The 66,724-nt window shown below is 39.0% G+C and overlaps 7 protein-coding genes across 7 annotated transcripts in view; 6 read left to right on the plus strand and 1 right to left on the minus strand.

Moving 5' to 3' along the window:
- The first annotated feature begins 2,984 nt into the window (after positions 1–2,984).
- Positions 2,985–7,316, plus strand: nuf2 (UF2 component of NDC80 kinetochore complex). Its single transcript, XM_030778257.1, has 12 exons — positions 2,985–3,080; positions 3,346–3,422; positions 3,534–3,595; positions 4,054–4,112; positions 4,421–4,494; positions 4,782–4,875; positions 4,970–5,032; positions 5,226–5,363; positions 5,552–5,692; positions 6,400–6,575; positions 6,736–6,871; positions 7,209–7,316. The coding sequence occupies exons 1-12, from the start codon at positions 2,985–2,987 to the stop codon at positions 7,314–7,316; spliced, it is 1,224 nt and encodes a 407-aa protein (XP_030634117.1).
- Positions 7,317–9,416: 2,100 nt separating this feature from the next.
- On the plus strand, positions 9,417–16,011 carry shisa10.1 (shisa family member 10, tandem duplicate 1). The gene is made up of 5 exons (XM_030777680.1): positions 9,417–9,497; positions 10,148–10,307; positions 11,271–11,395; positions 14,086–14,340; positions 14,863–16,011. The coding sequence occupies exons 1-5, from the start codon at positions 9,437–9,439 to the stop codon at positions 15,021–15,023; spliced, it is 762 nt and encodes a 253-aa protein (XP_030633540.1). The 5' UTR covers positions 9,417–9,436; the 3' UTR covers positions 15,024–16,011.
- Positions 16,012–16,394: 383 nt separating this feature from the next.
- Positions 16,395–24,806, minus strand: atrip (ATR interacting protein). The gene is made up of 14 exons (XM_030778258.1): positions 24,577–24,806; positions 22,646–22,974; positions 21,716–21,795; positions 21,290–21,460; positions 20,739–20,854; positions 20,527–20,615; positions 20,200–20,277; positions 19,983–20,109; positions 18,486–19,172; positions 18,013–18,155; positions 17,811–17,902; positions 17,619–17,705; positions 16,985–17,243; positions 16,395–16,580 (listed from the first exon to the last, which is right to left on the minus strand). Exons 2-14 carry the CDS (start codon positions 22,959–22,961, stop codon positions 16,507–16,509), a joined length of 2,319 nt encoding a protein of 772 aa, XP_030634118.1. The 5' UTR covers positions 22,962–22,974; positions 24,577–24,806; the 3' UTR covers positions 16,395–16,506.
- Positions 24,807–25,885: 1,079 nt separating this feature from the next.
- On the plus strand, positions 25,886–27,330 carry LOC115814509 (protein BTG1). Its single transcript, XM_030777383.1, has 3 exons — positions 25,886–26,049; positions 26,233–26,369; positions 26,739–27,330. The coding sequence occupies exons 2-3, from the start codon at positions 26,252–26,254 to the stop codon at positions 27,089–27,091; spliced, it is 471 nt and encodes a 156-aa protein (XP_030633243.1). The 5' UTR covers positions 25,886–26,049; positions 26,233–26,251; the 3' UTR covers positions 27,092–27,330.
- A 1,236-nt stretch (positions 27,331–28,566) lies between these two features.
- Positions 28,567–41,199, plus strand: ippk (inositol 1,3,4,5,6-pentakisphosphate 2-kinase). The gene is made up of 13 exons (XM_030776393.1): positions 28,567–28,689; positions 34,065–34,124; positions 34,247–34,342; positions 34,570–34,636; positions 35,049–35,170; positions 36,773–36,862; positions 37,118–37,176; positions 37,628–37,700; positions 37,949–38,228; positions 40,059–40,194; positions 40,473–40,575; positions 40,663–40,742; positions 40,894–41,199. The coding sequence occupies exons 1-13, from the start codon at positions 28,609–28,611 to the stop codon at positions 41,117–41,119; spliced, it is 1,473 nt and encodes a 490-aa protein (XP_030632253.1). The 5' UTR covers positions 28,567–28,608; the 3' UTR covers positions 41,120–41,199.
- A 10,397-nt stretch (positions 41,200–51,596) lies between these two features.
- Positions 51,597–59,914, plus strand: ecm2 (extracellular matrix protein 2, female organ and adipocyte specific). Its single transcript, XM_030776392.1, has 10 exons — positions 51,597–51,674; positions 53,216–53,477; positions 55,067–55,255; positions 56,495–57,211; positions 57,302–57,417; positions 58,040–58,175; positions 58,287–58,444; positions 58,818–58,957; positions 59,205–59,531; positions 59,746–59,914. The coding sequence occupies exons 2-10, from the start codon at positions 53,225–53,227 to the stop codon at positions 59,912–59,914; spliced, it is 2,205 nt and encodes a 734-aa protein (XP_030632252.1). The 5' UTR covers positions 51,597–51,674; positions 53,216–53,224.
- Positions 59,915–64,849: 4,935 nt separating this feature from the next.
- Positions 64,850–66,724, plus strand: part of aspn (asporin (LRR class 1)) — a 3,786-nt gene continuing 1,911 nt past the window's right edge. Inside the window, exons 1-6 of the mRNA XM_030776394.1 lie at positions 64,850–65,078; positions 65,408–65,520; positions 65,730–65,943; positions 66,157–66,267; positions 66,448–66,541; positions 66,634–66,724. The exon at positions 66,634–66,724 is cut by the window's right edge and continues 48 nt beyond it. Coding sequence (XP_030632254.1) covers positions 64,850–65,078; positions 65,408–65,520; positions 65,730–65,943; positions 66,157–66,267; positions 66,448–66,541; positions 66,634–66,724 — 852 coding nt within the window. The remainder of the gene's footprint in view (positions 65,079–65,407; positions 65,521–65,729; positions 65,944–66,156; positions 66,268–66,447; positions 66,542–66,633) is intronic.

A 66,724-nucleotide genomic window follows, 5' to 3' on the forward strand; every position in this document is an offset into this window, starting at 1 on the left:
AAAACCTTTTTCAAAATAAAGGCGTCTCTGCAGACTTGTTTCTCAATAGTGTAACTGAATAAAATAGAGCAATAAATAAGAAAATACAATTTTTCAGTAAACTGAGACATTTTGAATGCCCAAACAAAGAGGGACATGTAAGCAGGGTGTAGCATAAAAATGAGTGATTAAGTTACAAAATGTGCCATACTTTGTACAACTTCTTACAACAATGAAACTGGGTATAAAATAAGTGATGCTTAAAGCTGTTCACTTAGTCAAACCCAAACCACTAAAACTGTTGTCTGTTTTACATTGTTTTTTTTTAATTATCAAGCTGTACTTCCATATCCTCTTTCTAGAAGGTTCCAGCTATCACTTCAGAAGTTCTTTGCCAAAAATATCAGCATGTCCACCTTGTCTGGTTTCTGGTTTCAAATTTGTTGTGTTGCTGCGTGATGTAGCAACTTTCATTTTGCATGTTTTACCCAGTACCTGTTTCTGCTTAGTGTCACTGAGCTTGATTCCCGAATATCACCATATAACAGTGGTTGTGTGTGTGTGTGTGTGTGTTTTTTTTTTTTTTTTGTTTGTTAGTTTGTTTTGTTCTTCTGGCCACCAGTTCAGCGTCGGCCTGCTCGTTTGCATCCATTTCGACCTGGTCTGCACACCGGATAGTCGTGTTACCGTAAACAGAGAATGATTGGTCATCTCTTTATTATGGGCATAGATCATGAGCAGACTGCACACAGAGAATACGTTGTCATGTTCACACACATACTTTATGTAATTAAATGGCAGACTTTTGCGGTTACATAAGTGCACAGGCTAACATCATGATTGCAAATAGATTAATCATGCAGCACTAACACATACATACATACATACATACACACACATACATACATGAGTGTCTATAGATATGTTTATATATGTATTATATAGTATGTCTTATCAGGTATATCAGTATATGTTGTGTTAGAAAGTGGTGGCCATAGTGTAGTACAGTTTATGATAGTTCTTCTTGCAGCTGTTAAGGCAATTGATTAGTCACCAAGGTAACTTGAGAGCTCTGGGGTAGAAGCTGTTCCTCAGTCTGATTGTGTGTGACTGAATAGTCTGGTACCTCCTACCAGATGGCAGGGGGACAAACAGATAGTGGCTTGGGTGTATGGCATCCTTGGTAATGTGGGGGCTTCTCCTCAGACACCTCTTGTCATATATGTCTTTTATGGGTGGCAGAACTGTCCTGGTGATTTGCTGTGCTGTTTTATCTGTCCATTGCAGAGCCCTCTGGTCGCTCACAGTGGAGTTGTTGTACCAGACTGTGATATAGCTGGTCTGTGTGCTCTCTACTATACACCTGTAGAAGTTCTTGGCATGTCGACTGATTTTCCTTAGCCTCCTGAGGAAGTATAAGCATTGATGGGATGATTAGAGAGGAGATATCTAGAGCCCATGAAAGGTCTTGAAGCTGTTGACCCTTTCTACAGGGGTTCCTCTGATGAAGATGGGTCTGGGATCCACACTCTGTTTCCTGAAGTCGATGATCAGCTCCTTTGTTTTACTGGTATTAAGGCACAGGTTGTTGTCAGTGCACCAGTCCACAAGGAACTGTACCTTCCTCCTGTAGGCTGTTCTGTTTCTGTTGTGGATAAAGCCTACCACTGTAGTGTCATCTGCAAATTTTATAATGGCATTTGTGTCATGCCTTTCGACACAGTCATGGATAACAGTGAGTACAGCATTGGGTGAAGCACTCATTCCTGCGGGGGCCCCAGTGGTCAGGATGAGTGTAGTTGAGGTGTGGTCCTCCATCCTCGCAGACCCAGGTCGATCTGTGTGGAGGTCCAAGATCCAGTTACATTTAGAGTTAAGCAGACAAAGAGCTCTGAGTTTCCCAACCAGCCTCACTGGGATAATGGTCTATAAGGCTGCCCTGAAATCGATGAAGAGCATCCTTATGTGGGTTGTCGATGTGGGTTATTGCAAGGGTGATGGCTATGGAGACTGCCTCCTCTGTACACTGACTTGCCCAGTAGGTGAACTGGAATGACTCTGCAGAGTCTGGAATGCTGGCTTTGATGTGTGCCATAACCAACCACTCAAAGCACTTCATTGTTATGAGGGTGAGTGCGACTGGGCGGTAGACATTCAGCCGTGTGATGGCAGACTTCCTTTGAACAGGTATAATTGTAGTGGCCTTTGCAAGCATATGGGTGCAGTAGCCTCAGCCAGACACCCACTGAAGGTATCTAAGCAGACCCCAGCAAGTTGTTTAGCATACACTCTGAGGGCCTGACCAAAGACTCAGGTTCAGCAGCTTTGCCTGTGTTTAGCCTGGTCTTGAAGCAGGATGTGGGACCACACACATTAAGCCTGCTCAGGCATCTCCTCACATTATCCGTTGGCAGCTCAAGTATCTGGTCATCAGGGCCAGTGGTGGCCTTATGGTGAGGCTCTGAACTGTTGACTTCAAAACGTACATAGAATGTGTTGAGCTCATTGGGCAGGAAGGTTTCGTTGGTTGTCAGACAGCTTTACTTGTTTTTATAGTCCAGGACTGCTATACCTTGCCACGCGCAACATGGGTTGGCGTTGTTGGTGAAGTGAGCTTCAATCCGGAGTCTGTTCTTGGCCGACTTTGTTCCCTGCCTAAGATCATCCCTGACCACTCTCTAAGTTCATCATTAATAGGAGTACGGATCTCAGTGTTCATCCAGCGCTCCTGGTTAGGCACAGTCTTTATCCTTTTCAGGGTCATGAGATCATCAACACCTTCACTAATGAATGACTGATGAGGTGTACTCCTCCAAGTTGATTTGGGTTTCCTGGGTAGCTGCTTCTTTGAACATGTCCCAGCCAGTGCATTCAAAACAGTCCTTAGGCACTGAATCAGCATTCTTAGGCCATATCATTACAGTTTTAATTGTGGGTTTCACATGTTTAAGCAGCCGTCTGTATGCAGGCAGCAGGACCACAGAGATGTGGTCTGATTGACCGAAATGAGGGTGGGGTGCAGCTTTGTAAGCATCAGGAATGTTGCTATAAACGTGATCCATGTTGCTGTTTCCTCTAGTGGGACAGTCCACACGCTGATGGTATTTGAAGAGAAATGATTTGAGTTTTGCTTGATTAAGAAGTCTCCCTCAGGGTGTGCTGATTCTTGTTTATTGATAGCATTTGAGAGTATTATGATGAGAGCCTCAAAATATATAGGATCTGTCATCTGACCAACTGATTAACCATCTAGATGATTTTTTATGTCATTTAATTTATTTTTTCAGATGAAACTGCTCTATATTAATTATTAAATTATTCAAGTTGTACTCAATTTACATGTAAAATAAATTTATTCTTGAACAGGTTCCACTGTCAGAAAACATCCAGTACCCAATGCTACATGAATGGGTCACTCCGATCATGAGTGTTTACTTGCGCATGTAAGAGATTTTTTTCCTCCTAAATTGTGCATGTGTAACTGACTGAGATCAAAAGAAGTACCTGTGTGTGGGTTTTTCTTCCCCAAATGTAATCGTTTTTCCCACATTAAGGTGCCAGTTTCTGCCGCTGTGCTATGTGTACGACTTCTCACTAAATGATCTCTTAAATCCAAGTAAGTAGTCTCACTGAATTTTGTTCAGAAATGTTCAGCTACCTTTTTGTGCTATATATGAGAGAGAGAGACAGACAGGAAGCTTGTGGGTGGCAGTATTTAAAATCTTATTTATGAACAACACTGTCAGTCCACTGTAAGAGATGATATAAAAAAGAATGTTGTATGGCTGATATATATATCACTGATAGACTGTGCTTTTTCATCATTAAAATCTGTATATGTCTACATCACCTCTGTTTAATGAGTAAGAAACTTTCATTTCAAATAACAAAACATGGTAAGGTGTTTGATTCTAATTGTGTTCTGTCCAAACTGTGACCTTCCACCTGAGATTTAAGTGTCACAGTTCAGGTTTGGACTTTTTTTTCCAGATTTACCTGTGTGTTGTATCACAGTAGCTTGTAGTGTTGTTTATTGATATTGTCCCCATTATTCACACGTTTTCACTTTGGCAGAGCCAAAGCGAACAGTCAGCATTCTGAGTGGCATCATGAATTTCCTGCAGTTCAGGAAAGTAAGGATGGAAATGACTGCAGCTCACCAACACAGCTTTGTAAGTCCATCGTACATTTGTGACAATCAACTAGAAAGAGTGTTTCAGCACTGGTATCTGACATAAATATCTGCATATGCTTATTTACATCGTTGGTGTATTAGTGTAACATAAAGGCAGGAATTGAAACATAAAGGCTTGTTAACAGTAAATGACCACTAATATGTGGGAAATCCTAAAGCAGAGGCAGTTTATTATGTGTTCTGCAGTGCAGTTTTAATTACATATGATGACTTTTTTGTTTGTTTGCGTTTTGTTTTTTCTTGCAGCGGACAGATATGGACAGGCTTCAGGCATACACCAGAGGGATAAAGGAAGCTGAAAGAAAAATAGAGAAACTTACGTAGGTTATGAAACTTCATATCAGTTTAATTTTTACATTTTTACCCACGTGGGCCCTTAGAGAGGTAAACAAATGACGTCTAATTGCTCTTTACTGAACAAATTTATGTTTGTGCACAGCTGACTTGAGCTATTCTGAGATTTTTTCACCATCATGAAATTGAGCAAGGACAGTGTGTGTATGTGGTTTTTGTTTGTTTGTTTTTAATTGTTATTATTTTTCTTTCCCCACACTTGCTGCATACTATGACATGGTGCTGGAAACGTCCCTCTCCTTGCCCTACTCAGTACCATCCCACCAGAGCAACAGGCTGAGGCTAAAGAGTTAGATGCTGCAATTGCTGATCTAAAAAAGACCTCTTTGCACGAGTACCAAGAAGTTGTAAGGACTATGATGTACATCCTCATTTGTCATTTTCCTATGGTCTTAGATCCATCTAGTTTGACAAGTTTGAATGTTTTTTTTCTGTTCACAGAATGCAATTAACGAACAGACTGCAGAATTAAAGACAGAAATAGCAGAGAGGACCCAGAAACTGGTTGGTTGAGATCACTTGAAACCTGAAACTAGAATATAGAATATATACTATATACCAATACATATTTGTAATATCTGTATGCCATGATGACAATAGACAGTTGTCCCAGTAGAGGTTCATTGGATAAGGGGAGCGACTGAGTATTGGCCAAAACAACCACGTTATCGCCCAGTGTGGTCTGTATCTGTGACAGAGTCAGAGAAAAGTGGACGTGGCCACCCTGAAGGACGAGATATGCAAGCTGAAGTCTCAGATCGTGGAGTCTCCAGAGGAGCTGAAAGCGGAGATGGAGAAAATGAAGGAGAATGTGAAGAACATCAAACACTCAAAAGTAATCGAAACGGACACTTTCTGATCTCTAGTAAAGATGTCAGTGGATACAAAGAAATAACGTAGACCTGTTTTTCTGGTTTCTCCCAAATCCTTTTCTTTTTCCCACGCTGTGTGACCTTCCTTGTTTTTTTTTTTTCCAATTTATTTTGTTCTTTCTTTCTTTCTTTTTTTCTTTTTGTTTAACAGGAATGGGCAGACCAGAGGCTGGTGGAGCTTCAGATCAAAGTGCAGTGTGTACATCAGGCCGAAGCAGAAATCCAGCTCATCTTCAAACAGCTCCAGGACCTGCAGAGCAGCATGGGCAAGACCAACCAGTTACAGGAGGAGGTAACATGTCACTTTCATGGTGTACAGTGTAACAATCAATTAACAAGTACCCTCTTAGCAAGGCTCCTTTTAAAATTCAGTTTAATTGAATTGAATATGTATGTTGCCTAAAGGTTGTCATGGACGCCTTACCCATAATCACTTTGAGTGGATTTTGTCCAATAAGTCTGAAATGCACAATAACTGCAACACATCTGAGCTCTTAAACATGGAGTCATACTAATGACTTTGTGTCCTTCAAGCATCCAAGTGAATAAGAGTAGCTGTTATTTAAAAAAAGAAATGCAATGGCTTATGTTGACCACAAATTGTCTGCACCAAGTAGAAAAATTTTCAGAATACAGAAACTTGAGAGTTCAACATGACTTTATGTATATCCTGATGCTGATATAATATCAACATGATACTGTGGTATCTTCATAAAATAGTTTATTCAGATGGGTTATGATTTTATGTTGACCTATGTCTTGTATTTTTATGAATGTAGTGGTTCCTACGGCCAGAGGACTGAGCAAAAATATTTAGTATGAGGGGCTTTTTTTTTTTTTTTTACTGGCACCACAGTTCACTGAATTAGAATGGTTATGATTGTAACAACAGGATTATATAGACACAGTCATGTTTTTATTGTACTAATGAGATGAAGCTACAATCGAGAAATAAATTAATCTTGTCACTAAGTGACTTTATCTTTTTTGTGGGGACAGGTCCAGAACCTGACCGGCCTGTGTGAGGAGCTGCAGAAGGAGCTGAAGAACTTGGGCACCGAGGAGAGCCAGCTGAAGAGAGCTCTGGGCATGAAACTGGACAAAGAATCCAAACAGCAGATCCGCCGGCAGAAGAAGAAAGAAATGAAGGATCAACATGTCCAAAATATTCTTGGGTAATGTCGGAGCAGTCATGACTGTCAGGAAAAGAGAGAAAATCAACAGTCCTTTCACACTGGGAATGTAAATGGCCAATCCTCACCTTGGAAAGGAAAAGACTGAAGAAAATCAATTAATTTCCTTGACTACTAATTTAATAACCTCTCTTTCTTACAGGCAGTATGACCAGGTCCATCAAAAACGGGAGGAAATTGTTGAACAGATACAAGAGATCAACCGAGAAACTAAACAGTTCAGGGCAAAGATGCAAAGCCTTCGGGACACCTGCAGTCAGGAGACTGAAAAGGCCCAGGTATGCTGCTCCAGTATCAAAAAGTCGCTGGAAAAGTTGGTGTCGTATTGAAAAGAAAGCCCCTTGTCTTTTGTCATTGCAGAGCGGCCACCAATATTTCTTGTTAATTGATTAGACGAAGCTCTATTAAAGAGACACAATTAATCAGTATTACAGGACTTTAGCTTGTGTCACTGACTTGGCTCTGAAAGTCTTATGACAAGGTTTTTTATGCTTACTGGATTTGCATATTGTTACATTTTCTGAGTTTGATGAAATTTCCCTTCCATTCTGTGGGATGTTTGTGATGTTGATTTCTAGAGAATCTAAGTAACTCTGGTTGTCTGCCTCTCTCCAGGCCATCTATGATCGTCTGCTTGCCACACTGGATCAGTTCCACAAACGTATTGAGAATCATGTTGTGGAGGGAAATGCAGACCTATTAAAAATGAAATCCAGTTTTTAATATGCACCATTTTCTTCTTCTTACAGCTGTTTCCTCTGATTATCAGTTATAGCTTGTGACAATATTTAGTAGGTTTTTTTATTTAATGTTTTCATTTACTGTTTTCATACCATATCACTAGTCAAAATCTAGTAATGCTATGTGTTTTATATATGGTGTCTAATATCTGTGTGAAATGTCTGTCATTTCAGTAAAGCTTTGGCATGATACTCTCATCTGCCTTGTGTGCTTGAGTCCTGAATCTCTGTTGTAATGCCTCTCTTTTTAGAAGAGACCAGTGTGCCTGAGTTTCAGTGTAACTCTAGGGCATGCTTATTCAATCGTTGGCCCGTGGACCAAATCCAGCCTAAAGTAATCTTCCGTGGCGCAGAGGCAATCACAATTAAATTGAAATTATATAAAAATATACAACAGTTAGTTCCAGTCAAGAAACTGGATTTGATAAGAGAAGATTCATGAGTACTTATGTATACAGTGTACGAGCACAATGGCATTTTACCATATATCTCTTGGCTTTACACTACCACAAACATATTGCTTGCACAGTTAATTAATTTCTGGGCAATGCAGTAGAGAAAACTATGATTACACTACAACTACACTGACAGGCATGCTGCACTTCTGTCGAGACTGGAATTGTGACTAAACATTTACCATTTGCCAGCTAATACATGTGAATTATTTTCCAATTTTTACAGAACACTCCTTTCTACTTTCTCAAAATTGTTTACAGTCAAAACATTTGTGAATCAATGGACCAGATCAACTGCCCAACATCCATCCAATTGTCTCTTGTTAAAAAAACACACAGGTTACATATACAGTGCCTTCCAAAAGTATTCAAACCCCCTCATCTCCTTATGTTCACTTGAAATAGAAGCGTGTCAGTGTGGGATCTGGATATAGCATTTAAAACGAAATTGCCAATGCATTGGAGGTTCCCAATAGCACAGTGGCATCCATCATTGTCAAATGGGAGAAATTTGGAGTCACCAAGATATTCTGGAGCTAGCTGTCTGGCCAAATGCAGTAAGAAAGGCATTGGTCAAAATGGTGACAAAGAACCCAATGGCCACTTGAATAGATCTTCAAAATTCCTGTCTAGAGACGAGAGAACCTGCTGGAAAGATGCCCATTTCTGCAGGACTCCATCAAACAAGTCTCTATGGTAGAGTGGTTAGGCAGAAGCCACTCCTATGTAAAGGGCTTATAAAAGTCTGGAGTTTGCCAATGGACTCAGAGCATGTGAAAATAGATTCACTGATTTCATAAGACAAAAACTAAATTCCTTGGTCTGAATGTTAAGCACTGTGTCCAGTGAAAACCAGGTATCGCTCATCACCTGGCTAAAATACCATCCCGATGGTGAAGCATGGAGGATGCTTATGAAGGACAAGAACTGGGAGACTGAAGGAGAGGATTGAGGGAAAGATGAACTGAACCAAATACAGAAAGGCCCTTGAAAAAAAACAACAACAACAACAACAACCACAACCACCAGGGATTAAGATGAATGGAGAAATTCACGTTTCAGCATGACACATTCAAAACCGAACCATTTTTTTTTCTGCACAGCAAGATTAGGCAACTGCAGATAATCTCCTTTGCAGCAACACATACACACACATACGTGTGTGTGTGTGTAAAGTACTGGTTTCACATCTGTATTTATAGAGATTTAACTGTAAAGTCGGTACCCGGGTGGAACCATATCTTACTCCACTAATATGGTGGTGAGGACTGTCAGTCTCATCTATCAGTCTTAACTGTTACTACTGGCAGGTCAGTGTCAGTGCCTTCAGCGAAGTTTCAGTTTCTTTTTATCGAAAAAAAAAGTACGTAGCTCCTCCGCGGCTTTGTACCTTTTAAAACATCACTTGAGGTATAATAAGGAGTAATCTCATTCCAATATTCATTCACAAGTGTTGGTAGGCGCTAACAACCAAATGTTTTAACTCTAACTTTCAAATAACTTATCCTTCTCGGAGCAGTTTAACCAATGCCTTTCGCTGGCTTTCTTTCATTAGCCAGACAGACCGGACCGCGCTTGGGCGGGGAATGTGTCATGTTACATCTGACTGTGGGAATATCGGAGAAGAAGGAAACCTCCGACGGCAATCATGGCGTCTTATCTTCCTGTAATTGTGATGTTTTGTGGACTTTTGGTCACTGCATTAGCTGGTAAGTCTTCATCCTGAGGAATGAAAAGGTTTTTCAACACATATTTAGTTTAATTTCCTCTCGTTTATTGCGTCCGACAGGCGATAATTCAGCCTATATCTGTTCTCGCTTGTCGCTGCCATTCAGGTAGGACAGGCTATAAAGGTTGGCTCACTAGGACGACACATTATTATGATCTTTTGTAGTTAACATTAAACCAAACGACAGAAATGTACAAGGAGAGTCAGCTAAACTGTAGTCAGAAAGGGTTTAGCGTTTCTCCTCAGTGTAACATTTGCTAATGTCGTGGCTATTGTGCAGTTTTCGTAATGTAAGCTGCCCTTCTCCTATCTAAATTTTGCTTTTTTGAGAGTACCTACCGACTGTCTCAAATATCTCATCTAGTTTGATCAACTCATACTTAACATTCGGAAGTAAAATTACTCTATCACTTATTATTCTATTGAGACACTGAATTGTATTCTTTAATGAAAAACAACAACAACAACAACAATGCTTTATTGTTTAATTTTGTATTTGATCTCCATGTCACATGTCTTTTTCTGATATTTAATTATCGCTTTATACATGTAACTGTTGACATATAATGAACAGTTTATTTTAAGGAGATCTGATAACCTATAAGTCACTGTAATTTCTTCCCTCCTTAGGTGACGACTGTGAGGGCTACTATAGCAGTTCTGGTCGTTATGAAAGTAAGAAAGACTGTTCATTTATGCAGTTCTGTTGTGGCACCTGCGATAATAGATATTGCTGTTCGAGTTATGGGAGCAAGTTATCCGAATACGATCAAGACTTATGTACCTTCGGGTAAGAAATATTTTTAAGTCGTTATCTGAAGACATTGTTTTCGTTTTGGTTTTGAAGCACTATTAAAAAAAAAAAGTTGTCTGTCACTGTTCGACCAAGTTATTTTACAGCGTTTTCAGCACGTGCTACTATATGAAGTATTAGCGTATTTTAACCCCAAGAGAATTCTAAAAGAACGAGATCTTAAAGCCTCTTCTTACATTCAACATGGAAATGTTCCTCAAACGTGTGAGACTCGACATTTCTCCCAACGTCAACATCTTTGGAGCAGTGTTTGAAGTTTTGTCGTGTGTTATTTATGAATATTGGCCGGTTTTCAGACCGTAAAATGTGTCCAAGGAAGTAAACAACAACGTCATTAATAAATATAGTACCAGTAAACATAGGCTAAACGAAATAAAATCATAATACATCCAAAGAACATAACATAGATCTGTGGATCTTAAGAAACCAAATAGGCCTAGTTGTTCTTGTGAAGTAGTCTTAACTTTGTGGCGTGTAAGCCTACCTCACCACTTCCTAGACGAAACTTATGTGCTTTTCAGTCTTTTGTAACAACCGCTGTGTGCTCCTCTACCAGCAAATGTGTTGGTTGATTGCCTCAACTACACACTTCATCAAATTTACACCTTCAGGGCTTTAGCTGTGCGATGTTTGCTGTAAGAGTGCTCATTTGAATGAAAACTCCTTCCTTGATGACAAAAGCTCAAGGCAGTTGTGACATTTTATTAGCACTTCTTTAATCCTGTCCAGTTGAGAAAATCTTTTTTTTCTTTTTAGATCTTTTACTGAGATTTGATGCTTATCAACTTTCTTGTCCTCTTGTCAACACACTATATCAGAACTTTGAAAAGGATTTAATACAGTCATCGTACTTTCAAATGAAAGAGAATTTAAATTGAAGTTATATCGATCATTTTCACTCTGTTTGTTTATCTGTTTGTTTGTGTTTTCCTTATGCAGCAGGACTGAGACAACTATGGAAATTACCGCAGGGATAGTAGGTGTGATTGTCCTGGTAGTCGTCGTCGTCGTCTGTTGTGTGTGTCCCTGCTGCTGTATTTACAAGATGTGCAGGAAGCCAAGACGTAAGTCCACTTTGAGTCTGTCACATTAGAAACATCTTCAGTTAAGTGTACGGTATGAAAAGATATGCACAACAAAACTGAGAGATGCAAGAGGAAGGAAATGCTTTTTACATTTACTCTTGAAGACATGTATGTTTCTGTGTTATATTTGTACCAAATAATTAGAGAGGACAATAAGCCTATAACACTAGATGTATTATCCTTAATTTCAATACATTCATCACCTTTGTTTGACAAAGCTTAGGGACGGGGGAGTGCTAATGATAATGGACCTACAGCCTATGTGATGAACATGACAGTCAAAACAATGTTTTGAAGTCAGTCCCTTGAAATGAAATGTAGATAAATTCATAGACAGATTAGGATTTCAGTCTTAGGCTTTTGGTAACTGAGGGCTTAAAATGCTTTCAGAATAGCCTATAAAGCATATATAAGGCACGCATGAAGAAATAGTCAATCTGCATGCGAACTGGTCACAGAAGACCAGTATTTCAAATTGGCTCGCATTTGAAACTGTGAAATAGATAGCGATGCATTGTTATGAATTCCCTTTCTCGTGTGTGTAAATCACACAGTCCATTGTTTCTTTGAAACAGAGTTCCATCTCATGTCTGAAAGCTTTGCTTTTAGATACCTTAATTTCTTTGTGGGTTGTAACTTTGTCAGATGTGATTTTTTTTTTTTAAAGGAAGGGTGTCATTCATTTATTTAAAGCATTTTAGAGAATTTTAACTATTTTTTGAGAATTGATTCATTATTTTAAGTATTTGAATAAGTATTCATGCATTTAACTTCTTTTCTAAACAATGAAGCAGTACAGATTCTGCTGTTGTGCCCCACAGTATGAATCAGACGTGACTCATTTTGTAAATGTCTGTTGGATGGTTTTTCCACTTCAAGATCAGGAATTCCTTAGGTGTAGGCTATTTGTTTGCTGAGATTCTACTGATCTTGACTTTATTTTATAAGAACTTTGGGATATAACTCTTCTGAGGGTTTTATTTTATTTTTTTCAAACAAAACAACTCTCTCTCTCAAACTGACTGAGTTTAAACTCATGTTACCACACAGCTACGGGAAATGGTTATAGAAACCTGAGGCATGTGTTTTATGACAAACCTTTCTCATGTCTCGCTTCATCAGATCTTAATGCTGCATTTTAACTTGCAAAGAAGGAAAATGATAACTTATCCAGAGCAACTCAAAATTATTACTTTCCATGATAAAAGGTAAAGTCCCTCTGGGGAAATTTTGAGATTAATTTCTTTGCTTGTGCACATCACTAGTTAGCCATCATGCTTGGGTTTCAAACCCACGTTTCTTCCTTCACTGGTTCACATGCCTCACAGCTGTCACACTTACTACTACTGACCTCTTCAGAGTTGGCTCTCCACACAGGTGGTTATGGTCATATACAAATTCTGAGCTTGGCTAGTGCCCTGCTTTTTTCACCACCAGAAGAAGAGGGATGATTTTTAAAGAGTGCAGTGTTGAAAATTACCTCAATTTATTGATGTTTTGGGGGAATAGTGGCTAAAAGTAAACTTTGGATTGAAGACATTTAACTAGGGTCAGCTATAATTGAAAGCATATGGATTACTTCATAGCTGTGACGTCAGTGTACTGCTTTGAGACGCAGAACAGTTGAACAACTATGAACCAGACAGCCAGCAAATGCCAATCAAAAAGGTTCAGCAAGGTATTTTCATCTGTGGTGAACTGTGTGGTAAGGGGCTATATGTTGTCAAGTTATAGGCTGTTAGAACCAAAAAAACAGGGTCATTTTTTTCCCTGTGTGGTTTTTTTTTTTTTTTTTTTGAGAAAAGTGCAACAAAGAACACAGGAAATGATGAAAACATCCTGTGTGGGGTATATTTTCCAGTTGTTGTTTAGATACATTCACCCACTTAAATACAGTTTAAGAGCCGCTAAATACAAGAGCCATTGCAACACAATAACCTTGCCATCATCCACAGGACAGAATAGTCAATGAAAACAAAAGGAAATGATGAAAATAATGAATAATATATGCCATCACCACCCCACACATCTCAACCCAGTTTAACACTGACATTTTTAAGATGAGAGCCACAACATTTCCTAGCACTGTAAACAGAAAACCAAATGAGAGATTTTTTTTTTATGGAAGACTGGTGTTGAGCTCTGTGAGAGTTTCAGTTACTTGGTGAATCTATGCCAAGACACGCTGAAGCTGGTCTGACACTTTGTGACCAACACCCTGTTAAGACTCTTCACATTGGTGCTTCCCTTCCTTCACCATTTCTTTTTGTTTTTCTTTACTGCCAGTGTCTTACTGGTTGACTACAGGTATTTTATCTCTCTAAGAATGATGACTCAACCTTGATAGATAATATTCAAATCCAAATCTGATTCTATTTTATGAATTTGTCCTATAATTTGACTTGACTAATCTTTCCTGTAATTTGACTTGACTAATCTGACTGCTCATATTCTCATCCAAAAAGTCAACAGCCCACTACAACGTTGTTTGTTGTTGTAAAAGAGAATGTTCATCCAAAAAAAAAAATCCCCTGGCTGAAAGGCAGCATTTTTCAGGACACACCCTTCACATGCCTAAAACAGCCTGCAGGCTTCCTGTGGACTGTACGACAGACTGCCATAGCATATTCATATTCTCATGCATTTGTTTCCCTACTGTTTTTACACAGCGGTGGTGGCAACTGCCACGCACACAACAGTGATAAATACACAATACCCCCAACAACAACAACAAACACCTAACCAAGGTGCACAGTATCCTGGTTATCAGCCAGTGCCTGCACAGCCAGGGTTCGGTGGCCAACCAGCATATGGAACACCAGGGTATGGAGCACAGCCAGGTTACGGAGGACAGCCCATGCCAACCGCTCCGTATCAGGCACAGCCGTATGCTCCAGGACCACCTCCACCATACCAGGAGGCCGGTAAGAGTTCTCACCTTTTCACCATTATCTTCCTTTACAATCCAAAGCAAATTGCACCGAGCAGCATTGGCTCTTCATGCTCCGAAACAGCCCTCCTTTTCATTTGAGCACGACACACCTTACAAAAAATGATTTTCCTTCATTCATAAAATAATGAGTTTAAAAAAATGAGTTTAAAACAGTGCGGAGTCTGAAGATTTATTGAAGGAATAGTGGAATCTCTGTGGCCATTTTATTCTCAGTTGGACTCTTATGGAAGTAAAAGTTCACCTAGAAGAACAACCTCAAACCTAACAACATATAGCACAATACATGAAAAATTTTCATTTCAATTTTCATTACTGCCCTTCAGAAAGTACGCGTTGTGTACATTTTTTGTTCTGAGAATTTCAAGAGCCTGAGGTCTCCAGCCATCCTGGCCCCTGAAAAAAAAAATCCGCTTGCCGTCTGTTCTCAGTCACAGTGCAGCTGTAATTATAGAACTTGTGCTTGTGCCCACGTGTTCTGTTTACTTCATTACAGCAGGCCCTGGATATCCTGCTCCATACAGCCAGGCAGCGTACACTGCAGGTCAACTGGCCTATCCACTCCAACCTCCTGTTGCACCTCCGCCATCAGACTACAACGCCAGCCAACCTGCGTACAACCCTGCTTACGTAGAGCCGGGAAAGTCTGGGCAATAAACCACAGCTGCTCCTCCACCAGTGTTTGCTGAATGAAGTGGCCTCTTATGTTGTTCCTCCTGTGAATCCTGTCATTTGGTTTGAAAGAGAAGTCCCTGTGTATTCAATATCAGAGGTGGACCACCTTCTGTAATCGGTTAGAATGTCATCCTTTTACAGCTCCTTCTCTTGCAAACACTGATGTTATGTCTGTGAATTGAGAATCCTTATATTCATTCATATCCATTTGCTTTTTTCCATCCAAGATAATCAATGATATTCATAACCCCAAGCCATAAACTTTTGCTTATCGCCAACATAAGGGAATTTGTGTATTTTAACAGATGTGTCCAGCAGGCAGTGTTTCCTTACCTGTTCAGCTCAAAGCCATGATCATGAGGTTGGAATAGTGCACTGAGTCAGATGAATTTTAACTGACGTTTACAGAAATGCTTGCATTCAGATATTGCATATGCAGTTGATATTGTGTATAGCCATGTACAGAGATTTGCCTTTGGTACTAATGATAAATGAGTGATACCAAATAGATTCTCTGCATGGAACTTTTAATTATGAAATCTTATTTGTTCAGGGTGTATGTATTTAAGGAAAAAAACAGTATTTTTTCAATCTGTTATGTAGATCTATTCTTTTCTTTTTTTATGAGAGTGAAGCGTTCCAGAATATGCCTTATATCTTGCAGGGCGTGAGGTTATGTTGGCTAACGTAAACAAAATCCTAGGAACAAACACATGTAGCAAGGATGACCAAACTAAAAGAATAATCAGGTGGACCTCATCTCACATAGTGCTTCTCATGTGCTTTATCACAAGCCTTACTAAAGTTCTTCTTCCTTAGATATTTTATTTGACTAACCAGTCAGGATGTGTCCCAGCTGTAACAATGTAATTTACCATATTTTACCATAATAGGTTAAGATGCTGTTTTTCTGTCCTCTGGTTTTACTGGGGGTTTTTTTGTTGTTGTTGTTGTTGTTTTTTCTTGTCACTGTTATGGTTTTGTAGTCTTGCGTGGGTTTTTTTCCCCCAAATACACTATGAATGTGTCACGTTTTGAAAAATGATTTTCCAAGCATCTCCATGTTTGTAAATCCAAATAAAGATTGTGCTTTTGAACATAAATGTCAGTTTATTCTTTATTATTTGGCCAGATAAGACACCCTACTTTGCTACTATCTAAGGCTGGAAGATTCTGCAAGGAAGAGGTCTTCCAGATGTGCCTGTTGTATCAGAAGAAAACACCTCTTCTTTACATGAGACATATGAGTCTTCCTTGTACCATATGAATGACACATTCTTTAATGTCAGCATTTTATTTAAAGAAAACATCAGCAGTCCAGACAAAGGCCTCATGAAAGAAACTGGTCTTTTGGAAACTGAAGCATAGTTCACAGTCAGAATTTGAAGTGTCCAGTCAAAATGTATTCATAATAGTGCATTCTGTTTAACATGGTTATGTAAGTCCTGAGTGAGTCGACAGGTTGTTAGGACCCTGCATCAATCTCCATATCTTCACCGTCATCTGCTTCAGGTCCACAGATTTCCTCCAAGGCTAATTCTAGCAGATATGAAGCATAACAAAATGGTATTCTGAGATCATTTAATGATCAAATCCAAGCAAGAACCACTTCTCCAAAATGGCCAAACAGATGCATTTCTCCAACCTCTACTTCGTATCTTGAGTCTGACTATGAGAGCATTTCTAAACATTTTACTGTATGTTTTTCAAGGAGTCATTTGAGTTTAGCAAACTCTAAATTGATATGATGGTGTGGGAAACTGGGATCATGTGGATAGGCTAGTGTCATGTGTAATGAAAAATCTTTTTAAAAGGTCAATTATATAAAAAATAATAATTGAAACAATCATTATTTTAATTAGTAATTGATATTCTTTAACATTTAACATTATTTGCTGTATTAACAGTTCTTGATGAATCCAAATGAATCCAGACAGTTTTACCTTCACCCTCAGAGAGATTGGAGATCTTGCGAAACGTGTCTCTGATGGCTGGGATGACCTGCTCGTACATATGCAGAACATCCAGGCAGTGCTCAGAGAAAAGGGAATCATTTAGAAGAAGCCAGTGTAGTAACATGAGGCATTCCCTCAGTAACTGAACCCTGGGACTGGCCCAGACCTGGGCACCGGCCGTTTGACAGTCTCGCCTTTTAACGACCAACCACTGTCTGTGTAAAACCACTACCAGGGTCCGCACAACCTGCACGAGAAAAGGGACGAAGGTCAAGCAAGGACAAATGTAAAAGGTAAATTTGGTCTAAAACGAATGGTTGAACATTTACTGCATTGATTACATTGGTTACAGAGGGTAGTGTTAGTTCTGACACTGGGGTATAAGACAAAAGGGAGAACAACAGGTATAATAACAGGTCTGTTACTTAACTGATCGTGTGCTGAGCAACTCACAGTTACATTAGGTGATTCACTCTTGAAGTTACCTTGGGGTTAACTGCTTTGTGCAGGGGCACATCATGCTTGGGGTTAAAACCCACTAAACCTACTCACTACATTATTATCACCAAGCTTCACAACCCCCAGTTTAAAACAAAAAAGCTCAAGTCTACCGTATTCTCACCTCGCTGTTGCACTGACAAGAGGAATCAATAAAAGCAGCCCATGTAGATGCCCTCTGAGTAAACAACTTCATCAATAAACGCACAACCTGTCAGCAGAGCAACGAGAGAAAACACATGACACTAATTATGATTTGAACGATGTAATACAACAAACTTCAAAATATTGCTGATTAAATTAACAGAACAATTACCTCAATCTCCAAATGACACCATGCATCCTGTGTTACAGTCTTGTCTGGTCTGGAAGTTATATACAGGAACACTTTGAGAAGTGGACAGGCATCTGTTGAAAGAATATAACTTCACTAAATTTAGCAAGTGTTGAGTATCTCAGGATGTGAAACATTCTAAAAAACATTGTTGATTGGACACTGTAAAAAGAAGGCTACTCACAAAAATGTGAACAGAGCTGGGTAGCTAACTCCTCACTGTGGATTATGATGGCCAGTAGTCTCACAGACAGACAAACAGTTTGGTATGATGATTCAAGAGACATGCATCTTGTCAAAGCTTGACTAGACATCACACACTTGAATCTGTGTTGGAGAAACAACAAGAGCTTGAAAGAACTTAGTAGATAGCAAAAGTGTCAGACAAAACCATCAGTCTTATGAAAGTCAGCTGGTTGTACATTAGCAGGTCCAAGCCAATGGACACAAATTCAGCTGTAATCACAGTCACAGAGTAGGAAAATCCACTGCTGGAATTGAAAAAAAGAAAAGAAAAGAAAAATACAATATATTTGAATCGTGCCAGTTTAATCTAATCTCCTAATTCACCTTTGACTAAAACCATTCAGTTAAAAAACAACTGAAGACGGATCATAAACCCTGAAGGACAAGAAGTGACTACAATGTCGGACATACCGCCAGAGCTCCTCCTCCTCAGCTTTATCAGCCAGCATGCACAGAGCCCTCAGACTGCTGTTGACTACACATTCCATCTGGTTGGCACTGCAGACGAACGTGGGGTCTGCCAGCTGGAGCAGCTTCTTTAACAGAGGGTGCTGTGTCTGCAGTCCTTCACTTATTCTGTCCGAGGCCTCGGGAGCCCTTGAGCACTCTGGCTGGTTAGCATGCTGCGCGGTGCCTCCAGGCTGTACCGCATTCTCCTGAGGCCGACACGACAATATCGTACGTACGGCTTCAGTGCTCCGAGACACGATGTGATACACAGCTTTCACGGCTGCCAAGGCAAACTCTTCTTGACTTCCCAAAGATTCCTCAACAGTAGAGCCATGGGTGCCCTCTGAGGAGCCTGACAGGGAGCTGCCTTGGAGTGGACTTTTGCCCGAGCTGTCGATGGACTCAAGCGTTTGGCAGTACAGGCCGATATGGTGACAGAGCAAGGGAAGGAGATGAACAGCCCCAGGGCAGCTCCTCAGTGTGGTCTGGGTAACAGAATCAGGGCTCTGTGGGATGTGTGAGGTGTGACTAAAGGCCAGTGTGGTCAACCCCGACATGGCCAGACACTGGAGCTGACTCAAGTCACCTTGAGATCGGTGCAGCATTGTGGAGTCTGTGACGGAGTTACTGGAGACAGATGAAGATCCCCTAATAAAAAGGGAAGGATGGGGAAAAAAGCAGTATGTTTATAGTTATTTTGCTTACTGGACAAAATTACAAAATGTCGCCGTGGTATTACCATATATTATACCACTTTACTGAAAGCATAGTACATACCAACTAGCAAATACTTCGTTCTGAGTGTATATTTAGACTTATTTCCTCTACAGCAGGAAAATGTGACACAATGGACATGATTTGCCCATCTATATCCTGAAACACTTTTGCAATGTCCAATGTGAAGAAGTGATATGGCCCACATATGTGGTGATGTCCAACTGTCAGCTAGTCATAGCGAACAGACTAGCTCTGCGCCTTGTGACGGGTGCTACTTTTCCCTGCTGACGGCCATAGTCCTGACTTTGGGGAAAAAATACTTCTTAACAGAAAACCAATATAGCAACACTTATTTTAGCAAGGCTGCCATGGTTTAACACACTGTCAGCAAGTCAGTTATTAGAAACCAACCACACTTCCACTCTATATCCAGCCATATCACTCTCACATTATACAACTATTTCCTAATAATAATTATTTCCACCAAAAAAAAAAATAAGAACAGCAGGATTTTGGAAGTATCATGTTACAAATATGTATTAAAGTATCTGCTCACAGTAGTTACTCATGCCATCACCTGAATTTTGATGGAGTGATTTAGTTTACAGGACATATTCAGGGTAATGGTGGTGGTTCTAATCTTTATTTAAAATTTATTTGTGAAGAGATCAAGGAAAATGTTGAAAGTGGGTACTTTGGCAGCACAAAGATGACTTTGAGACGTGAGGTCTTAAGACATACAAGCTGACATAGTTGGACTGTGAGAGGAGGTTTGGCAGAACATCGGGACTGATACATAACAGGTGACAAAGGCCCAGGGAGCTTGGGTCCAGAGGATGCTGGAGCAGCAGGTTCAATAAAACAGGCCCTACAAATAAAAGATTACAATATCAGTGTGAAATATTGGCATAGTGCTGCAAGTTAAGATTAATATAACTTGAAAATCATCTACACCCACCTTGATGATCTGAGATATGGAAGGCAACTGAGCGGGTCTCTTCTTTAAGATCGGCAGCTGTCTCATTTTCTTTACCATCTTAAAAATCACAATGTAAAATATCAAATGTAATACCAAAAACAACAACAACAACAACAAAAACGCTCACCTATTCCTTTGCAATATCAAGAGCGTGAACCTGCCATTCAACTATGTAGTTACTGAGTGAACACATAAAATCAAAAACTCTAGAATATAATCCTTGTTAGTACAGTATGGAAACAAACTGCCTATTATAAAAAATATATGGCAGCATGGTAAAAAGAAGAAGAAAGATTACTACTCTACCTTGATGTTTGATTGGTGAAGGCCTCTTGGATAGCTCAGCTGAGAAGGTTTCCTTGGTGATAAATGAGCGACCTACGGGTGAGGCCACACTACGACCAGCAGTGGGACAGGACAACTTTGGACTAAAGATATAAAGATGTTCTGTGTCAGGTCAGTTATCCACAATCTTTGGATGACTAGGGGACTGCAATTTGCTAAAATATCACATCTACCTGTTTCTTGTGGGTGTGCCGAGCAGTTTCCCTCCACGCTCAAAAGTTTGAAGCTTACTTTTCATTTCATTCATCTCAGCTTCTTTAAAATGCAGCTCAGACTGCAACGACTGAACCTGTGCAGGGTAGGACATTTGTTACTTGTGTCCTTATTCTGATATTAACTCACCATCACAAGTGGCTACACATCACTGAAACTAATGAGGTGGATTCTTTTGTACTGTATACACAATGGATTGCTTGCAAGAAACTGAATAACATAATCCCTAGATAAATTGGCTTCAAGCTGGCATGACCCACTTTGCCTTCTTGAAATGCAGCAAACAGTTTGCAAAAGTCGGATATCAAAACATTGAGTGTTCTGGGGGGTTTTTTCCCCAATACTGTCTACTCTACAAACACCTTTAATATTCAGAATTATGGAACAGTATTGCCTGTGTACTCTTGGTGGATAGCTTCCCTAGTGTGTACACATAATACATTCTGGGCTCTATTCAACACAATGGTGCTGTAAACTCTGGTAACATAGCTTGGGAGAGACTGCACTGTACCTTCTTGGCAAGTTCTTTCTCTCTCTCACTCTGTGCATGGGCTCTCTCTCTCTCCAGCAGCAGCTGGGCCTGTCTCTGCTGATCCCTCTCCTGGTTGGCAAGCCTGAGGGAATCACGAAGAACACAGATCTCTCCATTCTTCATCAGAATCTCGTCCTCTACCTTCTTCAGCTGTAATTCAACAGAAGATTTGTCTGTTACTGATGTTTGCAAGTTATACTATGGGTAACAAGATCATTCAGTACTCACATCTGCACATTCTGACATTCCTGATGATTAAGGAAAGGAGTACTTTTCGTGGGTAAAATTCAAGTGCCTGCTGTGAATTACATACAAATGTGCAAATATAGGAGATTTCTTTTACTTCAGGACATTAAATAATTCTACAGAAAAGCTCTGAATTTAACAAAAGAACAGTTTAAATACCTTTTCCTTCAGCTCTGCTTGCTGTGCCTCCAGTTTATTATAGTATGCATCATTTTTGTCCTTGTTTTTCTGAAATTTACCTTCAGAAAGGAAAAAAAAACCCTTTTAATGTTTTCTAGAATTATTTCTGCTTTTTTTTTTCCAATGTAGCTTCAAAATACTACCATGTGGCTCTTATGAACTTGCAGTCTTGGCATCTATAGTTCCAACTAGGAATATACAACTGGTGACACTTTGAGTTCCACAATTCTTTCTTCCATACTCTAAAAAGTGGGACACTGCCCTTTCATGCCAGCAAATACTTATAAATTCATATTTAGTTTCTATCTATTCTTAGTGAACTTTGTTAAAATTAGAAGTTGATTGAACTGTAGCGCCCTCTAGAGCAGGCTGTTTTCAAAAAGAACCACTGATAGATTCATTCATTCATTCATTCATTCATTCTCTAAGCTGCTTATCCCAATTAGGGTCGCGGGGGTGCTGGAGCCCATCCCAGCATTTAGTGGGCGAAAGGCAGGGAAACATCATGGACAGGTCGCCAGTCCATCACAAGGCAGACACACAGACACAGTCATGCACACATTCACAACTAGGGGCAATTTAGTATCTCCAATTCACATGACTTGAATGTCTTTGGACTGTGGGAGAAACCGGAGCTCCCAGAGGAACCCCATCCAGACACAGAGAGAACATGCAAACTCAACACAGAAAGGACCCTGGCTGCCCAGCTAGGAATCGAACCCAGGCAACAGCGCTACCCACTACACCACCGTGCCACCCCCACTGATAGATGAAATTTGCAAAACTCCATTCGCTCATTTACTTTTTTAAAACCCTTTCGCTATGAACCAAACATAAGCTAACCCATCAGTTCCTTGTTCAGGCTATGATGAAATATGAGATGAATTCTGAATGACTGATTTGACTCACCAAAACCTTCAGCGTCTATTTGTTCAGAACTATTAGTTATGTTGCTGCCACCTGCACTGTTACTAAAGTGATGACTGCTTCCAAGAGAAAAAGTTCTCCTTCCCTCGTGCACTGCTGGTTTGGGCTGCTCTCCTGGACATGTGCCAACAGAATTGTTCATGCCAGGGGCTGGAACATCCCCTGTGATTGCCTGTGATGCAATTATGTCTATCTCATCTAAGTCATCTTGTGTGAATTCTTCATCTCCAAAAGGGTCGTGTTCAGGTGGAGCTTCATGTTTAAACCCCTTTAGACGTTTGCTTGGGGGGTACTCCATGTCCAGGGAATGTCTAGTAAGGTGAAGGAGGGATGAGACATGAATTACTGACTAAACTGTTATCAAGCTGAGATCATAAGTCTCACAGAAACGTATGTGGTTGTTTCATTATTTGAGATAACTTAACATTAACGTCACACAGACTTAAATAATTACATGTAAAAGAACTGAGCCTGGTCTATGCAGATATCCTTCAAGATCTGGAGTTGATTAAAAAAAACAAAACAAAAACAAACATAAAAGTACACCCATGGAGCACTTTATTAGGAACACCTGTACACCTGCTTATTCATGCAATTTTCTAATCAGCCAATCATGTGGCAGCGGTGCAATGCATAAAATCATGCAGATATGGGTCAGGAGCTTCAGTTAATGTTCAGATCAACCAACATAATGGGGGAAACAAATGTGATCTCAGTGATTTCGCCCGGGGCATGATTGTGGGCGCCAGACGTGCAGGTTTGAGTATTTCCGTAGATGATGATCACCTGGGATTTTCACGAACAATAGTCTCTAGAGTTTACTCAGAATGGTGTGAAAAACAAAAAACATCCAGTGAGCGGCAGTTCTGCGGCTGGAAACACCTTGTTGATGAGAGAGGTCAACGGAGAATGGCCAGACTGGTTCGTGCTGGCAGAAAGGCTACAGTAACTCATATAACCACTTTGTGCAACTGTGGTGAGTAAAAACGCATCTCGGAATGTAAAATGCGTTGAACCTTGAGGCGGATGGGCTACAACAGCAGAAGACCACATCGGGTTTCACTTCTGTCAGCCAAGAGCAGGAAGCTGAGGCTGCAGTGGGCACAGGTTCACCAAAACTGGACACCTGAAGACTGGAAAAACGTAGCCTGGTTTGATGAATCTCAATTTCTGCTGAGGCACACAGGGTCATAATCTGGCAAAAACAGCATGAATCCATGGACCTAACCTGCCTTGTGTCAACAGTCCAGGCTGGTGGTGGTGGTGTAATGATGTGGGGGAATGTTTTCTTGGCACACTTTGGGCCTGTTGATCTCAATCATTGCTTGAATGCCACAGCCTATCTGAGTATTGTTGCTGACCGAGTGCATCTCTTCTTGGCCACAACTTACCCATCTTCTAGTGGCTACTTCCAGCATGATAATGCACCATGTCACAAAGCAAAAGTCATCTCCAACTGGTTTCATGAACATGTGTTCAGTGGCCTTCCCAGTCACTGGATCTGAATCCAATAAAACACCTTTTGGGATATGGTTAAACAGGAGATTCACAGCATGAATGTGCATCTGACAACTCTGCAGAAATTGCATGATGGCCATGTTAGCATGGACCAATCTCAAAGGAATGTTTTGAACATCTGGTGGAATCCACGCCATGAAGAAGGGAGGCTTTTCTGAAAGCAAAGAGAGGCCCTACCCAGTATTGTTGTGTTCCTAATAAAGTGCTCAGGGAGTGTACATGGCTCTCAGTAACATTAACTTACAGCTCAAACTTGCAGTAGATTGCTTAACTTTTTACAAGCCTACACTCACAGCAATACGTAGTTGTCCCCTGTTTCTATTTGAAGCAACATTTAATACTTGAACAGCAAAAAAGATTAACTTTTTAGTGGAAGCCTTTAAGTTTATACAAACCTTGTGAATACAGAACCTCTGGCAATTCCAACACACAGGGATGGATGTGCTAGAGAGCGTGTGGAGGCAGTCCTCGTAGAACAGCAATGGTAAAACGGCAGTGATAATTACATTACTGTTATTTTTAAGCCTGGTCATAAGTTAAACAGGGAATTTACTTATCTACCTTTTGCGCACCAGGCTTGCATCCAACTGTATATTTGATAGCGCGCAGACAAAACATTAGCTATTCGCCGCCTTGTCTCGTGTTACCTTTTTCTTGTGGAGGAACAATACATTGCGGTAAATTACCTCTACTCTTTAGACACTCGAATCACAGTTCGAAGGCATTTTAACTGTGGCGACAACGAAACAGATAGGGGGGTCTATTTCACATTGCGAGTTCAAGTTTTGTCCATGGGTGCAATACCACAATTTGAAGCACAGACAAGAAAAATTGTATTCTGACATCTTATTGGGTGAGAAAACCAGGAAACTTCGACCACGAATGAAAGGCAAATTTAATTGGTCCGGTTGTCAGAATATATTTACACTGTACGGATCGCGTGAAGGAACATAAGTAGCAAAATTGAACACATCCCTCCCTCATTCACCGCCTTCATCGATAGACCACTTTACTAGGTCTCACTTGGTGCCCAGTGGAGTGACTCTGAAGAATCCTTGTAACGAATATAATTCAGAATGTCGGACTTCTGTGAATTTCATATTAAGTATTGTATATTGTTTGCTAGACTACACAACCTGCGTTGGTTTATATTTTAAATGATTTTATCAGCGTTTGAGGAAATCCGCCTGCCCATAACGTGGTCACTCTTGCTTGTAATTTGCCTTTCATGCTTTCGTCATTTCCTTCGTGCATCAGTAGTGTTTTCTGGCAAAGAACGTCTAGGGTGAGCTTTAGTTTTAATACTGAGGGTATATATCACCTTTAATACTTAAACAGTAAAATGTGAGTAGGGGCATATTCTAAAATTAGCACATCATATCAGTAGTCACAAGCAGTTGTCTTTAGGGAAAGAATACGTGAAAGAATATCTTTAGGCTAAGAAGAAGTCACGAAGCTGAGAAGCTTAAAGGTTCGAACAAATAATGAAATGTTTACTGGGTTTAGAGCAATTAACAGAAAATTAACAGGTTACTTTTCCCCGACGTGTAATTTTCCTTTATGTCCTAATCTCAGTGTGGTCAAACCATGGTAACGTAATCCATGGAAATAAACTATTATGACGTTAACTTAAAGTCAAAATGTGATTGGTTGAGTGGGGTTGTGGTGCTCGGGAATGTTTACCATCTGGCAAAGAATCCCTATCAGCAGCTGCGTTACAAAGCCTGACTCTCTTCAATCGAACGAAACATTCTAGTTGAAAATAGACATTTATCGTCTATAAACTTATATCTTTTACATCAGAACTACGCCGTCCAGTATAACCTAGAAGAAACTCTCGATCAAATCCCTTTATCTCAGTGGAACAGGTTGGTGTTTTGGTCGTCAGTTTAACGTTGTACTTGGAACAAAGGAAATTGGTCTTTGCTCTCTAAAGGGCCTGCAGTCGCTCTGCTAACTTGTTTAGCGTTCTCAGATGTGTTAAATCTTCACTTTTACATCAACATTTGCTTTTTCTAAAAAATAAAGATCATGTTTACTTCATATTGCAGCTAATGAAAAGATTTCAAAATGAAAACTGAGGTATCCACAGCTGCGAACTTCATTACAAGGTTGCTGAGAGGAACTGGACTTCTTTCGGAAGAGCAACTGCAACAGTTTAGTAATTCTCTTGAGGAGGCTTTGGGAGGTAAGATTAAGATGTGAAATGCGTTTGTTTTGCCCGCAGATTTTCACTCGTGTGATTGAATATACAGAGAATATTAGACGTATGACGTATGAAGATATTTTTACATATCATTTTAACATATCACAACACACTGATTCTCTGTGGCTATGGAGCTTTTCGTTACCACTGAGTGTCATATTTTTGACGCCAGTCTATTATTGAGTCACGAATTTCATGCATGTTTGATACATCTAATACATATACTAATGCATTCTATGACAGTTGGATGCTAGTGCTTTGGTTTAATAGAGACGGAAAATGCATTATAGTGTATAAGTACATATGCCCAGAACAGAGCTTCACAATTTCCTTTTCTTCCTTTAATTTTAGAGCATTACCAACATCACTGGTTCCCCAATGCTCCATGCAGAGGTTCAGGATATCGATGCATTCGTATCAATCATAAGATGGATCCTTTAATAGGAAAAGCAGCTTGCACCATTGGACTCACCAGAGATCAGCTATTTTCACTGCTACCAAGTGAGCTGACTTTGTGGGTTGATCCATATGAGGTGTCTTACCGGATAGGTGAAGATGGTTCTATTTGTGTCCTGTATGAGTCCACACCACCATCAGTAAATAATGCAAGCCCAGTGGATAACAGGGGCAGCTGTAAAGATGAACTAAGGATTGAACGATCGAGCCCCTCCAAATCATTTAATATGATGACTGTTTCCAGTTAATGGTTTAATAACCTTTGCGAGCCACCAGTGACATATTTATATGTCTCTAGCTCGTATGTCCAATAATTCACTCTTCATTCTGTGTAGAATTAAAGATTTTTGTATTACTGATGAAAGATCTGTGCTCATATTTTGTGGGCAATGCCCAAAAGGGATTTATTTTGGATAACTGTAAGCTGTAAATGATCTGTACAGCAATGTAGCAAATGTTTTACAAATTTTTATTAAAAAGATCAGTTGTATTTGTACTAATGGTCATTGTGATTTGTTTCAAGCTGTTACACAGATGGTGAGTATATAATCTGTCTCTGATGTCAAATGAAATAAGTACCTTTTTTGTATAAATTATACATAAAAAGTGATGCCTCGACTAATCTGAAGTATCTGCATGTGTAACACACTTTCACCAGATATTTTTCAGTACTCTGTGTTTTTAGTGTTTTGACTACATTGTCCATAGAAAGGCTTTGTAGTCTGAAAACTGAATGCAAAGTTTTATTCAGTTTTCATTAAAAGTTTTGCACCAAATTGTTAGGGTCTATGGTGGTGTTAGATTTAAGTAGTATAAATGATTTTGCAGTAAATTTGGCATTCTATGTAGGTAGCAACTGCTAGGTAGAGCCCGTCACAAAAATGCCAAGACTTGTCCATGAGCGGCAGGGCACTTCTGAAACTGTAAAAATACATAAGGGGTTGACAAAAAAAATAATCAAAAGCTTTGGACTGCTGTCCTGAAGAGGAGACTGTAGCGCAATTGAGATCTCGTTTGGTGGCCGGTCCAAACAATTCCATCAGACTGGATGACTATGGTTTACGAAGGATCAAGATTCCATTGGTGACGTAGAAAGAGTCTGGGGTTTTTTGTGTGTGTGTGTGAGCAAGTTTCAAGTGTGATTGCAATAGCCCAAGCACTTGGGTGCTTTACAGGTTGGTAAGGAGGTAAGGAAAAATATTAAAGAAGGCTCAATTATAAAGCAAAGCACAACAGTTGTATTGCTGTGGATGCTGTCTGGTGGAACAGATTGCAATAAAATCATCACAGGCAATGTGATATGTAGAGGAATATGTAGTGCTCACCAAGTAAATTTAAGTTTTGTGTATCCCAAGACAGAAGACAATGAAAATAGGTTTCCCCGAGTGTATTTTGAAGTTCCTCGTCTATTGTTAAGACTTCGAATCACAGGAAAGGTTTTAGGCAACTGATTCATTTAGGTGGTAGCACTTTAATGAAATCATTCGGTAAGAAAAATACTGTCTGAACCAGAACGTCTGTTCGCAGAATATTAATTAGAAAAAATTCTGATTCGTTTAAAAGGCCAATGGCAATCCAGCTCACTGGGTTTAACCAATGGAAGGCTAGTAGGCGGAATATTCTTGCGAAAGCGGTAGTTGCGCTCCTTCGGTGTGACAGAATAATACTTGCCTAGCTGTAGTCTGTGGAGTGGTACCCCTGTGTGGCCTGTCAAGCTTGTAAGTTTGGGTTTTTGTAGTCTTTCATCTTCCAGCTCTGCTGTGTTATGGAACTGGATAAAATGGATGAGAATGACTGGAAATATCACGGAGAGGGCAACAAGAGCCTTGTCGTCTCTCATGTCCAGGTAAGGCTTCTCGAAACTATCGCCAAGCGACGTGATGGTCAGATGAACTAGCATGTAAAGCAAACTAGCTAGCTAGGGTTATCTTTAGCCATGTAATAGTCTGTAAAAGCAATAGTTGGTGAGGTGAGTTGTGCGAAGTAAACACGGGAGAGAGACAGACGAAAAAATATGCAAGCCTGAGAATCAGGAGCTTCACTTAAATTTTACTGCAAGACGTATGTCTCTTACCGGCTACGTAGGAAGGCTAGCTCGCTACCTTTGCTAGCTAACTTAGCCTTTACTTTAGGTCGACATTCCGTCTTGTCACCGCCACACCTCTCGATTTACATCAGTGTGAACAGTTGCTTTTTAGAATACCTGTCGTAAATGTATAGCACAAATTAGTGTAACCATACAAAAGTTCTGAACGTTTTGTATTGTGTCAAGCCCTAGTGATTGATTGGTAACTCATGTTGTAACTTGAATGTCGAAAACTAGATCCAACTAGCAACAGCATAGGTTACGACCTCCCAGGGCATCACGCGGTTACATCTCAGGAACCAACTATTAATTAAAAGAAATAAAAACCTGATTTTCATTGAAAATTTCTTAAAGTTTTCGTAGTGTGTCTTGCAGGCCCGGTATATGATAAGAAAATAAGCTTAATTGTCCGTCAAACTAAAGTGTGCAAGGTCATATCACTCAACGTGGAGATCGTCACTCTGAAGTAAGTCGATATTTTATCATAATGTAGTTTTTTCTTATCGGCGTATCTTAAACTGTTAACCGTGACGTAGGAAGTGACATGGTTAAATTCGAGAAGAATCTCTTGCCCTGGATCTCAAGGATCGTTAGTACAAAAACTCGTTTGGAAAATTTGGTAAAATATAGACCTAAGATCGTAATTTCTAAATTATGGGTCACATTTAAAAGGTCAGTGAAATGGAACGATTTCGGGAGTACACTGTGGAGGGAGGCCTGAGTCAGTACGCGTGAGTCATTAAAAGTGGGCTAAGACCATAGAAGGTTTGACTTAACTGGATATTCACTAAATACGTAATAAAATGGTAACCACATATCTGCTCATATAAAAAGAGTGTAAAAGCAGGGTCAGTATGGTACATTGTAAACATTTGCTCACTTTGTACACTTAATTCGTGCTTTTGTATACACATTGTGCTAAGTTTAACATATGTTAAGAAAATATGATGGGGAACATGGGCTACTTCCCTGTACAGGCATGGCCACTAATCTTGTGTTTATACATTTCTAAGTTGGTTCATGCTGTATTCTAATCGCAGTGATTATGTGTCTTGGTTGAATTCTCCAAAATTTAAAACAGTTTTTTTTGTATAGACTTGTACAAACCTGTGCAGACACTATGGTCTTCATTTGCGATTGCACAAATTAGATTACTGAGCACTATAACACACTACGTCATGTGCAGTATTGTAACTGAATGTGATTGAGAAAGCATAAAATTTACAGATTGGTATAGACTATATGAAGTCAACATCTATAGTGCCTTTCAATAGTTGTTCAGCAAATGTTTTAAGATTTAATGTCCTGTAAAGCCATGCCCTTTTAAAAAAAAAAAAAAAAAAAAAAAACTGAAAATTGATCTAAGTGATAATCAAACATTTCAGGTGCATTCTATTAGTGGTGTTTGTAAATCACAGTGCCTAGTGAACTCATTCCATAATTTAGAATTACAAATAAATTTCATATACATGTCCTTGTGTCGCTGTGTCAATTTAGGCTATTTCAGACTGAGAGTAATTAGAAATAAGCATTTTTTGTTTTTGTTTTTTTCGTAGATTACAAATTTAATCCAGTCAAAATACATGTGAATTTCATTCATCACAAATATATTATAAATGTATTAAAAAGTACAAATAAGCGGTACAATTTGAACTATGTGGTTTTAAGTGCATTTAAGTAAATTTGGCTCTTTTTAAGTAGGGCTTGTGAACAAATGACCTGTTTAATGTTTGAAGTACCAGTAACACATAAGAGCGCTACATTAACTGGTCACAGATCAGTTGAAGTCCTTTATCTTACAAAAACAAACTGCCTACACTAATGCAAATTTGTAACAAGATATCGTTAAATATATGTCTTCCCAACAAAGAGAGTTTTTGGAAAATGAAAACTCTTCACAGAACATATGACGTCTGTCGTGGGTGTGAGACAAGGTAGTGATGCTGTGAAATGCCTGTCCCTCCCAGCTCCTGTATGGGCTTGTCCTTCACTGTTTAGTGTTGACACACAGTCCACGTTTCCCACCACTCCCAGAGTTCCGCTGAGGCGGCTTTGTCAGGGTGCATTGCACATACACTGTTTTAAGTGCCTTGAACACACAAACAAGTCCTTCCCTTGATCAAATACATTGTCATATTCATAATATTTCTGGACAGTTAAGACAGTTCAGCGCTATATATGCGTTGCTGTCTGTAGTTTCTGGGTGGTGCTGTCCCAATATCATTCCAATACTGAGCATTACACCATATATTTTTTTAAAACCCCATGTTTTTAATATATTACATGACCTAGTCAGTCTATAAATCAACCAGTTGTACCTAGTTTTGACTGTAAGTACGTGAGTCTTATTGTCGTAACTACAGACACTAATACAAAGTTTTACATTTATTTGCAAATGTGTTGAGATTAGCCTGTACAGTTGTCAGACCTTCACACTATAGTTATCTGTACCATGGTTAAGCACCATCGTAGTGCAGATATGTTTTTGCTGAGGTGTGAAAAGATTATGTCTTAGGGCAAAAACATTTATAAAACAAAGTGCTTTTTTAGCAATCTTATTAAATCAGTACAAAAAAGTATTTTTATTGGTTTATTGTTAGTTTTAGGCTAGTTTATAGTCTTTAATAACTTTATAGGGTAGGCTTTATTACAAGCTGGTTGTTTTGGACAGATTAACATTCCACCTGATCATCTGTTACGCTTATACACACGTCAGAAATGTATGACAGCTGATCTTGAAATCTATCATTCGTGGAACCTCTCCTGACGGATGTTACAAATGAACTTCCCTGTTAAAATAAACAGATCAGATGTCACAGACAAACTTCCCTGTTAAAAAAGGACACATCTGAGTCAGAGAGAATGAAATCACACTCAGTTTCTTACATCTCTAAATGAGCTAGAGAATATGGGGGGGAAAGTAAAAACAGAGGAAGGGAGTCAAATCTTGTTAAACCAAGTTAGGGAATATTACATTTTCTGTTTGGAGTGGAATGCAGTGCTTAGTTTAACAAAATTTTGTAATTATGGTCATACTGAAACCCTGACATAAAGGACTTCAGAACAGCTTCAGTCCACTTTGGCGTAGATTTGACAAGTGTGTGGAACTCTGGAACTGATCCATGCCCATCAGTCTAACTAGACACCAGTTCTGCACTGTGAATGCAATAGAAATGATTCACTAGTATAGGGTGTTAACTCTGTGTTATGTATTTGAATTGATTAGTTTAGGTCCACTCAAGTATATGCTATAACAGCGTGGTCACAGCCAAACTCTGTCCAGCGGGAAGCAAGCACCGAGGCCTTTAGGTTTCCTTTAACATTCACCATTTGTCTGCATGTTTAGACTGATGTGAAGGATGACTCTTCTGACAAAATAAGGTTTTCTTGTTGTTCAGTAGACTGCTGTCTGCGTTCTATGGAGAACTTTCCTTGTAATTGTGCATTTTTTGGTGAAATAGCTGTAGCCCAATCCAGGGTTCCTTATTGAGAAACTCACAAAAGGCTGTTCTGGATGAAACTTCCTGGCCATGCCATAGATTGATTTACAGAAAAAGTCTGAAGGATTGCTGTCTGTTTTTCAGTACATGTCGAACCACTGCATAGGTATCATGGTCGAGGAGTAAAGCACGTGTGTTCACAATGGACCCTAGTTGTGTTTTTTCCCATGGACTTGCAAACATCACCTTGGCCACACTTGATCATGAAATGAGAGCAAGTTGAGAAGTCTTTGTCATTGACGTTCCTGCCAAACCTTCCCAACCCCATTTAAATCATCCAGATCCTCTTTTTCTTCGTATAGTAGCCAAAATGTGATTAATGATGTGTGACTTTTCCGCACACAACATCTTTATATGTGATCCTATGGTATGGTATGATAGAGTGTCAATTGCTGAATTATCTCAAGTATAACACCTATGTGGAGGCACCTTCCGTCAGTATACTTTGTAGCCTTCTTTTATTCCAGTGTCTCCTTTAATCTGGTAGTTTCCTGTGCCTCCCATTGGATTAACAATTGTGCAGTCATGTTCAAGTCAAAGGGAGTGTGGGAGTGAGATAAGACTTTCGACATTCCGATAGCATTGTAGATCAGTATTTCTCAGTTCTCTTTCCTGGACAGCTAAAGGACAGCACTCTTAAGGTATTTGCCAGTCTAATGCACCTGACACAAGTCATCAGCTAGTTATCAAGCTCTTGATTACCTAAAGCAGGTGGCTTGAAGCAGGGAGAGAGATAAAGGTGTACAGTTGTGCACTTTCAGGGCGAGCATTGGAAAACACCACCCATGAGGTTCTGTTGTCTTCTTCCCCCATTTAACCCCTGTCCATATAAACCTTAAAATACACCTGATAAGGTTTCTGCCTGCATCTCTCTGTAGCTCACGCGTTTACTTGTTTTTTTGTTGCCCCCCCCCCCCCCCCCCCCACCTATTCTTGTCCTTGTATCTGTTGAGTCACTGAGCTTAGCCACAGCACTTGGACCACAGCCAGCTCCTTAATGGCTACATGCTGGGAAAGTGTTGTACCTCAGTTGGAAGTTGCTTTGGATACAAGTTTCTGCTAAATGAATAAATATAAATGTATTTAAAGAACAAGAATCACATTTGAGGATGTGCATTTGCTCCCTGGTGCTCCATCAGCTGATCTGTTTTGTACAAATAACCATGAACGCTGATGTGTTCTCCTCTCGGCACAGTGGAGTCATGACCAGTGAGGTAATGCTTTCAAATATCAAGGACCGTTTCCTTCAATTTCATGAGAGCATGACCTCACATGACCTCACAGGACCTCACAGGACCTCACAGGACCTTGGATCCACTTGAAGAGGACAGTTAATAATCTAATGATGCTTAAAACTGCACTGGATCTTATTCTCATCTGTTAGGGCAGTAGTGTCTAAACAGCTGGTAAATGTAATATTTTTTTTTTCTCCTTCTGAAGGTTAGCACCAGCACCATTAGAATGAACTTGAAGGCTAAGTTTACTTTAAGACACAACACTTTAAAACAGTGTGGATCAATCTGCAGCATTGGAGACATTTTCTGAGAATTGAAATGTGATTTAAAAAAAAGACCATTGCTATAGGATGTTCAATATATATTGTTTTTTAATGACAGTTTCCTCTCATTTCATCAGCACTCAAGAGTCCTCCGTGTTTTGAAGTATCCCTCAGAAGATGCTGAACGTTTACATCAGGTAGGATTTCATGTTTTATTTTTGAAATATGACAGAACCGGTTCCATCCAGTGCTCACTGAAGTGTTAAGACGAGTTTGAATCTGATGTTGACTTTGGTTTCTTTTACATTTTCTTTTACAGACAGTAGAACAGGCTTCTCGACACATTCAGAACATTGTGGATTATAGTAACAACGTCATGAAACCTCTGCTCGGGGAGCAATACGTCCACAGTGGAGTAAGTTATTCATTTTAGTTGTTTTTTTTGTTTGTTTTTTTGTTTTTTTTCTGGTTCCTCCCTATCTTATAAATGTAATTTCTTGAAATTGTAGGAGCTGAAATTTGTCTTAAATTCTATATTCGTCTAATTTGTGATTTTTTTTTTTTTTTCTTTCTTGAAATTGTTGGGCATGAATCAATGAATCAATGAATTGGGGGGAAAATAATCATTTTAAATGTTCCCAGGAGGTTGTCAAACTACCCTTGGATTTTGTTAGGCAGCTGTCTTTAAAGGTTCAGCAAGAAAGACCAGGTGAGTGTTCAAATCTCCAACACCAGCCACTGGTCGTTTTGCTTAACATGTTGTCAGTCGTCTGTCAGAGAACAATGGCTTTATGTCTTGTGAAATCCTCCCACAGAGAGAGATGTGACTAGACTATGTCAGAAGGCATTTCCCACACCACAGCTGTGCCCTTTTCTTAGAACAAGAAATAAATCACATTGTGACACCATTTGCGGTTCATGCTGGATGCCGCTTATGCTTTTCTTTAACCTCCTTAGAAATACATCTTATTCATGACTGATTTCCAAGAGGTCCGCCTGCCTGGAGTTCATCAACACAATACCATTTCTCTGAAATAAAACAGTCTGTCTGCTGAACCGTGGGATTGTGCTGGCTATAAATGTGTTTGGGTATCTTATGCTCGTTCCGTTGTCTTTTTCAGAATTGCGCTGTGATAAAGTGATGGACACTTTCAGTGGCTACAGCCTGTGCTTGCCAAACCTGACTCAGCTCTCCTCTTGTCGATTTGAAGATCACAGACCTCCTCTTTGTGTAGAAATCAAGGTAAACCTGAATCCCAGCTTTTCTCCAGAAATCGCCGTAACATAGCGGCTGATTGCCTGGTCAGCCAATTCTTACATTTTTTTTTTTCTTTACCTGAAGCTGATCAGTGGTGGATCACTGTAAAGAAGAAATAGCCACAGTTCTAGGTCCTTCACAGCTTGGACTTATCACAACAGTTGTGTAATAGATTCACACACGGTGGCTTTGGTACTGAGAGTTCTTTTGTATATCTCAACACGGCAAAACCTTCCCGGTCGTGCCAAAGCTCTCTGAGTGAGGTGGTGCACAGTAACTTTTGAAGTGGACTGAATAGATTTAAACTCACATCATGCTGGTATTTTCCTTCAGCAGTCCCAGTTACTTCACAGCTTGTGATTCAGTATCTGGTAAGCTTTTGCTGTTCTGAAAGCAATAAGAGGGCAGTATTTATGAGTTCCTGTGAGAGGAGAGGACAGTTGCTCTTTAAGGTTGTGAGTTGCATTCTTGAAAAAGGTGCTTCTGAACCTTCCAAGATAAAGTCTGTTGGAGCTCTGCAGGACTGAGCAGCTAGGAGATTTATCGGGACATTGAAAATGTTTAACCTCATTCATATTTGCACTTCTCGATCTCACCACTGGTATGACCCTTTCTTTAAACAGAGAAAAACAATAGAAATCTATGTGTGTGTGTGTGTGTGTTTGTGTTTTGAATGGGGCTTCAGCCAGAAGCTTTCCAAAACTCCTTCCCAAATCTGGACAGTTAAGTTAGGGTGGAGCAGTGCCTCCTGATTAAATAAGCATGCTCTTCTTTCAAAATAAGAAAAGTATGTCTGTGTCCAAGTGAAAAGATGTGTTTGTTGACAGAAATGAATTCTAACAAGGCATCATGTGAACATTGTGGTTCAGTAACAGTGTGCACGTTGCATGTGATTTAGTCGGGGTGGTCAGTGCTGAGGGAACAAGGCTGTCCTCTACATCATAGCGCTGGTTCTTTACTGTGGCAGTGGGATATTGTTAGCGTGCTATCGGATCATTTGCCACGGCACGCTGTCGTATAACTTCAGAAGCCATAACACACCTCCGCACTGTCATTCTCTCTCATTAGCCATGATTACACTGTTGTAAATCTGTTGAATCAGTAACTGGACCGGATGAAGTAGATAGCGTTGATTGTTAATCTGCCGGAGTGTTGGTTATAGCTGTGACATAGAGTGCATGGGAAATAGCAGACCTTTGAGCATATCTGCTCTATGGTAATGTGAGAGATTTCCAAAATAGAAAATAGTGCATAAATTTCATTAGTACTTCTTGTGTAAACATTTGTGATTTTCGTTTTTTTTTTTTCGAAGGTTAGTAGTCATCAGACTTAGTTATGGACCTGGACATATACTACATTGTGCTAAACACAAGACCAACTATGAGGCAGCAAAAACCCCTGCCATGATTCTGGCCCTTGTTCACTGGATTGGGACCTTTAAGATGGTCTCCCTTCAGTGCCATGTTCTGTTTGTCTCACACTAATGTGGTTCTAATGTGCAACCTTTGTGGATTGACATCAGTTGACAATATGTGTGTTGTATTCTAACCTCAGCTGTTTGATTTTTTTTCTCCCCTCTCTATGTAGCCAAAATGTGGATTTCTGCCTTTCTCCAGATACGTCACAAAGGAATGCAAACGCAAAGTGTGCAGATTCTGTATGCATCAACACTTCAAGGTAGAAATTCTTCTTTAATTACGTGTCATGCCTTCAATTCATTTGGTTTCCAAAACAGGCCAAGCATGACAGTGAAACGTGGGACTTGGCTGCTATGCTTAGGACTTAGACTAAAACCTGTCATGGAGATGAACTGTTCTAGATCTTTATGTACAACTTTCGAGGGTTCTGGTAAAAGTAGTAGCCCTCTAGTGGTCAAACCAGTTAAATGCACTCAGGGTCAGTGAAATTTATGTGGCTCTCTGTCCTTTACAGTTAGCAAATGGAAAGTGGAATCGAATAAGCCGTTACTGTCCCTTGGATCTCTTCTCAGGGTGAGTGAAATGGTATTTCAAGTGAAGAGTAACAATATTTCTAAGGCTCGAAGAAAAGTGAATAAAAAGCAGCTTCCCTAATTTAGGCGGAACCATTTTTGGTTGGCATACAAGAGATGATTAGACATGGTAACCTCAAAGCACTTGGGGATATGTTTTTATGTAACACAAGGTTCTTCATGTTGTTTGCTTGGAAGAGTTCACTGACACCTGTTAGGTGGGAGTTTGAAGCTTGTAATATTGTCTTACTCGTGTTTTGTGATGGCTACATACATGAAAAATACCTACTACATTAGGGAATCACCCTAACTTATGATCTTACATAAAATGTTGGTTTTCCAGAAATGCTGTGGCATTGGAATGTGGCATAACTGTTTTAAACCGTTGCATATTTCCTGATTAATTTCTCCATTAATACATTGTCCAACAAATGCCTCATTCTTTCATGTAGGAACAAACAGCGAATGTATATTGCAATCAAACACTTGTTAGAGGAACCACAGAACAACTTTCGAATTTTCAAGGTAGGTTTTAGTACTTGTATGATAAATCCACACACAGCCTTTAAAAGAATGAATTTATCAAAGCCTTTGAATATAAAAATCATGTATGTGTGTGCTTGTCCCACTACTGTACTGTCAGCTATAGGGCAGAGAAATAATTTCAAACAATATCCACAGGGAAGAAAAATCTGTTTACATCATGAGTGGTTAATCCATTGTATGTGTGTCCAGATCCATCCACTCCCTGTTGACTCTAATCTGTTTTTCAGGGTGGTGAGTTGATATATAGCTGTAAGGACGATGCCAAACAGCAGCCAGACTTGAATGAGCTGGTGCAACACCTGAGACCCTACTTTCACCATAGCAACGGTTATTACAACGGTCACCAGTCCAGTAAGACGGTCCTTAACGAGTTCATTCAGGTGGTCTGTAGTGCTCTGTTGAGCACTGGGGACTCCGCTTGCCCAGGAGAGCTGACCAAGCTGCAAACCCCTGAGAGCAGGGCCTACTGTGAGGCCAGTCCTTTACACAGAGACCTGCTTCGCAACGGTGAGAAAAACATCAGCTCATGAGCAATACGTGATGCGTGGCTGACTTGCTTTTCAGAAGTTCACTGTGTCTCGTACATTTCGTAATATTTCAAGGTATTGTGACTCAAGAGTGAAACACTCACGACCTCAGCTATCAGGACATGTCTTGAGCTCGGATGGTTAGGGTGAGAGTCATAGTAATAAGGGTGTGGTGCACTCCTCTGCCTTTTCCACTTAGATACTGACTCGGGATACACACCGGTTTTCAGTGGTGTGAAAGCTGGAACTAGCACTTATTTTCTGTTTTACTCAATCATTTAATGGGATCGTTTGAGTAAGATGTGCTTTTGAGCCGTGTGTCTTGTGAAAGCTAAACACAATGTCATATTTTGAAGTTACTGTGTAGTATCACCTATGTCTGTCTTTTGTCCTAACCAGTATGCGATGCCATGCAGAAAATGTAAACCAGGCTTTATTTTTTTTTCTATGACTCTTTTGAGTTGTTGGTAAAGTCAGATCACATTTGGAATGGAGTGTAAAATTAAGAACACTGTAATTGGATCCAGATACAAGCTGGTCAGACCAGTTAAAAAAAAGCATATTTGCATGCCACTGTTTTTTTTTTTCTTGAGTCATTGGACTGCTGTAACACGCAACTTCTCCAAGCATGAGGAGGTATTTAAAGAAGAATGGAAGAAAAGTTCAAACATCCTTCTACAAGTCCCTGAGCACACATTATTGTTGTTTGGTCAGCTTTTCATTTGAAAGTTGTTTTTGCAGCATGGCTTGTATTTTGTTTTTAACTATGTTATGAAGAAAAAGGCGGCAGCAAATATGGCCACCCACCAGGGCATTGAAGAGAGTTGTGTGTTTTTCCTGCCTTTGGGTTCTATGGGCAAGTGTGTAACTATTAAGGATCGCTGGATGAGCTGATGCTGAATGACAGAACACACCGTCGTAATGGTGAACAGTCAGACTGTCAGGTTGATGCCGTAGCTTATAGTCTCAGGTCAGATTTCACTTCATATGTTAAGTCAGTTTAGTCGTGGCCAGTCCCCTCATATTTCTGTTCTTGTGCGACTCCCTTGCTGGCTGAGGGCGTTGGTTGTCATGCCTCCTCCGCTCCACGTGGAGTTGTTGACGGATTCTTTTCACCAGACCGTGAAAGACTTTTCTGGGAAGCTGTAATGTGCATGAAGGTGCACACTGTGTTCTCCAGATCCATCCACTACTAATCTGGCACCCATAACCAACCAGCGGGAGTCGCTGTTGTAACAGAGAGACAATCCACTGTTGTGTGTGCCCAGCCAAGATGAAAGCACAGCTAACAAGACACAGACCTGGGTCTCCACAGTGGTGGAGCAGCATCATTTTCACTGCACCACCCATGCTTTATTTCTGTTTGGGTTTTTTTTTTTTTTCTTGAAGTTTAACAGGATCTGGAAAAGTTTTAATGGGATGTACTAGCTGTGCTTTATTATTTGTAAAAGGCGAAATGAACAATTTGAATATAGTTAATGAACCCTGAACAGAGTGAAATTCCAGAGGCTATATCATGGACATTTCTCAAGTAATCACACCCTGATTATATGTGATCAGATTCACTATTGGTATATTTCTAACATGTGCTTAGGTAGGAGAACAGGCAACGATTTACACTGACCAGCTTGTCCATGAATCCATTTTTTGTAGGATAAAATGTTTTCTGTTTGGGTGGTCTTTGTGATAAGTAATTTGTTCAAATTCAAATAATGTATGTTTACGTTATTCTATTTTTTAAATTTATTTATTTAATTTTTTTTTTTGAGTGTCCATAACAGTGGCACTGTTTCTTCTGTCTCAATCCTAGCAAACCAGTGCCTACCCAAAGACTGTGTCCTTGCAAAAATCCTCCAAGCTCAAATGCTTGATAACCTGGACATCGAAGGGCTTTACCCGCTGTACCGGCGAGTGGAACAGTATCTGGAGGAGTTTCCCAAGGAGAGGTAACAATGGCCTAATCTTGTTAGAAATCTGTTTCCTGTGGTGTCGTTTTGTGAGCTTATGAATATATTTCTGTGGATTCCTCAATGTGCTTGATGTGTTAAAAACTTGAAAAATGTGTAGGATTTAAACAGGCCACTGGGTGATGCTGATGTCTCTCTTAAAGAGTGAACCTTGTGTGTGTGGGTGTTATGACGACTGAAGTGTGCTCACCCATCCTTTTTTATAACTAAATATTACTCACAGAGCCTTTTTTTTTCTTCCCCACTCCCCTCTCCAGGAATAGACTGCAAATAGACGGCCCTTACAGCGAAGGCTTCCTCGAAAAAATTAAAAACTGTCCATCTGAGGATGATGGATCTGTGGATTATGCGGTTGGGAAGGTAAGATTCTCCTGTTTGAACTCCTCTCTTTTCCCCCATGCCTGTAAACATTGCCTGGTCTTTCCTGACACCATACTGCTCTTTCAGGTCCATCAGTACAGAGTGGCAATGACGGCCAAAGACTGCTCCATTATGATCACTTTTGCACCTTGTGGAGAGGATGAAGAGTGAGTTCAACACTGTTTTTTTTATACATGCACTTAGAACAGTGTTCAAGGTAGATAGATAGATAAATAAATAGCTTCATAAGTGACAACCTTAATCTAGAGCCTACATGGTGACAAGTGAAAACATTTATTTTACTGTCCTCTCTCCTAGTTTACAACCAAACTTTGAGATTCAGCCTGTGAAGCCCAGATTCACATACTCCGTGTCCATTCTGGATTTGGATCCCAAACCATACGAGAGCATCCAGCACCAGAACAAACTGGACTCTAAAATTGTCAACTACTACTTGAAAAGTACGCACTCCAAACAGGACCTGCCACCCTCCAGTCTCTATAAAGAACGTGAGGACTGTACTCTGGTATTTCACCCTGTATAGACCATTCTCCTCATGCCTTTCCCTTCAGACTGCTGCTTCCCAATAAGCAATGAAAAATGCAACGTTTCAACATGGAAACATATCTTTATTTTTTGTTCCCCCCCCTCTCCATCCCAGACGTTCATGAAATTTATACCATATTTTGTGAAGTGAATGTAGGTTTGACTGTGGTATTGGTGGTGGACTTTGCACAAGTTTTTCCTGCCCGTCATTACAGGGGATCTCAGAGAGACTGGTTTCTCCGGCCCCAGGGTTATGAGTGAAGGACAGACCAAGGGTGAAAGGGTTTGTATGTGTGGTCAATCTAGTTTGAATACATGCAGCGGCTCTACTGTGGTGTATATAAGTGCCAAAAGTTGGCTGTGGTGGGTTTTTTTTCCCCCATTAGGGCATTGTTTTAACATCTCAGCTTTTTTTTTTCTTAAAACTGCTGAAATGCTGAAACAGCAGAAAGCTACTGACAGGAATTGAAATGAATGGATTACAAAGTGCACACAGGGGGAGTCAAAGTCTCTTTCTCTCTCTCTCTCTCTGCTGAGGTTGGAGGTCTGAGTGTGAGAGTATACTGAGAGTATTCTTCTGTTACATACATTGAACTCCTCATAGAGAAGCCTTCATAAGTAAATCTTAAGTGCACAATCTAGTCATACTGACAATAAGCACAGCATGACTGCATGTTAGCAGATGCAGAGATGTGAGTGTTAAAAGGTCAGAATTACTTCATTACCTCTGATCTCAGCACTGCGGCTTTTGGTAAACATGTAGGAAGAGACACTGCTGCAGTGGCTGAAGAGGCTTCTAAAGTGAGGCCTCTGGTTGAAGACTGTATGATTTTTATAACTGAGTACTTGGCTGCCTTTGTTAAAACCGTTGCTTACCACAGAGGCTAAAATATAATCCTACCCCCCGAAAAGACGGTTATCTATGCTTCTTGACAAGCCTTTATCGTTTTCAAATGACTTTTCTTTTTTTTTTTAAATGGAAGGTAATTTGATATGACATGTTGTAAAATCACACCATTGCTACTTAATTTAACTCTGATATTTGAATTTTGACAAGTGTCAGTTTCTGAAGGAAAACATCTTTCTAGCCAGGATGAATTTTAGCACACTATTTTCCTCTTTTGTTTTATAAGCAGTGGTAGGTTGGTTAGAGTAACACCATGCATTTAGAGTGTAGTCTACAGTGGTTGACAAGTCTTGACCAAATTTTGTCAACATAGTTGTCCAGCACTTGGACATATTTACAAACTACAGACATTAATGTGAAGAACGTAATTAAATCCAGCAATGCAGATATTGTTTCTCTCTCCTGTGTGCTGTCAATGAACTACTATGTGACTGAACAGACAGCATTGGATACTTGCTTCAAAATCAAGATTGTGTGTCCCACTAATTGCTCAAAGTATCTTAGCAGCATACTCCATTAGCTTTTATTAAGCCATACAGCTAGACATGACCATACACATGGATGGAGACCTGTAGGTCTGCATAGCTGCATGGTTTAGCTACCCCTTGTTTGTCTGCTTGGCTTTGACTCTTCTGAAAACATTAGCTAACTCCAGTGAGAAACCCAATAGCTGCATTTTTCCTCATATGGCCATAAAGTGAAATAGATTTGACTTGAACAGCTTACAGTGTGTCTGCCAAAATGCTGAGTCAGGAATATGGGCCTTTTAAACTGAAGTACCCTCTGCTTTTGTCTGGGAAACCTGCATATCGCACTGCTAACCCGTATAACCGGGGCAGGGGTAATTCACCTTAACACTGTATTTAACATTACTTCTTGGCTTGAAAAAATCCATCTGTTTCATATGGAACAATGAACAATTTGAAATATCATTTCCATGCGTAGAAAACAATAACGGTTGTGCACCAAAGATTTTCCATACATCCAACATGAACAATCTTATAGACAGATGGCTGTCATTCTATTGCTCCTTTTTTTAAACTTGACAAAACACACTGGCATTACAATTTGAAAACATGAGATAATTATTTAATGTTAGGAGGCAAGTGTTGGAGATGCTCTTTGTTACTCTGAGTAACTGTGAAAGATCTTCTAAATTACTTATCTGATGAACTTACATAGATATGAACTTTAATGTTATGAAAAATCACAGTCACTGTGATGCAGAAGGAAAGATTAAAAAATGTTTAGGTTTAACTGTTTAAAAATACAAAGTGGAATTTGCTGTCTAGCATTTTGTATTTAAATTATTTATTTTTGTAGGTATTGTCTAATGATATATTTACATACAGGATGTGCATCCATATTATAAATGATGACAGTGTGTACAGATGACATTAATACACATTTCTTAATAGGTGATTGTACAGAATTGTTTATATTGAATAAAATGATGGGAGATATTTAAGCATTGTTAAGCACTGATGCATTGAAGCAACATTATAACATGCTTTCACACGCTCACGGTTTTTATTAAACTTTCAAGAGAGGCCTCCACTCCCAGAAGACGCAGAAGACTCTGAAAAGAGGTTGGTCCATTTTCGATAATGTTCCCAGTGTTCTTTTCTAGAGCTGTTTGTTTGTTTTTTGAGGAGGAGAAGGAAAAGGAAAAGAAGCACTTGGAAATCAAACTCAAGAGTTTGCATGGTCAATATTCATGAACACTGCAATAAAAGCTCTGTTGGTACAGTAACACATCACTGCCACATATTCAGTTAGTATCACTGTATGTACAGCATGAGCTGTGCCTGTGCTTACATAGCGCAAAGCTATCAGTCATGTAAATCACATTTCACATTAATAATGAGCTTACCTTGATTTGGCATTTTCAAAAGAAGGTCCACCTTTGGTGTGACCAGTCCTTCCTTACTCACACCGATGCTCCAGTAAACATTTATTGCGCACCTGCATAACAGAAAGAGGCACTTCCATCCCAGTATGGATCTCCACCCTCCCAAACAGACACAGGCTTTTGTGTACAAGGTGAAGACTAGCATACACTTCCTCAAACATATGCTGTCTGATTCTGCATGTTTTTACTTCACAGCTACAGAGCTACATCCTATGGCAAATATGAGTTAAGTGTTATTAGTCTAATTTCACCTGTAACTTCTGACTGCAACTGATTCAAGAACACTACATAACCAGAACACAATAAAAATGCAGGTCTTAATCCATCATGTCAGCTATTCTACCAGATGTGTAAATGAAAGAGTAGACAAGGCACCTTTTGTTACAGTAAATGAGTCAAACCAGGCTAATCTATGTTTCATATGGAGAAATGACTGACCCTGGAAGACGAGGATTCTGGATGGTCATCATCTCAGATCTGCACCCCTCCGGAAGACTGACCACATCCGGATATTTATTCTGTTGTGCAAGAGAAAAGATTTTTTTGTCTTAATGAAAACACACTTGAATGTAGAAGAGCCAAACTCGTATTCGTCTAAACAATAAGAGAGGAAGTAGGGAGACAGTGAGTGCATGTATGAAACCAAGTCAGAGGAGCAGTGGACGATACCATCCATCCCTTACATTAGCCCTTCAATTTGTTCATCTCTCTACAGTCTGAAAAAATGGCTTTCTTCAGACAGAGGAGTAATTCTGCATCTTGTGACCCATGTTCGTGATGCTCTCTTAGCAGCCTTAAAGTAGAATTGAAATAGTGCTTGAAGCACGCAGAGTGAAAACTACAATTTGTATTTGTCTTATTTTGTTGTGGTAACTACTGTTGTCTGCATGCCCAAATCTTCTCTGCTGGTACACACACACAGTGCAGCTGATGGAGGGGAACCTGTGGCCCAAATGAAACTATTAACAGGGCCATTAACATTTCTACCGTGGATTGTAATAATTAGTAAGAAATGCTGTATATCCAGACAGTTTGCTCTGTCTAGTTTGCTCTGTCTGTCTGAAATTTGTGTTCCATAAAGGTAAGCAGGGTAATGATATCTGAATCAAAATCATGAAGTGGAACCAATACTGCCAGAAAAATAAGCTCTGTATATGCAATTCTCAATCCTACCTTCAGAAAGCCAGCGTAATACTGTAGGTGAAATCATAAAACAGTTACAGAAGACATTCAGGGACACTAATGCTCATGAAGAGTGCACTGCTCTCGAAAATATATGTAGATGAAATTCTACAGTTGGGCAATTCCATGTGAAAACTGCACCAAAAAAATGCATGATGTCTTTTTTTTTTTTAAACCATGTAGAAACTTCTTTCAGCAGAAAGGGTTTTTTTTTTTTTTTTTTTTGCACAAAAATTGCATTTTTCTTTAAAGCTGGTTTTGAGAGAAAGATCTGTAAAGGTCTGTATTGCATCAGACAAGAAAAAAATTGAGAGAAATCTCTGGTGCGTTAGGAGTTAATGCCGCTAACACTGAGGAGGAGGTGGTCAGTGAGTGGTCACAGGAATGCAGTCAGGATCACTTTTTCCATGTCTTTCTCTGACATGTTCCACATGAATCCTTTTGTCACAACAAGATCAGCATAGCATATGCTTCACACTTCAGGATTAGCATTTATCTTAACTTTTCATTGGTTAATGAGTTAAACAGATGTCAATTGTATGAGTTATATCACATGTTAATTGAAATCATTCAGTTCAGTGAAGGTAATAAATAGAAAAAAGAAAAATGACACCTCTGAGAAAATCCTCAGACAGAAAAATGAATCCTTGAAAAGCCAAATGTTTTTTTTGAGATTTAGGGACTTAAAGGCCAAGAGACGAATACAGGAATCGTGTTTCATTGATACCTTCACAAAAAAAAAAAAGGAAAAGGAAAAATTATATACCACTGGGATACACACTTTACTGTGGGAAGTGGTATTGAAGAGCTCACCATACCTCTGATTTGAGTAAATCCTCAGACACAGATGACATCAGTGTGTTGTTAAGATGACTGTCTTAAGGAAAAGATATAAAATTCTGTTTTTTGGAATCTTAGTGATCTTTAAAAACTCCCATGATCCCTCTTGGTTAAGAATCTAGAGTTAAACTGTGGCGTCCTTGTTGAAGTCCCAGCCTCACTTTTGCCATGTTAGTGATTAATCACATAAACTTCTGAATGGTTTGTGTCTGGTGAACTTTGGTCTGCACAATGAGAATGGTTACATGATCCAGATGGCTTCTTCACACTGACACTGGGGGCAGTGACCCTCTATTTTCATGTTAAGCCCTCAAGATTTGAGGAAAAATGTGATCTAAATGCAAGGATTCACTCATGCATTTTTCCCAGCATCAGAAGCCTGTTATAAGGTGAGAGCTGGTTCAAAAGGCATGAAGTCACATAATCCGTTTTAGAATCTGTAGAAAAAGTGTATGCTGGAATGAATAGAGATTTATTGAAAAAAAAAAAAAGAAAGACTTCCATTCACTTCCATCCTGACATTGTGACAGATCAAAGCAAGCTGACATACGCATATGAGCACGCCACTTAAATTGTAGGGGCTAGATGTTATTGTACGTTTACGAATAAATAAAACTCCAAGCACTTAGGGGGAAAGTCTAGATGAGGAAAGGGGATGTGAGGATAATACCAGGTTTAGTTGAATATTGCCAAAGCATTACTGCTTTGTTAGAATATTCATTCAAGATTCATTCACACCATCCGTTCCTCCACACATTCTGTTCCATGTGTTCAGACATCTGTTCTTGTTGTGCTTCATTTAGACTCTGACACATCACTTAGAGCTCTGTTGGGATTTCTTAAAGTGGATTCTGAGTAATCTAAATTAAAGTGATAAACATAATCAGTTCTAACATGTTCCAGATGTCTTGTCAGATGGAGACCAACTGGCCACAGTAATCATAAAGTCCATTGTAACAGCTGACCATGTCATCAAGTGGTGGTTTGTTTTTCAACGGTATTGAGGTAAAATTGAATTTTCGCAGTGAGGGAGCTTTCTTATGAGTGTAAACATTTTGATGGAAGATGTGGACATGGGGGGTTAATACACTTCTTCATCTATATCACATTATTAGTTATTCATAATTAGTTTATTTTGTATGTGTGTGTGTGTTTCAATCAGATGTGTTTCAGGTTCTCTGCAATAATTTGTGAAAGAGTAATCTGTGGTTTTCTTCTTCTGTTTTCCCTGCACAAGCTGGCACACGTGTCTCCTGCCACATAAAAATTCTGTGACTGTATCGTTTCACTACATGAATGGCATGGTTTTACCAAATGATGCCACGTCCTTGGAGAAGAGCACTGCTCGCTTGACTGAATTCACAACCACTCAGTTGCTCCACAACAAGAATGTAAGGACTGTAGCTATGACAACCAACCAAAGTAACGTGGCTAGTAGTTCTCCCTCCACAGATAGCAAATCTGTGTGTCTGGGTGTAAGAAATATACTTCTCTACTCTGAACAAGTGCCTTTGCCAGGTGTGCCACTCGGAAGCCCATGCAATCCTGATATCTGAAATTTGGGTTACTTAAAGCTATCATTTGCTTTTTCAAAGGCCATATTATAGTATAGACAGTTGAAGTGCAAAAATAGACTTACCGGCACTGTCAGACCCTTTACTCTACTTGACCATTACTTACTCTACACTTCCAGCATCTGGTCCTGGAAAGACATGTTACATCCAACAGAAGATTTCTGTCAGCACGGTCATTAAAGTGCCAGACAGTGTGATCAGAGTCTCGGGGCTTGTTTGTAACTCAGTACTCTCTGAACTTTGTGAACCTTTGTCCTCAAAGAGTGTTTTGTCTTCAGAGTAGACACATTTAAAAACTTTGACTTTTTTTCCTCTCTGTGCCACGACTAGACTTGGGCATTAAAGTGTGTAATCCATTTCACCCATAAGTACTGTTCTTCTGACATTAGTACCTATGACTAAAGTTTCCTCTTTACTTATTGAATACAAATGTCTTTTCTGGTGTGATACAAAAACAATGTTGCCAGCACAGGCAAACATAACATCTGCTGACACAACCATCTCTAAAATTCTTTATTAAACAAGACTTCAATTAGAAGGTGACAGAAAAAGTGAATGAGTTCATATGCCTGTTACTCATATCATTTCCATTTGAATAACTTATAGGTGTTATATGAATAATACTCCAGCTACCAGTTTGATTATGTGTCAAAGTAATTTGTTAATTTAAAAAGTTCTTGGGGACACAGCGAAGGAACACAGCATAGCTGGTCAAACCGTTATTAACTGTTGACAGGTAGTGTTTAATGTTGCATGGGCGCCTGTATGGGGTATTTAAATGCAATTAAACTACTTGTGTGGAATTCATTGCCCTCTACCACTAGACTTTTGACACAACTGTGCCTGCAGAAATCTTTCTGCCAATGACCCATGCCAAGCCTCTGAATTCAACTCAGTAAAAATGTGCTAGTCTGAGATAAGGTACTTTGATGGACTAGGAAGGTAGCATGCCAAATTCAAGAAGAGTAAAGCCTCTCCATCAAAACCGCACACTCCAGACATGCCACTGCTGATTACTACAGCTTTCTGGCACAATATTAGATCTTCCATTATGCTACAAAGTTCCATAAAGGAAAAGGAAGCGGGGAAACATTACTAAACCAACGCTACCGCAGTGGAAAAAGACAGTTTAAGCACAGCATAAGAGTCAATCCTGTCCAAGATAAATGACTTCAAAAAGGCAAAAAAGAGGGTACTGGAATAAACTACTGTTCTGTGTGGCCTATGTTTTCAGGCCAAAGTAGCCTATAGAGTTTGTCTTTGAACCAAAATGATTTCTTTTTAGGGCAACAGTTGTAAAATAAGAAGTGATATTTCTGAGTATGGTGACCAGGGCAAATCTTTTCTGGGAAAAAAAAACACTAAAGAAACATACTTTGGAGACATGCAACCAGAACAAATCACTGACTTGACAGCCAAAGTGAATTTATACACTGGATTTGGCAGAGGAGGAGTTGTTTTTCCCTTGACGATTCATGTACAGGTAACAGGGCTAAATGACAGCTGCTGTGAATTCCGCTGGATTGAGTCACAGGGTTCCACCCTTCACCTGACAGCACAAGTCCAAACATTGAGCAATCTTCAACATCAGTCAGTTCCAAGCAATTTCACTACATCTCATTTCACGCTCTTCGGTTACTGACAAGTCACATAGGCCATCAGTCACATAATACCAATGTAATGTGCTTTCATGTCAATACTAACAGCTACGTACGGAGCAGTGCACAAAAATAAAAATAACAGGACTGAAAACATCAGAGATCAATCGATCAACTGTTACAGTAACAGCAGTCACCTGCTCCAAACACACAAAAGGTAAAACAAAGGATGAAGGCTAAAGATGAGTATCTAAACTCACGGAACAGTAAAGTGGGCTGCTGTTCAAAACAAAACAAAAAAAAAAAGGAACGAAAATTCCTGTTCCAGCTTCTACTGTTTGGCTCAATTGTTCTGTGATTACAAGCATCTGTACATAGTCCATTGTAAATCTGAAAAAGAGACAGCTAAAGAATGAAATCTGTTTCAGCTCAACTGTAATGTCTACTGAACTCAAAGATTATGCATGCTTTCAGCTGTAATTTTCCATGGTCTTTTGGTATCCCTGTCCAGCAAAACACAAAGCTAACAATGGAGAATGAGAGTGTCATATACCACAATAACAAAAAGCAATCTCAAAGGATGTAAAAGTTTATTCATGAGAATTACAATAGTAAGACTATGTCCTCACTTTTGTCCACACACGACTAAGGGTGGAGAGGTAGCATAAACGCTCACAGTGCTTGTAATTACACAGGTAATCTATTTTTCCAAGTGCTTATGCTCAAGTAAAACTTGAACAATATTGTAGTTTTCACTCTCTTGCATTCTCCAGACTTAAACTGGACAAATTAGCCTTTACTGCTTGGGCTCAAAGCAAACCTGTCTGAGAACATCATTTAAAAGCATAAACCACATTCAGCTCCAATGTTAACATCCCACTGTTTTTCTTCAGAATTCAGGAAATGTAGTGATGTAAAAAACATTTTATCAAGTTGTTCTTTGGTAAAAGAATAAATACACAAAAAATAAATTAGTTGACTATAGTTCAAGTACTATAAAATGTAATTATGCTGTAAAATGACAGTAATTAAGCACTTGAATCATTGAGACTACCTGTATTACATTTCATTTTTTTTACCTACTTTTACAGTTAGTGTAGCACATCATTCATTCAAGCACCCAGGAATCACTGCACATTTTTAACAGATGCCTCCATAAAAATCCTCGCTACATATTAAGCACAACAATTGGAATCCACTGAATGGTTGGAGGAGGTTTCTTTTGCCTCCAGGATTAGCCTTGTCACATGGAGCAAACAGGTGCTGGCCACATGGCGTAACCACATGTCCAACTATGATACTTTGGGTCAGTATTCTGATTACTGCACTGTAGTAGTTTTGCGTCAACCACCACAAATACTTTATAAGGTAAGTAATGGCAAACCACCTAAAGTAGCTTTAAAAAAAACTAAAAGCTTCTTCAAAAAGCTACGCTAGCTATGCTTTCAAATAGCTTATCTATTCAGTGAACATAGGAGCAATTTGGTAAATTAGCCTAATCCTCAAAAAACACAACAATAGGGGCTCTGTTGAAACCCTCTAATCATTCTACCAGTGTTTCTTCCCAAGAAAAAAAGGATAGGCTCTTCTCTCTATCATCACTTAAATGACACGTCCCAAGAGCATTCAATCACTGGATTCTGTCGTCAGCATTCTTTGTAAACCAAATACACATTGTATCTGCCAAGGGGGATCTTAGTTTCAACTATTAAGCCATGTTCCTGAAATGGATTTTCTTACTTTAAAATCTCTACTGTCCACAACACACAGCACCAATAAAATAATACATTTCCAAGTACGCAGTGAACATTGCTAACACTGAGCTGAATATAAACATTGACTGTGCTAAAGTATGTAGTATGTAGTCTTTTTCTATCATCCCATGGCTCAGACACCAACCAAACAAGGAACTTCTTAAAAAAAAAAGAGAGAGAAAAAACAAACAAACTGCAAACTGTGTCCATTCCAAATTTAACAGCTGACAACAGGTTTGAGAAAGTCTCTGTAACCACCCCTAAACTGGGCTGGACATCAGCATAGCATAGTTAAGCAAGAGGGTCTACTTCAGTGGTGTGAAAACTCAGCAACTTGGCCGTCTTTTGGATTATTCCCCGTCACTTTAGACAAGCCTTTGGTATAGAGGGCTTGCTGAGTCTGTACATTTGTAATCCGTTTAGCTTTCCTAAGCATCATTTTAAAAAGGCTACTAATGACAAGCCAGAGGGGAGCTTCTTTGTTGAGTAGAGTGCCCTGTACATTCACAGGCTACTAATTTTCACAGACAAAATCACCCACCTCTTTTCCCCGTAGAGAAGCATTACGTTCAAACTGACCCTCTCTGATTGTGAGTGATTTTCAGAGACGACGCTAAAAAGTTGCCTAAGCAAGCCCTGGCTTTCTTGCACACGCAGCCCCGTCTGTTTTAAACATTTATCAGCACAGCAGACAAGCAGACACACCGCTCTAGTGCTGCTGGCAGGTCCCAAACAGCCTTGGAAAAAGGGAAATATTTGGCCTCGCAAAAAGCCTACAAACCACTGGTAATGTACTGAGAACTCATTTCTCCTTTCCTCTCACTCTCCCTAAATTATGGCTGCAAAACGCTTTCTCGTAATTGCGTTTTTTTAATGCTCTGTGCCTGTCTTATTTTATGGGAATAGCTTTTTCACTTTCCCTGCATGTTGCTTTCTGTTTCTAATAGCTATAAAACTGCAGCATGTTTATGTTCTGAATGTGTTAAAAGATAGCTTAAGGAAACTAAGTATGTGTGTGCAGTTGGAGTATAACTACATAATCAGTTTTTGTGCTGCTGATACAGCGGTATTTTTTTTTTCTGGTGAATTTGGAAAAATGTTAAATTTCACTGTACCTGGTTTTCCTAAATGTTCAGACAAAGGCCCCAAACAGAAATGCTTCTCTAGGAGATTTTTTATTGTGTTCATTCAGCTCTGTGTTCTTCATAGAAATTCTTTCCATTTGAGCCTTGTCATCCTAAGGACCTTGTTAATGAAAATACTTTCCCTTCTATTTTCCCCCTTTTCCTCTCTCTCTCTCTCTCTCTCTCTCTCTCTCTAAGATTAAATACTAACCACATGACTCATTGCCTGGGGACTGATTTAACTGTGGAGAGACAGAGACATCTCCATACAAGTAGGCTCTTCCCATGTTATAAACAGTGAGCTTGTCCCAGTGGTTATAATGTATTCTCTCACTATTGTAATAGAAATCTGAGGAAATCTGAGACCAAGCCCTCCTGAACTCTAGCCAACATTTAACTGATGCCTTGTATGCACTGTTTTTTCCTCTTGATACTCGGCTGTTAAGTCATTTTTATTCTCTCTTATTCACTCTATACACTAAGATTAAACTCTGTGCTTACTTAATCAAATCCACTTTCTCATTCAGGTCAATGAATGTAGATGCTAGCTCACACTGCTGAGTTGTTCTTGCTTCTGGGCATTATTTTTCTTAGATGACTCACAAATCCTTTTGCAGCTTTCACTGTTGGGGTGACAGAGGTGCTTGATGTCAGAAATCTCCTCTTGAAGTTGGGTTTAGCTTCTAAAAACACACTTTATACCAACTGACAACAACATACATGACAGTGCAGGTCAGATCACTGCATAAGAAAAAGATCAAGTCTCAAATAATTTTGATTATATGATGAGGGTTTCACTCTAACTTAAATTTGCAGTAAGAAAAAAAAGAAAATCAAATTTCACCACAGTTAAATTCACTGATTTCACAGACTTCTTTCTTATGACAGAATTAAAGAAATCCTTTTCCTTTAATTCTCACATACATGGCTTCTATCACAGCCAAAACATAAAGTCTTCCTGTTAAGTGATAAGGCTGATCTGCACAAGTAGTGATTTACTGTTTTACTCATATCAAAGTAGCTCACTCCTCGGTCTGATCTAACTGAAAGGCTATTGTGGGTGGGATCAAAGAAGGTTACAGGAAGACTTGCCATTTAATGTTACAGACTTGTCATTATTAGAGTTTGTGTAGAAACTCTGTATTAAGAGAAGAACATCAAGGGTTTTGCTTCACTAAGATCCCTCTTTGTCTTGCCCAACAGACTCATGCCATGAAACTGAAGATTATACTCGCTGTGTCGTTGTTTGTTTTCCTGAGCCTCAGTCTTGCCCAAGACCAGAGAAATCCATTGGCAAGAGGGAACAGAAGAAGAGCAAACCAAAAAAGGGGCAGAAAGTTGAATTCTAGGGTCTCGGCACAACGTGACAGGCTGCCAGTGAATGATGGAGATGACGGAGGGACCATTTTCATCGACTCTTACAAGAGTATCGATGAGAAAGAGCCCAAATACAATGTCATTCCAGGTTAGTGCATGTCGAAAAGCTGCATTACTTTGGTCATTTGTCCAGATTCAATAATCTTTGTGTTTCAACAATGATTTTACTTGGTTCTAGCAGCTTTACTGAAATATGTTCCTTCCAGCCCACTTAAGATCTCAGGTAACGGGCAGTCAGAAGGTGTCTGGAATATTGAACAGTATGTCCAGTTGAGCTAAATGGAGTTGAAAATGGAGAACATACAGTCATGCAGTATTCTTCATGCTGTCATGATAAAACTTTGACTAACTGAGGAGGACACCTCTATGCTAACTTTCCATCATATTTCTGTTCAGACAGAAACATTCTTATCAAAGTAAGAATAAAGGAGGGCCTATACTTGCATCAAATGTATCTGAAACCAGCTCCTGGTATGCATGTTACACCAAACTGAGCACCCTAGATTTAGGCCATGCAGAAGCCAGACAGCCACACTGTTGTCACAGAAATTCATAACAACAAAAGCTTACTTAACTTCAGGTTCAATAAGAATGACAACTATCAACTAATGACCATGGAAAAAATCTTGGACGCAGCAACATCAACAGAGAGTATTTAAATGCAAGAGATGTAACAGCAGCCTATCGCCACACAAGAGACATGGTTTCAAACGTGAATGATGGATCAAGTATGAGATTATATAAATGATATCCAATTGTTGGTAAATTTGTTCAGACAGAAGTGCTGGTGTGTACTAAAGTCAGAAAAAGCTTTCACACATGACCCTGTGTTCATCATAAGTGAATTACACCAAGTTCTTGGGCAGTTCTTGAAAGACTCTGCTCTAATTTATTCAGGCCTTTGTGGGCTTTGGTTTCTATTGTTAAACAATGTTATTGCAACCACGTGCTCCTCAAAGAGCGCCAAGATCCAACAAGATGGAAATGAAGATCAGAAATACAGGAAATAAATAAATCTTATTCAACTGAAAAGCTTAAATGCATTAGATAATTTATTAGAACTAGGGTGTAAGGAATGTGGTATTTCCTGTTTTTACAAACTCCTTTTTTCAATGTGCCCTTCATAAACATATCATTTATAAAGACTAGCAAATTTATGAATAAAATGACTCAATGGGTATTTGTTGTTTCAAGATCATTTTTTTATAGATTATTTTTTACATAAATTATTTTTACATATTTTACACTGACATAGCAATGTCAGTGGCTAACTGTCCAACCTAGATTAATAAACAACATATCAGAGGATGAAAAAAAACCATATTACTGAGGTATTACAAATAATTATGATTACTGCCTAACTGTTAACTACTCTTTACCATTATAAACAGACCACCCTGCTCATGCACATTTACAGCATTTTTCCATGTAATGCACAACTTGAACAAAATGAACATAGGCATAACATATGCATGAACATGAACGAATTAAGTTACCATTAGCTTATATCAAGTGTAAACACCTCAAAGCTGCAAACTTCAAAAGTTGCAGAAATCCAATAATTTAGTCAATAATATGAGAATCAATTAACTAAATTTTGCCTCTCGGTTTGATTACTGCAATAATGCACACACTTGTTTGCCCTTGAGAAAAATGACTACTTTCTCCTGTTCCCAGGGAAAACAGGCCAGTGTGTATTCCGGGGAATCACCATGTTTGAAAAAGCTGTATGGTCTCCAAAACCATGTGTCACCTGTCTGTGCTCCAACGGGGCAGTAATCTGTGATGAGATTACCTGTCCTGCTCTGCGATGCCACCTCACATTTACACCCACAGGAGAGTGTTGCCCAGTCTGCATGGACTCAGGTACTGATCTCATCTCTATTAATGCTATTGTAACAGAAATGCTCCACTTAACAGAGCAGGAAGAAAGTCTATTTTGAGCTAATCACTGTATTAGTCCTAACTACATAGTAAAATCCTATGTGATCCTCTTTTTCTATTATGACTGTTCATGTCAGGGAAATTCATTTACTCATAAATTAGTAATTTTATGATTTGTAAGTGGGTAAAATCATTATTTTGGTCAGTTAGCCATTTCTCAACAACATCTTGTCCTATGTTGTCTCATCTGACCAGTTGGTACTATGTTCTTCAGATGAAACTATTTGTCATGATTACATAAGCTGTTTAAAGGCTTACAATAAACAAAAAATTACACATATCACCACATCTTAAAGATACAGACACAAATATCACAACAAAACACAAATAATCAAATACTAGATTTGAAAATTTCTTGAATGTACTTCAGTGAAGTCTACCTCACTGACTCATGCTGTGCCACAAATGATATTTGCTATAGATTTTGACAAAAATGGTTTTCAAGTCACAGGAAGCTGGTAGTCTTTTTCCATCTGACTAGTTGCAATTCTACTTCTGACAATGTAATTCAGAATTTGATGAGATTCTGTAATGTCTCATTATAACTTTAGCTTAAAAAAACAATTATTACCTTTGAAGATGAATTTAATAAATAAAAAATAAATTTTTTAAATATTCAGTTATTTTTTTAACAAAACCTCTTTCTGTGCTATTTGTTTATAGTTCCAGTTTCTCATTTCTAGTATTGTCCATCTTAATCATCATTCATTGATCATGCTTTTGGAAGGAAATGTAGTTTGTCTTTCTTGGTGCCCACTAAATCTTCTGTTTATAATTATAAAACTGGTGTGTCCCACTCTGATGGTGGTATCAGTCTTCAGTATCTCATGTCAGTCAGAAATCTAAGTAGCCCATCCTCTGATCAATTCTTCATCCATTGAATATTTTAAATCAGTACCAAAATATGTCCATCCAAACCACTGAATACATATTAACAGCGCCAACTATAAAGATAACATTACACAGAGTCTCATACCTACTTCAAGGTTTTTGAGAGTTTCTTCCTCCCAAAATTTAGAGAATAATAGTTTCACTAGTTTCTGTTTTGTGTCTTAAGCAGTGTTACAGTCCTGTTTTTTATTTATTTGTCCTTCAAGCTTTGCCTACTTCCTGAAATCTTCACCTACTAACTCCTTTCTACATGTTTACACACTGTTATAGTCCTTGACGCCCCTGAACTCTCTGGCGATTTCCCAGAGCCTGATGACCCTGTCGAGCTTGATCCTGCCAGGCCTCGTACTCAGGAAGAGATCGATGACATCCTAAGAAAAGAAGAAGAAGAGCACAGGAGAGAGGAAGAGCACCTTCGTAAGAAAGATGCAGAAAGAAAAAGACGGAAGAAAAAGAAGAAGGAGGAAGAGAGGCTGAGAAAAATCCTGGAAGAACAAGAGCGTAAAGAGGCTTTGAGGAAAAAGGAACTAGAGAGACAAAAGGAGGAAGAACGAAGACGGCTGAGGGAGGAGGCAGAGGAGCTAGCAGCAGCAGAGGAGAAGAAAAGAAGGGAATATGAACAAAAGAGAGCTGAGGAGGAGAGACTGAGGATGTTGGAAATGGAACAGAGGGAGCTCCTGAGAGCTCTGGAGGAAGCAGCAGAGAGAGCAGATGAAGGGGGGAGAAATGTGGAGGACGATGAGGAAGAGGAGGAGATTGTATGGTTGAGAGGGGATGTTTTCCAAATGCCCCCGCCTGAACCCACCCCTGTGGAACTCCCCCCCTTTCTTGAGTCCTCAGAGTCAAATGAAGAGGAGCCTGAGAGGGTCACCTATTCACTCCCCAAAGGCTGTACCATCTCTGATGTAATAGTTTCCTGTGAGAACGCCAAACTGACCAGCATTCCTCCTTTGTCTATCCCTGAGCTAAAATCTCTAAGTTTAGAGGGTAAGGCAACTAACTCACTGATTTGATGTCTGGAAATTCCTCAGTATTATTGATAAATTTCAACTTGTGTATTCTACTACAAATCTACAGGTAATGAAATCACAACCATTCCAGCTGGAGCCTTCAACGGTGTTCCAAACTTGGAGTGGATAGAGTTTGGTAAAAATAAGATTTCGTCATCTGGCATTGACCCCCAGGCTTTCAAAGTAAGAGTTCTACTTTCTGCTGTTTCACTGTCCAGTGTACTGATCACAGCCACACAATCACAACATGTGTGATATACAGCCAACAGTCTGATTAATACAAATAAACCAATAAGACAGCAAACACAAAATGAGGAATGGCAACATTCTACTTAATTCAAAATAAGTGACTTCAGAGTATAATATGAATTAGCAGTGTTATACTCAGCAAAATCCTTTTCACCGCAAGATGGCTGGCTGTCATAACGTAAAATGTTCCCTGAAATAAAACTACCAGAGACCCTGTATCATGTTGTTTATGAGGGAGGAATCAATGGTAAAGTAAACCCTCCTACAGTGCTCCAACCAAATCCTGCAGAGCCCAGCAGAAACAAAAACAAAATTCCATGGCTCACATTCAAGAGAAATAGTAAGGGTTTAAGAAAACAAAAGACTTTTCTTCATGGTTTCCTCTACTGCAAAAACTAAAGCATAAAGTACACCAATTGCATTCACAATAATAAGTCAAAGTCCCAGTTCATATAGTGATTCAAACATAAAAATGTCATAGTGGATGGCTGCTTCTTACTGCAATTCCAAATATAGGATCTAAAGTTAGACCATGTCTGTCTTGTTCTGTTCAAAGAACCTTAAATTCCTAAAACGACTCTACATGGATGGAAATCCTCTGGAACAGATTCCCTCAGATCTTCCTCCAACACTTGAAGAGCTAAAGATCAATGAGAACAACCTTCGAGGGATAGATGAAAATAGCTTTCAGGGTATGCAGTCAGCACAAAAAATGTTAAAGACTGGTTTCCGTACATTCATTCGTTAACCAGTATTTTAGACAATCAACTTAAAATATATTATTTACTGTGTAATTTACGCAGGTCTGAGCCATCTGCTAACATTAGAGATGGAGGGAAATCTGCTGAGTGAAGGAAACGTGGACCCCCAGGCCTTTGCACCATTAAAAGAACTCAACTATCTACGACTGGGTAGAAACCATTTCCGCACTGTACCTCAAGGTCTACCGATGTCTCTGCTTGTAAGTTAGCCAGAGGGCAGATTAAAAGTAAAACAACACGGTCTACCAGTGTCTCAGCTTGTACACTACCTAGAAGGCAGATTACTAAAAAATACAACATGCTACAGTTTTATCCAGGGCAAATGCTATTGTATCATTAGTGGGCTCAGGCATTCTTTCACATAAACTTGAGAATATCTTTCCTTAGATTTTTTTTAAACCAGTACTGCTTACCGCAGTGGGAATCCATCACAAATCAACATCACAATTATGGTTAACCAAAACCATAACTTAACCACAGAAGAGGGAGAGGAAGACAGAAGAAGAGAGACAGAAACCGACATTTAGGCATTTTTTATACGTCGCACTTCACCATGCAGTCTATTTGTTTCAGGAGCTGCATCTTGAGAACAATTTGATTGAAGAAATACCTGAAACAGCTTTCAATAATACCAAAAACCTGAATGTAATTGTCCTGAGACACAATAAAATAGAGGAGTCCCGAATTGCTCCCTTAACGTGGATAAATCACAGGTATGTGCATAACTGAAATACTGAGAAGTGAACATATGTTAAGTATCTGAATTACCTACATTGTGTTTGTAAAGCCCATTCTGGAACTCAATATTTCCCATTTTGGGGAAAACTTCTGAGAAAAATCAACTTTAAGACAGAATGTTCTGGTTCTTTTCCATTAAGTAGGCTACTAAAGAATATCTGAAATTTCTCAAATAGCATGAACTTTTCTTTTTTTATTTTTTGATTTGCATCTCAACATAAGGAACCTGGAATCAATAGATCTTTCCCACAACAAGCTCTACCTAGTTCCATCCTTCCTGCCAAAGTCTTTGGTTCACCTGGTGTTGGTTGGCAATCAGATTGAGAGGATTCCAGGGTATGTGTTTGCCCATATGGAACCAGGCCTTGAGTACCTATACCTCTCATACAACAAGCTGGATGGTGATGGCACTGAGCCTGAGTCATTCTTCGGCACTCTAAATACTATGACAGAGCTGTGCCTGGACCACAACCAGCTAATCACTGTCCCAGCCGGGATCAACGAGATGACTTCCTTGCATTTTCTTCGACTGAACAACAACAAAATAAGGTAGGGTGATTCAAGTTTGACTTCTTTCCAAAAACCCGAATGCTTGAGAATCTGTTCCATGGTTTAGGGAGGTAAGAAAAACAAAATATTTTAAGATATGCATGTTAATTCCTCCTTTTCAATGAAAAGTTCCATGAAAACAGTACTAATATAGGTACATTAATCATTTTTCAGAACACCTTAAATTCTCAGAGTCTGTTTGCTTATACAACAGGCACATTGCAACAGATGCTATTTGTGATCCCCTGAATGATGAGGACTCCCATCTTGTGGCAGTGCGTCTTGAGAACAATTTCATCGACCCCCGGAAAATTCCACCCACAGCCTTCTCCTGTGTTAGATCCTACTCCAGTGTTGTTTTGAAGCCTCAGAGGATCAAGTAACGGACTTATTATTTTTCCTTCAAAAGAGTGTCTTCAAGTTTAATAGTTAACCACAACACCACTAAAACTAATGGAATTTCCATCCAGCAGTCATAATAAATTAAGACAGATTATGGACTGGTGAATTAAACAAGTTTGCAGATATCCTTGCTCTGTGATTGTTGGAGCCTGTTTAGACACTACGGTATAGGTGTTCTGAAGGGGCACAAGGATTAACTGGAAAAAAAAATTCTCAGTGGAAAGATCAAATAAGGATAAACAGAATAAAAATGGCTAGCTAGGAAATCAGAGATACATTTGTACATGTATTTTCACCAAGAGATGAGCAAAAATCAAGAGAGGATGACTACTGAATAAAATGATTAATTGGGTTACAGTTAAGAATGAACCGACACTCGCTCTACTTTGGTATTATTGCTTTTATGATGAATGTACAATTACCGTAACTGTTTTCCAAAAGTATGAGGGGATGAAAACACTCAAAAAGTAAATAATAAAACACCTTTGAAGCTTAATCCCCAGCATCTTCTCCTTCCTTGGTTTCCTTCATGTTAAACCTAACAACAGTGTGATTGATTAAAAATCCAATGAACAATTGGTTAAGCAGGTCTGTGACAGGTCACATAGGGTCCAAGCTGTGCTGGAATCTGTTTCTACCAGGAACAAAGACTGTCTCTCAGTTAGAAAAAGGACAACTCATACCATCTGCATCAACTTGAAACTAACTCTCTGAAAAGAATGGAAATTCTCACCCTCTAAGATTGTAAAAGAGGTAAAAAAAAAGAACCAACACTGGCCCAAATTTCCAAGTTAAGATTTATCATGTAGGTACACTCTCTCACAGGCTAGTAATGATCATCATAGAATGCCCCCCACCACTGACTTCAAAAGATATTCCCCATTTCAAGCAAAATGATAGGTTTAGGTTGGGGGGGATATGACAAGTTTTATTTTCTCTAAAACCTCAGGCTCCAATTCCAATTGAGCCAGTAAACCATGGGCCATTTACCAAAAAAATGCCTCTGGGGTCAGCATGAGGTTTCACTGATTTCATCTTCAGACTAGAATGTCTGAGAACACAGTTTCACCACAGCAAAAAACAGATGGATTTGCTGAAGTGGGGCTTATGAATCACAACTTGAAGAATTAAATGGCTGACACATGACTTCCTATAAACATGCAGTCTTAAAAACTACATTCACAAATGTTGCAGAGTGCTGTTATACCTCCCTCTGTTTTCCATGGACACTTGAACTCGTACTAAGATTATTTGGTGCCCATGGTATTTCAAACAACATCTGCAAGATCAAGCTCTTCACAGAGAGTGTCAGATGAGTCTGCACGGCACTCCTTGATTTCCAAGTATCACTGGAATAGCACCATAACAACAACTTCAATATTTAGCTGAATTATTTCTGGACTGGATTCCACAAAAAATAATTTGTGGTAAAATGTTGCTTTGGGATAATTCAAACATTGCCACACCGGAGAAAAAAGTGCTTCTATGAAAGCCAATCAGAGTACAGGACACTATAGCATGGACATTATGAACATGGACTGATGTGAACACTGAACAGTTTTTATTTTGGGGGAGATATCAATGTGTCCTCGGGTACTCTCTTAAACTTTGACATTTTAACTCTTGGTGAATGATAAATCTCCATACAGTTGACACTGGTACCAGAGTTGTATCAGGACTCTTTTGGAAAATATTAAGCTGGGAAAATATTACATCTGAAGCAAGAAGTGATTTTCATCATGTACCAACCACTTTCCAAACCCTAAACATATTTGGCATATCAGAGTATTCCATAAATACAGGTTCAAGCCACATTTTATGCTGTTGCAAGCACATATCATTAGACCTGGAAAAACAATTATTGAAGGAACGTGATCTCATTCAGTACGTTGGCAAAAACTTCCATTTGAAGCTAAAGCAGTTCACAAATACAGTTAGTCTTTGTTAAGTTCATGCAACTTTACCAGATGTAGTAGGGGATCACTAAACCAATTTGCAACACTTTTCAGTGAAAAGTACAAGTTATACACGAGACATTATGAAAATACAGACCAATAAGCAGGTTTATTATTGCTGGGTGCGTTCTAAGAGGGTCCAATAAACTATCTGGTAATGCATAAGCTGTTAGTATTTTAAAAGAATGCAAAGGAAGTTGAATAAAGAGCCACCAGTATCATATACACAGGCTATGAACAGGCAGACAAAGTGGAAAAACACAAACTTGTTGGTCATACAATCTGCTTTTCCTCCCATCTTTGGAATGTTACCCATGGCCATGAATCGCCTATTCAGTGTATGACACGGATATTCTACCCTTGATATACATTGAACAAGTCACTTACCCTTTCTACACTGTAAACTACAAATTCTCAGTTCCAGAATTTCATTCCTAATTAAACTTTGAATCACCAATTCCAGTATACATGTGTTCAGATAAGATCATTAAAAGCTAAAGCTAACATAAACTAGTAATAAATATATTAGAAATGGAGCTATATACTTCAAACTTACCTACACCAATCTGCAAATTAGCAGATAAAGGGAACATCAAAAATGGTGAAAATGGTTTACCATCACCTTTAGCATGAATAGCTAGATGTTTTATGATGTGTTTTGCCATAGTTTCTTTTGAAAATTACCACTAGGTTCAAACACTCACAGATTTGACTAACATGCATTGTATTAATATTCAAGTCTATGCTATCCAACTCTTTGTATTATATTGTGTTAGGTTTGTTACTATTTGTTGTATTTTGATTTGTTTCCTAGCTGGCTGCTTTGTTTTCATGTCTTTTTATCACAATTCATTTAATATCTTAGTGATACATATTTTTATTTTTTAAAAAATAACTAAAGTCTGTAATTATCTTCAAAGCGACTGAACTCTCTGTACTTTAAAGCACAGTCACATGATGGAGACAATTATGATTCACTTCAATTCATTCAGACCTCCCTATATATCTCAGAAGGACTGAGCCAAATCAAATCTCAGAATTATGTAATGTTATTTCTTGATTCCAACTTCCACTGTATTTTAATACGTCACATTTAAAATGGCAAGAGACCATCAATTTAAGGGAGGACCTACCAGAGAATCCTACATAAAGACCAGTCACTGAAAATGTAAGCTATGTAAGCTGACAATTTTGGCCAGATTTCAAATGCTGATGAGAAACACATGAGCAGTAACAATGAGTTTTCTCTGAAGAATACGGATATTCTATAGTCTGTGTGCAGTCTTTCCATTTACATGACTTTCCATAGCGACAGCATTCTTTCATCTCTATGTAGGGACTGACTTTACAAGGCTCTCCCCTCAGCTTCTTTTGAACAACGTGCTCACGTTAGTTCAGGATCTGCGGCTCACTCCTCAGACAGCATTGTTCATGCCATCCCTGGAGGCTTTTGGAGTTGAAGAAGGATAACAAATTTCTCAGGTATGTTATGATGCCTGCAGCAAAAGGAAATAATTTACTTATAGTGTTTCATTATAATTACTTCAGGCACAATTCTGTGAAGTTTGTTTTTCCTTTTTTTTTTTTTTTTTTTTTTACAAAGATTGTGTTCATGCATTTTTAGCAGAATGAACAGGGAGATTTACATTAAATGAGAGCAGATGAATTATTGTGTATACTTACAAAATGACCTAAACAAATATATTTATTAAGTATAAATATAAAAACTATCACAGAGATTTAAAGTCACATCAATGAATGGTTTCGTTTTTTTCCCAAAGTTTTAATTATTCATTGCAAACAACATGTAGTGATGGATTTAGTACTGATGCCAGATAATGTAGAATCCAGTAAACAATTCTGAATATTTTTACACGTGAAGTTGATTTCTGTGTGTCTGTAAGACATAAATACATGTAATGTTGTCAAATGCAGTGATATGGTTGGACCACTTCAATTTACTGATGTCCATGGATCTATTCAACTTAAAATGGTTCAATAATTAAAAAAAATTATAAAAATAAATTAACAGATGATTTTTATCTATTGTAGGACTACAACAAATAGCGAGATAGTCTATTACTTTGTGCACAATTTTTGATGTCCTTATGGACAATGCTGATGTTCAGGAGTATTTGTAAGATATAAAAATACACATTGTCTGGTTTTGGATTTGAATGCAGTGATAAGTTGGAACTCTGGATCATGTTGATAATTACAGTTCTGTTCAATTGAAGAACTCCAGATTTTAAAACTTGTGTTAACTCTTTGAAACTAATGGAACAAATATTTGCAAGGGCTATGACGTCATTGTGTACAGCTGTTTGTCTAAAATTAACTCTGAAAACCCAAGCTGGATGATGATAAAAAATACATTGTTCTGTTAATAACTGCTCATTAAAAGCTTTTTTATATGCTCAACAGAGAGCACAACGCTGTTTAAACTTTTATAGATGGTTGTCTTAACCTGTACAATATTTTGTACTCACTCATTAAAGTGTTCATCTGTGCAGGATAATTTCCTGCAAACACTGCAAAGGCACTTTACTTTGGATCTGGACTTATTCATATGCTAGACAAAATAAAAGCTATTAGCAGCAACAAAAAAATCTTTCTTCCAACATTAAGAAATAATTATTGTCTTACTGTTGCATAAAAATAGAAAAAGAGAGAGACTAAAAGTTCTTTTCGTGTTAGCATATTCCATACAATCCCATACATTAGGCACACATATCCTGAAGACACTGCCCTGAGTATAGCTGATTTGTTGAATTATGAATCTGGAAGCATTGTTACCCTAAGTTTCTTGCTTTCTTTCAACACATCAGACTTTTTAGCCAAAATCAGGGATGTTTTTAAAAACATTTTTGTTTTGTTAATGATCAAAAAATAAGAACACCATTGCCACTGTCCTATAGGTGCCTCTAGCCATTAATCATATAACTGACCATAACCTGAACCATGAGGTTATTTTTCCTGCTTGCTCTACTGGTTCTCTGCCATGGGAAACCATACAAGCGAATCAATGTCATGGATCTACTGAAGATCCATGACATCATGCAGCAGGATGCAGGAGACGATGATGACGAAGATGATGATGACGACGGTGATTATGATGATAATAATTTCCTGTTAGACTGCCCCTTTGCGTGCCAGTGTTCTTTGAGGGTTGTTCAGTGCTCAGATCTAGGTAAGACATCTCACGTGTTACACTGACCTATTCATCATGTCACCACAGTAAATAACAGGCTTTATTCATAAGGAACCTTCTGCTTGTTAGAAATGACAAATCATTTTTAATAATATTAACGGTTTTAAATATACGCAAAAAAGTTTGCCTTTGCCCTCGTTTGTTACACAGTATGGAAGCACATTTTAAAAACAGAATTTAAATGACTGGGACTATTGAGAATTACTGTCATATCTCTTCTGAAATATACCTAAGTTAGATGTGGTAGGTGTGATGTTTAACTTTCAAAATGAAATTTAATATTCAATACAAGAATGCTGCCTTTGCAGGTTTAACATCGGTGCCAGAAAACATTCCACCTGACACATTGATGATTGATCTCCAAAACAATGACATTACTGAAATCAAGGAGGATGATTTCAAAGGCATGGGAAATCTCTATGTAAGATAAGCCCTCAAATCTACTTTGCATATGTTGTGAACACTGGAAACATACCAAGATCATTTGCGCTTCAGTTTTACCATTACATGTATATGCAGTCAACAGTAAGCCTAGCATTAATGAAAATGCTTATCGAACTTTCCATTAAAAGAGCAAAAAGGACAAAGCTGCAAGCCCATCACAACTGCTCTCTCTCTATGTCATTGTAGGCCCTGTTTTTGGTCAACAACCAGATATCCAAAATTCATCCAAAGGCATTCAGCAACATGGAGAAACTCAAGCTTCTGTACCTGTCTTACAATTTACTGACACAAATACCTGTAAATCTCCCAAAGAACATTCTGGAGCTGAGGATCCATGACAATAAGATCAGTAGAATCCAAAGGGAAGCATTCAAAGGGATGCAGTCCTTACATGTTCTGGGTATGGCTCTGATTTCATAAAAACAAACAAGCATTGAAATGCACCCTTGACTCGTATTGAGGTCCATAAAAGATTAAACAGATGGAAGTAATTAGGCTATGTGTACACCAAAGACCACAAAGCTGACCTTTATAATTGATGGAGAAAAAAGGAATAGGAAGACAAGAAACAATAAAGGATATACTAAATGACCATATGACTATCTGTCTATAGAGATGAGTGCAAATCCAATCACCAACAATGGGATTGAACTGGGAGCTTTTGACAGTATGTCCACCCTTTACTTGAGAATAGCAGAAGCAAAGCTTTCGGCAATACCAAAAGGTAAATATTCCAATTTTTAATCTGTTTCATTATGTGCATTACAAAACTTGCCTCCAAACAGGAATAAGAAAGGTAATATATCAATATTGTGATATAAAAGCGGTATATGTTTATACAAGTGTTATATGTCAGTATTTTAAAAATGAAAAATTATAAATGAATGAGTGCTTTGTTTTACAGACCTCCCATCATCACTTACTGAACTTCATTTGGATTACAACAAAATCGCCAAAGTAGAAGAGGAAGACCTGCGCAGATACAAAAAGTTACTAAGGTACAGCCAACCAGCCACATTTTTCAAATACAACTAGACAAAACTCAGATGATATGGATATTTAAATTACATTGTTTTGGTCTGTATTACAGGCTAGGGCTGGGGTTTAATCAAATCAAGTCTGTTGAGAATGGAACAATGGCCAACATCCCTAGCATTAGAGAAATCCATTTGGATAATAAC

This window comes from Chanos chanos, chromosome 6 (assembly GCF_902362185.1).
Source record: "Chanos chanos chromosome 6, fChaCha1.1, whole genome shotgun sequence".
Taxonomy (NCBI): Eukaryota; Metazoa; Chordata; class Actinopteri; order Gonorynchiformes; family Chanidae; genus Chanos; species Chanos chanos.

Coding starts and splice junctions, on each gene's coding strand:
- LOC115814509 (XM_030777383.1), top strand. CDS start 26,252: ATGAAAACTGAGGTATCCACAGCTGCGAACTTCATTACAAGGTTGCTG. Junction 26,370..26,738: donor TCTTGAGGAGGCTTTGGGAG/GTAAGATTAAGA, acceptor CTTTAATTTTAG/AGCATTACCAACATCACTGG.
- ecm2 (XM_030776392.1), top strand. CDS start 53,225: ATGAAACTGAAGATTATACTCGCTGTGTCGTTGTTTGTTTTCCTGAGC. Junction 58,445..58,817: donor GTCTACCGATGTCTCTGCTT/GTAAGTTAGCCA, acceptor TATTTGTTTCAG/GAGCTGCATCTTGAGAACAA. Junction 59,532..59,745: donor CTGAACAACAACAAAATAAG/GTAGGGTGATTC, acceptor CTTATACAACAG/GCACATTGCAACAGATGCTA.
- nuf2 (XM_030778257.1), top strand. CDS start 2,985: ATGAGGGTGGGGTGCAGCTTTGTAAGCATCAGGAATGTTGCTATAAAC. Junction 5,033..5,225: donor CAGAGAGGACCCAGAAACTG/GTTGGTTGAGAT, acceptor TATCTGTGACAG/AGTCAGAGAAAAGTGGACGT. Junction 6,576..6,735: donor CATGTCCAAAATATTCTTGG/GTAATGTCGGAG, acceptor TCTTTCTTACAG/GCAGTATGACCAGGTCCATC.
- atrip (XM_030778258.1), bottom strand. CDS start 22,961: ATGGAGTACCCCCCAAGCAAACGTCTAAAGGGGTTTAAACATGAAGCT. Junction 21,461..21,715: donor AAGCAGAGCTGAAGGAAAAG/GTATTTAAACTG, acceptor GTTGAATTACAG/CTGAAGAAGGTAGAGGACGA. Junction 20,278..20,526: donor TTCACCAATCAAACATCAAG/GTAGAGTAGTAA, acceptor GTGATTTTTAAG/ATGGTAAAGAAAATGAGACA.
- shisa10.1 (XM_030777680.1), top strand. CDS start 9,437: ATGGCGTCTTATCTTCCTGTAATTGTGATGTTTTGTGGACTTTTGGTC. Junction 11,396..14,085: donor GATGTGCAGGAAGCCAAGAC/GTAAGTCCACTT, acceptor GTTTTTACACAG/CGGTGGTGGCAACTGCCACG. Junction 14,341..14,862: donor TCCACCATACCAGGAGGCCG/GTAAGAGTTCTC, acceptor ACTTCATTACAG/CAGGCCCTGGATATCCTGCT.
- ippk (XM_030776393.1), top strand. CDS start 28,609: ATGGAACTGGATAAAATGGATGAGAATGACTGGAAATATCACGGAGAG. Junction 28,690..34,064: donor TTGTCGTCTCTCATGTCCAG/GTAAGGCTTCTC, acceptor TCATTTCATCAG/CACTCAAGAGTCCTCCGTGT. Junction 37,177..37,627: donor CCCTTGGATCTCTTCTCAGG/GTGAGTGAAATG, acceptor TCTTTCATGTAG/GAACAAACAGCGAATGTATA.